The sequence below is a fragment of the Lactuca serriola genome, chromosome 8 (genome assembly GCF_051521515.1).
Source record: "Lactuca serriola cultivar US96UC23 chromosome 8, Lser_US96UC23_V15, whole genome shotgun sequence".
In the NCBI taxonomy this organism is placed as follows: Eukaryota; Viridiplantae; Streptophyta; class Magnoliopsida; order Asterales; family Asteraceae; genus Lactuca; species Lactuca serriola.
Window position 1 is genome coordinate 101,414,915 of NC_136415.1, and position 72,089 is coordinate 101,487,003.

The 72,089-nt window shown below is 37.3% G+C and overlaps 1 protein-coding gene and 1 non-coding gene across 2 annotated transcripts; both read right to left on the minus strand.

Moving 5' to 3' along the window:
* Positions 1-33,397: 33,397 nt before the first annotated feature.
* On the minus strand, positions 33,398-34,386 carry LOC145070840 (cotton fiber protein). Its single transcript, XM_079017797.1, has one exon. It carries the CDS (start codon positions 34,290-34,292, stop codon positions 33,816-33,818), a length of 477 nt encoding a protein of 158 aa, XP_078873923.1. The 5' UTR covers positions 34,293-34,386; the 3' UTR covers positions 33,398-33,815.
* Positions 34,387-48,207: 13,821 nt separating this feature from the next.
* LOC145071613 (small nucleolar RNA R71) lies at positions 48,208-48,314 on the minus strand. The gene has a single exon (XR_013690619.1). It is a non-coding gene; the product is annotated as a small nucleolar RNA R71 (small nucleolar RNA).
* Between the last annotated feature and the right edge of the window lie 23,775 nt (positions 48,315-72,089).

The window sequence follows — 72,089 nt, forward strand, 5'->3', positions numbered from 1 at the left end:
TATTAATTATAGAAAACAAGAGTCATACTTTGCAAAGTCGCAATAGTTGAAGAGTTGTTTTGCTATAATTAAGGGAGAGAATATTATGCTTCATTTCAAATCTAAAGGATTAGGTTGAGAAATGTTAATAAATTTAGTCAAAGGTACATAGTGTGTTCTTAAAATTTCGATTATGATTACGGCATCCCTTTTCACAATTCGAATTTTGAGAACATAGAAAATAAAACATTATGCGTCGTGTCCCATACGCTTCGGGTATAGGATCGATTGCAAATGCTTTAATGTTTGACCATTCTAAAATTTTCCAAATGTCGAGCGCATTTAGAGGGAAAAGGGACTAGAATTGGTTTTGACTAAAATAATTAAACAACTATCAAAGGACAACCCAAAGTTCGACGAGGATTGGTCGCTTGTGAGTAGTTGGAAGTATAGTATTGGAAAATATGGAAGTGTTTCCATATTGGATGGACCATATCGACATCATTACGAATAGATAAGATTCTATTAAGAATGAGTTGTCATATGGAACATATGGAAGTGTGTCCATATTGGGAATTGAATATTGAGAAATCTATGATTAGATTAGAAACTTCTATGCAAAAGGATGTTCAAAGAATGTACTTTGAGTGAGAGACATCACGTCTATGGAATTGTCTTGTAACAATCTCCGATAGAGGACTTTGTAATATCATTGGCAATAGTCTTTGTGACTTTGGTGCAGTGACATTACGAAAGGATAAGTTGCATAGAATGTTAGAATCTAGCATATTCTATAAGTAACAAGAATTTGATATTCTTTAACTTATGAAAAACGGATTTGGAGTTGTGAAATGAGAAGGATTGGAAATGTTTTCAATGTGATCTATTTCACAAAGTAAGAACCATAGGTAAACATTGTGTGCATGCTAGGAGCATGGGACAAGTATTGTAATTCAAGTAAGAAGTTGATTACCCGAAACGACAAATAATGAGTAATCAATATGGTGATAAATAAAAAGTGTTTTATTTATACTCAAAGGTTTGAGGCCATATGGGATTAGTATTATTCTTGTGTTTCACATTTGCATGTTTTGACTTCCAGAATAATTGAGTTTATTAAGAATAATCGAATTATTCAAACGGGTCACAGTCGTTCATATGTTGGAAGTAGGTATGAATGAAGACTGTCGTGAATTGGTGTGTGGATTGTCTAAAAGAGTATTAGACATAAGCAAATGTTTGCTGCAACGTTCACGAGTGCTTATGAATGTGATTTGAGCATTGGATTAGACCCACGCTCACTTGGATCACTCCATGAAATTGTATCACGAGTGATTGGTGAGACGATAACATCTTATATTCTTGAAACCGAGATGTGTGAGTTGTATCTTGCAAATCGGTTGCACATTGATAATATGTAAACGCACCAGTAACTTGGTGTTATAAAACATATTGTTGTGTGTGATTCGGTGCGTGAGTACAAGCAAGCATTGTATCAAAGTTTATCCGTTCCTTTCATCCAAAGTAGAATAAAAGCGATATCTTTGGGCCCCTCGATGGTTTAGTGATGACAAACGTAAATGCTCGGCCGGGCTAGGGCTAATTTGATTTGTTCAATTAGTCAGTCGTCATAAATCGGGAATCGAGATAGAGTACAAAGAGAATGATTTGAAATCATATCTCATATGATATCTAGAATGGAGGAATATATGATCCCTTATCTAAGGACACACGTATTTGATATGATCAGAGTTGACAGCGGCTTTGGAGAGCTACGATTGCAGATCGGGATCCGAAGTCATACGCAGAATAGTTGTTAGACTTATCCAAGTGGGAGACTGTTGGATTAGTGTCTAAGTCCATAACTATTTTGGTATGTACTTGACCCGATGGTGCATGGTCCTTTTGGGTTGCCTTCACCAAAGCAACTTGATTGGAGAAATAAATAGAAAGAGAGGATAATATGATTTATTAATATGTTATAAGGATAATATATTAAAGGAGAAATCATATTTGTTTAATTAATATTGGTCAATAATTAATTGAGAATTAATTTTGTGATCAAGTGTAATTAATTAAACTTGAGGGGCTGAATTGTAATTATGTGATAGTTACAAAATAAGGTAAGGATTATCTTATAAGTATGGTGAACGAATTTAAGGTTGGAAAGCCTTAGAATTCGAGTATGATAAGGATTCAAGGATTATCTTATTGGTTGCTTAATGGATAATCAACTAGATAAGGATAATGACTGAGACCCTATCTCTACACCTATATAAACAACCCCAAGGTCATGAATTCGTGTATCCCCTTCCCAAGAAGTCCTACATACGAATTCTAACCTCTCTCCTCTCTCTATATACCTTCTCCACTTGCTTATGGTGTTTGTGAGCCATTAGAGGAGTGACACTTGTGACTCTCTGCTTTCCAAGGTCAATTCAAGGAGGAATTGGATTGTTATTGCTACATAACAATCAAGGTATGTTCTTAAACCTATTTACATGTGAATTCTGATTTCCATATGCTAGAATAAGGGTTCAAGTCTTGGATTCAAAGTATGTACAATAGAGAAACCTAGATCCGAGCTTTAGGGTTTGTATGAGCACATAGGATGTCTTATGACCAAAACCCATCAGGAACATCTTCGAACTACTATCCTATCGTCCTCTGGTTACTCCACTGGGAACTCAAGCTTACCACTGCTGAGAATATAACCGATCTAAACATAAATAACACCTTCCCGAAAATAGCAAGACACCACCGAGTCTCACTCATATTTGCTACAGTTACTGCATCCGATGTAACCTGCTCTACAGGGGACATCCTCAACTATCATTCTAGAGTCCAAGGTATGCAGATGGCATATGACTCACTCACAAGGTAAAAGATACATACCTACAACATCCAGTGATGCTCGAATCCTTGCTGAAATCAACCGGAATGCTATGCTCCGAGCCGTGGGTGCTCTTGACTGACCCTGACGTCTACTGGTGGTTCTCGAAGTCACAGGAGTAGGAGCTGTCACTTGCCCTGATGTATATAAACTCGGACAGTGGGCCCTCTTGTGTCCCCTCCAACTGCAATGGAAACATATTGGGTCAGTCCCTGGGCCACTACTAGAAAAAAGGCCTTTTACGACGCACAAAATACGACGCTCATTGATCTATGTTATGCAAAGGAGAGTGACATTAGAAAAATGTCATCTCTTCAAAAAATTTAAGGATAGAAGACACGCATTATTGCGCGCCCTTAAATTAGTGTCTAAAAAAACACGGAGGGCACCTATAATAAAATGCGCGTCGTCTAAGGATGTCGCTTTATATTTTTTAATGGAACGCGCGTTCCATCCTTTAATAGTGGGGGAAAGGGGGAAATGAAATTCAGAAAAAGTTAAAAACCCCGCCATGCTCTCCTCTACCTTCTTTCAATCGTTCTTCTGTCTCTCTCTCTCTCTCTCTCAATCAAATACCAAAAATTGACTATTGTTGGAACTAGGGTTCCGGCTCTTAGTGAAATCGAAGGTTTTTTGGTCACCAGGCCATGAAATTGATCAAAGGGGTACAGTTTAGAGTGATTTCCATATCAAGTAGAACAGTAGCTCCATTAAAGTCAAGGTCTCGAAACTCCATGGTCAATCACCATCAACATTCTACTTCTTTATTTGTTCCAGAGGTTTGTCTTCCTTTATTACGAGTTTTATAACCTTTTTAATCAAACTCAATTATCCCTCGATACCTAATGTTATCTTTTGCGTTGTTGCTTCTGCTCTGTTCTTCTTGAAACCTCCCCACATTCTCATGTTGAAACATAATTTATGATATCAAGTTGGAAATCAATAGAAATGGTTATGAAGGTCGGTTGGGTTGGACGATTCTCTGGAGGATGAGAGAGATTTGGACATGGCAGATCGTAGGGCTACAGAGATTGAGCTTGATACCATGGAGGGTTTTGCGTCAAGGGAAAAGCTCCACCATCATCTCAATGACCAAGGTTGGTTAGGGTTTCTGTTTTTTTTTTCTGTTTTTTCTTTTTCTCCTTCCCCAGTTGAAAATTCTCTTTGGTATGTGCTAGTTCTCTCTCCAGCTTCTCATTTTTTAAGATTAATTGTTAGTGGAAATAGGTTTTAGATTCATTGAAATGTTCTCTTTTGCTTCCTTTTCTCTAATGAGCATTATCTGTTCTATTTCATATCTAATTTATATGGTCTGATTCTCTTTTTGTTTATTGGGTTTTATGTGTTAATCTGTGATAAAAATAAGTTCACTTTTTTGTGCAGGTTTCTTGACTTGAAGTTTAGTTTGTCTATCATATTTAGAGATAATAAACAAGTCTCTGGGAGGTATGCAATGAGCTTTAAGTAGGTCAATTAATAGATCCCATGAATCCAAGTGCACCACTTGCATGAGTTGGATGAAGTTGTGGGTTACATGAGCCTGTGTTACCCTTTTGGGCTAACTGCCTCGGTTCTGTTTGGAAGACATCATAAGGCCATATTACAATCTCCAAAAAAAACTTTCCTTGTTCTTCTTTGCTTTAACTTCATCAGCCTCCAGATCTAATATTAATTTTTCTCTTAGATTCAGAAATTGATAAATCTCTTAAACAAGGTTTATCCCATTTTTTTTTCTTCAGTAGTGTAGAAAGACATGTTGCCAATGTATACGGTTGTTGAATTTTGGAGTGCGTGTTCATATTCTTATTGTGTTCCTGGAAACCTTTTGTCACGATACGCTGAAATCTTTGTTGGATCCTGTAACATTAACATAGGTAATGAATAGAATGCACACTGATAAGTGATATTGGTAATTTAGTAATTTTAAAAATAGGAAAAATATTGGATATTACCTTGAACAGCAACGCCATTGCACCTTATCTGAAAATGAAGACAAGTAGTATATTGTGTTGTTACTCTCGAGTTAATAGTTACACATCCTTATAGAAACAAATCTGATGATGTTTAAATTAGTATGACTATCACATTTGTTGCATGAAATTATTCTTACAGAACCAACTCTGATGATGTTTAAATTAGATGAGAAGCTGAAGTTGATAGAATCTCGTCTGGAAAGCAAAGTATTTACTAAACCACCTCAATACTCAACCCCTTTTACATTGTTTTCATCATATTGTTACATATAACAAGATACACTTTTTGTTATTGTAGAATTGAGGGCCCACTTCAGGCTTACATCCTCGTTGACGTACATCACGTGATATTCCTCCGGTGTGGAGTTAAGAATTTGGGGGTTTCTTTCAAGAAGCAAGTAAAATGTACAGCAACTAAAGTTTACTTGGTCTCAAATTCTTCTTGCCCAGGTTGTTTTTCTTCCCTCATTGTACTTTTAGTTTTCCCGCATCTTCTTATAGTTCTGAGATGCTTTCCATGTGCTTATAAGCTTGCTGGTGTTTACAAACTTATTGGCACGCATAAACTCATTTATATCTTGTAATCAGCTTCATGTTTAATAAGAATATATATTGCGCATTTTGATTGTAGTCTGAGGCTTGTAAGGTTTTCAGGTCATATTGAATTAAAACTACATAGGCTAAGTTGATGAACTGTTGTGAAGTGTATGTTGCTTTACGCTAATATATGTTTATGTTTTCAGGTTCCAATGGCTCCAAAACAGCCAAACACAGGACTCTTTGTGGGTCTAAATAAAGGGCATGTTGTCACCAAGAAGGAATTAGCACCTCGTCCTTCCGACAGAAAAGGGGTAAGTAACAAATCATGATATCTAAATTGTGTTGAGTTTCTTTTGGTTAAATTAATGGTTGTGTTTCTTTGGATTATATATAGAAAACAAGCATAAGATCACACTTCGTGAGAAACCTTATCATGTATATTTGAGATCTTTTGTCTTTAAATAAAGGGCTTTGAATCATACCTTGAGCTATAGAACTCAAACGGAATCACGGGTGCCTATGATTCTGTTTTCCATCAGATCTATAGTCATATTGTAAAAATCATACCTTGAGCTATAGAACTCAAACGGACCCCAAACCAGTTCCCAAAGTTCACAAATTGAGTTGGCTAACTTTCTTAAGCAGGCCAACCTCACTGGTAAGGACTTTATCTATGTGCAAGAATGGAATCTTTGCTGTTAGGTCTGATTCGGGTCTGTTCTGATATGTCATTTTGTTTTCATCATTTATAAGGCTTGGAAAAGGATCCAGAGTGATTCCAAGTTTCTATATGTTCCTGATATTATGAATTTAAGATCTGGAGCAGATGGGGTGTTATTTCCAATTATAAATTGGTTAGAATTGATCCAGACTCCAGATCAGTGGGCAGTCACCAGCTTTTACTAGTGTTGTGATTGTCCATAATGTGAATTTTATATCCGGAGCTTGGGAAATGCTTTTCATTCAATTCCAACTCTGAGACTTTCATTTGTATGTCCTTTACTTCTCTGAATTTTGTTATGGACGAATTCTACTTACAAGTTGGGTAGAATTGGCCAACCTCACTTGACTGTCTTGTTGGAGATAGAAGTGATACACCTTTTTGTAAAATTCATATTTAATTCATCCTTTGGAGTTAGAAGGAGTTCTTTATAGTTCTGGAATCCTGAACAATCATAGTTTTCTATAAAATTTAGTTAAAGCTATGTTTCTGTTTTAGATTTTGGAGTAAATCCGTTTTGAACAGCAGGTCTGTTTTAGAGACCTTGCTGTGATTACTCTTTTCTCAACTCATAGCTTCATTACTTCTCCTTTCTAACCTTTAGTCCTTCTAAGATGGGTTTTAAAAGTTTAAAATTTTTGCAAGTGTGCTATTGAAAATGAATAGCTGTACAGCTCTTTGTTGTATCTCAGTATCAATGCATGTTTCATATCTGTCAATGTGTGTGAAATTAAATATTATCAAATTTTGCATATACAAAAAAAAAAGTGTAGCTCCTATTTATTATAAACTCACTTGCTGAATATTGCCCAGATCTGGTTTTGTAATTCGGGATCTGGTGGTTGAGAGTGCATCAAAATCTTTGCGTATGTTGAGAGAAGAATGGATATTGTTGGAGTCATGTAGAAACAAAAAAAAATAGATGATGATCACAAAAGAAAACATAGATGTATAGAAATAGAAATACTCACGATACAGTAGGAAGCTTCTCATGTATAATGACAAAAATGTCCTTTGGGCTACACCCAGGTCGTCTGGCCAAAAGATGGCTGTATTCTCCAAGCAGATAAGCGCTAACCTGCATAATGACATCAGCATACAATTGTCTATATTTGTGTAGGAAATATAAGATATAATCTACATACCTTCACCATTATCTCATGTATTGCAGGCTTATCAAGATATTCTCTAGCTTTGAGAGCTGCATAAGGCTAATGATTAAAAAAAGAAAAGTGAGTCCGTAGTAAGTCCTATGAACTTTAATAATGCAGATACCAATCTACATTCTACAATACCAAATTAATTAGAATATTCATGAATCAGAATGGAGATTCTAAAGATCATCATCCAAATGCACAAAAATTTAGAGTAAGATCGAACCACTATTAATGAAGGTATTCTACTGGGCTAGGATGCTTGTTGTTTGGATATGGAGCCATGGAAGAACTTGGACCCTTCCGTGTTAACAGTGATGGAAAAACACTCTACCCCAACCACTATGCATGGAACAATGGTAACAAAAATTCCTTTAATTACTATGTCCCATTCACATCACTTATAATCTTAGTCCCTGTCTTGCTGGTGCATGCCTAACCCTATAAAACCTTTATTTTTGAGGTACTAACTGTTTTCTCCTGGAATTTTTTTTGCCTGAGATTTTTTGCTGCCAGCTGTCCCTTCGGGACCACTCTTATGTATTATGTTAAAAGCACCAATTCAGAAATTTGCTGATTATGTAAGTCAGCTTTCCTCTTCTTTTTTGCTTTTTATTATTTATGCACCTTTATGCCACAAATCTCTTTATTTATCATACTAAATATGCAACCATCCCTTATTTTACTCCTAACTTGTTGTATAATTCATTCATGTCAGTTGCATATATGTTGCATAAAATAAATTGGTAAAAGTAGACATGTGAATTATGCATCTGTTATCTCAAATCTTACATTTATTTTTATTTCTGTTATTGTTTTTTCCAGCTTTTAGGTGTTGGTGTCAAGCTTGTTGGCAATACAGTGTGGAGTACCCTCTTTCATCAATTCTTAATAGTGATGTCACGTGAGAAATCATTTTTCTTTTTGTTAAACAAGTCTTTATTATCATGTATTAGGTCATACCATGGGTAAAAACAGCCTTGCCCCTGGTTCCGGGGTTGTCACAAAATACTTGACTTTTTAACTTTGTTTGTGGTTTCATTTAGTAATAATCCTTCTGAGGGGGTGTTTGTTGGGCTGCTTCTTTCAATGTTATTAACAACAGTGGTAAGTAAAATCTTACTACTATGAACCTCTTTTGCTTAAACCTACCTTATTGACCTGTAGCTGATTAAACATTAAATTAATTATGCAGGTTTTGAAGTTTTTGATGGAAAAGAATAGTGTTAATGCTCTTCATAGAAAAGTATGTTGGTATTTTAGGAAATTTGGCTAATAATTTAGTTAATTATATAAAAAATGTTGAAATCTTACATTTGTCTACTATTGGAATGATTATTTGTAGTATTACATTTGTCTACTATTCGAATGATTATTTGTATAACATTAACTTTTGTGCAATGCATTGTATTATTTGTATATGGTATTTTATTTTCCATTATGTGACATAAAATGCAAATTTAATATGAAAATAAGTAAATCCATAAATAATTTTTTTTTAATTTAAAATTACGATACGCAAAAATGTGTGTCATCTTCATTTATGACATGGCCTTTCTTGACAGGGGCTTTCTTGATACGCATTGCGTGTCATTAACACGCGCGTCGTAAGGTTACGACACGCGAATGCGTGTCGTCTTCCTTTATGACAGGGCCTTCCTTGATACGCATTGCGTGTCGTAACCGCGCGTCGTAAATGCGTGTCGTAAATGCGCGTCGTAAATGCGCGTCGTCTATCTTTGTGACATGGCCTTCCTTGACACGCATTTGCGCGTCGTCTGAGCCATTTACGACGCGCAATGAGCGTCGTAAAAGGCCTTTTTTCTTGTAGTGGGCGATGGTAGCAGTACAATCTCTGCTAAAATGGCCGGTCCGGCCGCACTTGAAACAGCCAGGATTGCCACCTCTACTACTTCTACACGCACCCCTGTGCATCCTGCCACACTTCCCGAATCAGTTGCGGCGCTGGAAGTCTCTCGATCTCGAACTCGGCCCTTTTGTTCTTTTACCCGAACCTGTGGGCCGCTAAACCTCATTCGGCTTCCTCTTCTTTTCTGACTCCTGTTCGATCTCTTGCTCCTGCGTTACCCCGTTGTCCCCATCAATTGTCTAAACAACCGCTGTCTGATCCTGGAGCTTCTCGGTCAACCTCTCTGTGACCCTCTCGACGATGTCGGGTAGCTCCTTGTGAACGACTCGTGAAACCTCCGCAACAAACCAATCATGCAAAGGACTCTCATGAGGATAGGGTGCCCCATTCACTCCCGACCCCTAATGGCAAGATCTAAAAATGGGATCCCCTCCCTGATGGATCCCTGGGATCCATAAGGATCGGGCTCTAGACGAGCCCCAAACTGCCCTGAAACTATCCCGGCCCTAAAGGCCTCAAGACGACTGTCCAAAAGCTCCTTGATGGCCTCCCTAACCGAACCGAATATCAAAGGAGTCTGATCAATGATGTTGCACATAATCTTTGCGGAAATGACATCTCTCATATGATCATCAAGTTGTTCGACTCTATAGTCTGAGCCAGATCCCTCCCTAACACCTGAACTGCTAACTGGTATCTCGCGCAACGTCACCATGCTGAAAACATATCACAATAACTGTCAGAATACTCATCGCTGCTGAGGGATCTCACACATACTCTACAATTTCCCTTGTTTCGTCTTGGCCCCTCTTGAATCGAGTATGGATCCCCTGCTTTCAGTAGTACGGGCGCATACTACCTTCCACATCTATCCGTACTTTCCTCAAGAGTTACCTTAACTCAACAAAGTCCCTTCAACTGCTACTGATCTCTGCTACTCTCATCCTAGGCTTGCCCTAGGGAAATCTTTGACTTTACCCAAACCAGTCCTCAGCTACTGAATGCCTCCTTATAATGCCAATTAGCCATCACCTGAATACCATCACATGTGACGAGGCTAAGATAATCCTTCGAGTCAAAGACCCATCCCTTCAACGGTTAGACTTAGACGAGAGTTGCACAATAGGGCCAAATCCAGCACTCTGAGATTATTCAACCCTAATCACATGTGATGTGACGTATTCACCTAATGGCTAACTCCCATCACTCAGAGTCCCACAAAGCACAAAGCAAGCAGCATTCAGACACAGGAAACTACTCAAGCAATTCTATCATCATAACAAGAAACTGGACTAGCATATAATGTTAAGCTCATACTATCAGGCATAACCTAAACAGGCTATCCTACTACTGTCTACTCAATACTAGCATGCAATTCTCATAAAGCTGGAACACATATAGCAGGATCATAAGGCATCCTCCTAGATCCTTAGTCCTATTCTAGCATGCTGTTCTACTGAGACTGAAACTGATAATCATAACATAAACTTGTATGGGTAATTTGGGAGTACTTACTTGAGCTTGGCTGATTGCATGCACCACATCCTTGTCTCTTTTCAAATTTCTTTTCTTTCTAAAAAATCTTTTCTCTTTTTCTAAAACTCTTTTCTTTTCTCAAACTCCTTTTTACAAAACTTAATTTTTCCTTTTTTTTTAAAAAAAAAAAAAATCTATACCAATTCCTTAGTTTGAGTCCAGACACACCCAAAAGTGTGTCCGAATCCCTCAAACCAAGGCTCTGATACCAACTTGTAACGACCCAAAAATCAAGAATAACAATTTCGTTTGAAAAAGACTACTTAAACCACGATTGTCAATCCATAACATGAATTATAGCATAAAATCAAATTGTTAATTAAAAACATATTCTTATCATCAGAGTAAAACATCCCAGGCTGACTAACTATGGTGTGTGCCATGCGATCATCCCGAGCTCTTCCCTCCGCTACCGGAAATACATGAATCCAAAACTGAAAACTGTAAGCACGAAGCTTAGTGAGCTCCCCCAAATGACCACATACCATACAATAACATATAAAGCACATACTGGCCTTGCCTACTGCATCAGACCGAAGTCCGGACTAACTGGGGCCTTGCCCCTTGCATCGGACCAAAATCTGGACTAACTGGGGCCTTGCCCCCTACATCGGACCGAAGTCCAGACTAACTGGGGCCTTGCCCCCTGCATCGGACAGAAATCCGGACTAACTTGGGCCTTGCGCACTGCATCGGACCGAAGTCCGGACTAACTTGGGCCTTGCCGACTACCTCGGATCGAAGTCCTGACTAACTGAACATAGCATAACATGATCATAGCATATAACGTAAGCACATATACTGCATACTGCATCGTACCGAGTTTCGGATTAACTAACACACAAACATGCCTGAATCACAAAGACATCAAGCATACTGAACTACTGCATCGGACCAAAGTCCGGAACTACTGCTATCTAAACAGGCCGGCATTGTGGCCGTAGATCCGTTCCTACTAGAAGGAAAACTCACCTGAGCTGCTGAACTCTGTTGATAATCCTCTGGTTGCTGATTGACTATTCTCTGAAGCGTTGCTCTCCTAACTCTACGAGCTACCAACACCAAATAATAGAACTTAGCCTAAATTGTCCTCCAGAGGTCAACTAAGTCAACTATGGTCAAAGTCCTGGTCAAAGTCAACTTTCCAATTGACCTGACTCGCTGAGTTGTTCTACCAACTCGCCGAGTCCATGCCCCTCTATCTCCAAAACAACCCCGACTCCAGTCGTCGAGTCTGGAAATAACTCGACGGGTTCTCCTTCAACTAACCCTTCGGGACCATCTTCAACCGACTCGCCGAGTTCATCTTCGAACTCGTCGAGTTCATCATCATCACATGAAAGTCTAGACTTTGACTCACCGAGTTGTATGAACAACTCGTTGAGTTCATCTTCATAACTAAGAAGATTGACTTGGACTCACCGAGTTCCTCATTGAACTCGTCGAGTGCTATGATCTTCATAACCATTATGGGTCCTAACTGACTGAATCCTCCTAAACCCCACTTACTGATCTGACTTATAAACATAAGGATTTGGGTTTGCGACCCGACTCGCCGAGTCCATGAACTAACTCACTGAGTCCTCCTTGTGGCATCTCTACTCTGTCGATTTCAATCCATCCCAACACCTCCAACTCATAGATCTTGACTCCTTATGCTATCATTGCACGTAAAGTTGCTAACTTTACATGCATGAAAGGTGTTATGAGGCTAGAACACCAAATCCAAGCTAAAACGAAAGTCTAGATCATGAAATGGAATCTTAGTTGGATAAAGCCAGCAACTTTGAGCCTGTAAAGTTCAAGAGTTCCCAGATATGTGTCCAATCCATCCTCAAAGCCTTAATACTCGGATTGACCTTGGAAATGGTCCAAATGTGACCAAATCTATGCTGGAAAGGGGATCTAGATGATTAACAGTCAAGGTATAAGCTTTTTACCTCTAAATGGTCTGAAATGCTATCCCAACTCTGGATCTATAGCTTCTTCTTGCACCACCAAGGTCCTTCTTCCTTCTCCAAGCTTCAATTCACTCTCAAGTCAAGAACTAGCTCAACAATGGAGTTTGGTGGCTAGGGTTTTGGGTTCTGGACTAGAGAGGCTATAAATGAACCCTAGGGAAGAGAATAAGACTTTTAAATAGGGCACCAAATCCTAGAATTAGGGTTTCCTAACCCAGACCAAACTCGTCGAGTCCACTCGCCGACTCGTCGAGTCGGTCACTTAATCTTCCACACGGAGCCCGCTCCGACTCGTCGATTTCTTCCTTGGACTCGATGAGTTGACTCTTTCGACTTAGGGCTTATCTTTCCTTTCTTGGTCTTTCTGATTCTGGGTGTTACGTATACTTAGATGAAATTATTGCAAGACATGGCGTGCCACTAAAGATTATTTCGGATCGTGATACTCGCTTCACTTCTCATTTTTGGGCAAGTATGCAACGTGAATTGGGATCTCAAATTGATCTCAGCACAACTTATCATCCCCAGGCAGATGGTCAGACTGAAAGAACAATCCAAACAGTGGAAGATATGCTTCGTACATGTGTCTTGGAATTTGGTGGTAACTAGGATAAGTACTTTCCTCTTGTCGAATTTTCATATAACAACAGCTACCACACTTCAATCAAAATGCCACCAGAGGAAGCATTATATGGTCGTAAATGTCGTACTCCATTATGTTGGCGTGATGTAGGACAGAAAATCCTTGGAGGCCCTGAAATGATTCAAGACACCACTGACAAGATTCAAATTGTACAAGAAAGAATGAAAACGGCCCAGGATCGACAGAAGTCCTATGCATAAAAGAGTAGACGGCCCATAGAATTCCAGGTGGGTGATTTCATAATGCTGAAGGTGTCCCCATGGAAAGGCATTATGCGATTTTGGAAGAAAGGAAAATTGAGTCCTAAATTTGTTGGTCCTTTCAAAATCATCCATAGAATTGGTAAGTAAGCATACCGCTTGGAATATCCTGAAGATTTGGTAGGTATTCATGATGTGTTTCATGAGAGTTATCTATATAAATGTTTGAGCATATATGATGAAACAGTTCCGTTATCCTAGGTGAAACTGGATAATAAATTAAGATATGTATAAGAGCCTAAAGAGATTGTAAACGAAAGAACGACTAGATTACGTAATAAAGAAGTGGAGTTGGTTCTTGTCAAGTGGAAACACCATTGAGGACAAAATTATACTTGGGAAAATAAGAATGAGATAAGAGCGAAATACCCCCCATTTGTTTAAATCGTTGTAATTTCAGGGACGAAATCCTCAAAAGGATGAGGTATTTGTAACATACACATTCAATTATCGTATTTTGTTTAAAAATGAATATTATTAAATAATATATGATTTTGAGTGTTGAGTTCTAACAAGATAGTTTTATGAGATTTGAAGTAAAAATATGTTTAGAATCATTCGGAAAAGTGATGGTGTGACATCCTCATTTTCACGGCCAGAAAAGACCGATTTTGTTTATGCTTTGTAAAATTCATAGTACTTCTTTTCATAAAAATGTTGCGGAATTTATTCCCAGAAAAACACAATAAATACGTTATCAAAGCATTTCTGAAGAAACGTATTTTATTCATTTTAAAACATTTGGGATGTCATCGTCAATACAGAAACATAAGCATAAATAGAACTTACATTCATTTATCACTAGTGATTTATATCTCCTTCGTCTCTCAGTGTAATGTGACTTCATATCAACACCTATGATATAAATAAACTGAGTGAGTCAGATTGGGAAACCTGGTGAGTACATAGGGTTTTCAACCCACAATAATATAATTATTATGTTTAAACAATCAAACAATCAACCCAATTACCCATTCCCATTATCTTCTTTATTCTTAAGGATCTACCCTAAGAATCAACTATTCCTCGTTCATTTATTCCTAAGGATCATCCTAAGGAATCAGCACGAAGTCTATCATTGCCACGGTTTACACAATAGGCACAAAGTCTGCATAGTCGCCAGGGGTTAGGCATCAAGTCTGCATGATCGCCAAGGTTTACACAACAGGCACTAAGTCTACATCGTCGCCAGGGTTTAGGCATCAAGTCTGCATGATCGCCAATGTTTAGGCACCAAGTCTACATGGTCGCCAAGGTTTAGAGTACACCGGTTGAACACATCGTTCACAGAATCTACAGGTTGCGAGTCTGCTATTGTTCCAATGGACTGTCTAGAATAGTCCATGGTTGTCATCCATACTCTATTGAATGACGGGGCCATCGTTTGGGAAAAGGCTTCTCACATCGTCCACCTCTCACCCTCACCTCGGGGTCTATAACACCTCTCAACACATCATCAAACTCATATTCCATCTATTACATCTACCCATGTTTTACCCCAACATTATCGTAGATATAAAATACATATACAGTTTAAATCATTTAAAACATGTATAAAATTGTTCATCCAGCATAGACAACAAGTATTTAGATAATATGCACACATAACAAGTAATTTATATAAAATACTTCATATCTATGTGTAAGATGAAAGTAACTATGCACTCACCTGAGAAGGTGGTGACTCGGTACTCGAACGGCACTTCGTTTACTTTAAAATAATTTCCTTCGACGAAACCTAGTATTATTACCACTAGATTTTAGTCTAATATTTACCGTGACTAATTATTTGTCTTATTATTATTATATAAGCGTTTAAACAATACTTTCCAACCACTATGTACAGACAGGGGCCAGACAAAAAACACCGGAGGGCAGGACCATTTTGGCGTATAGCACTTCTGAAATCCAACCCTCCTATGCAGCCCTATAAACCAGATTCCCCATACCACGAGTAGTTAAAAAGATATTATAACGAAAATTATATAAGTCATAATAATAGCTTAAATATTTATTATAAGTTCATAATAACAATATTAATTTTAAATATAAGCTATATTAAAATAGGGTAAGCGTAACTTACTTACAAGGGGATTTTAGCTAGGAGTCGGGCTCTGCAGGGGCAGAACTTCATCGCTGAATCTTTCTAAGAAAGATTCGTGCAGCGCTTCAGCGCTCACCTTACTATACTAAAACTACAGAAAGAGAAGTCGAATCACGAGGGACAGAAATGCTCGGGGGACAAGAAAAGAAAGACTCTTGAATCAAGAGAATGGTGCAAGAAATATGAGAGCCCAAGCCTCTTATTTATAGTAATTGACTTTACAAAAACTACCCTCCATAATTACTTAATGACCTTATAGTTATATAAACAACTAAACACCCCTTTATAATATTATTTTAAATAAATTTAATGATATTTGTACTAAACTAATGTCGAAAGAACTCAACATTAGTCTTATAATGACCGCATCATCGATACCTTTCTAATGATATATACATATGTATATATATGTGTACGTATATATGATTTATACTTTATTTTAATACGTAAATATGCTATTATAATTTGTAACTCGTTCATACAAACTCCGTTTTTGACGTTATTTATATCCACGCGTAGGTGGAGACGTACTCTACAACTTTTGTTTAGACTCCGTCGGCTAATTTTGACTTTATTTTTAAAGTTATATTTTTAACAGCCAGGGACAGGATTGGTCTGTTAAAATCTAATAATTTCCTCATCCGATGTCCATTTTCGTCTGTCTTTTTATCGTTACGCTACTAATAATGAGATCTTCGATTCTAGTTTAGGTTGTGTTGGCTAAAACCGCTCGATCTAATACTCGAACTTCGGGTTGTACACCGCTAAGCCGAAACTTCGAAAAATCATAACTTCTTCATACGAAGTCAGATTTTGGCGTTCTTTTTATGGACATTCTCAGGGTAATATTTTCTACGAATTTCATTTAGATTAATAAGGCTAAAAGTCGATCTATCATAAATTCACTATTTACGTCTTCGCAGTGTCGTGTCGCTTCCGTCGTTAAACTTCGATGGGTCATAACTTCTTCGTTATAACTCGGATTTCGGCGCTCTTTATATGTACAAAACCCTTGAGACATATTCTACAACTTGTTTAAGATTATTTATTCTAAATAATATTTTGTCGAAAAGTCGTTTTCGACCCCTATTATATCTAAATTGACTAGCCGGATCTACGAACGTTACAGATGGGAAGTCTTATGAAATTCCAATCAAAAGTCAATTATCAAAATTAACGAAAATATAAAGTTGTAAATAAGTAAAAATAATGTTACTGAAAGTTGTAGATTATCTCGTTAGAAACATTTAGGCAAAAATCTCATTGAAATCCGAGTTATAACAAAGAAGTTATGACATATTGAAGTTTCACGACAGAACCGACACAACGTCATATGACGTAAAAAATGAGTTTACGATAAACTACTTTTTAGCCTTTTTTATCTAAATGAAAGTCATAGTATTATTCAATTCAAGAACTTTCATCAAAAGACCGTCCAAATCTAACTTCGTATGAGGAAGTTATGATTTTTCTAAGATTCGGCATAGCAGTACACAGTCAAAACACAAAATAAAGATCGAGTGATTTTTAGCCGACACAATCTAAACGAGAATCAAAGATCTCGTCAATAGTAGTACAACTGTAAAAAGACAAACGAAAATGGACGTCAGATGAAGAAGTTATGAATTTTTAATGGACTTTTCATGTCCCAGCCTGTTAAAAGTATAACTTTAAAAATAATGTCAAAATTAGCCGATGAATATAAATAACGTCAAGAACGAAATTCGTATGCGAAAGTTACAAATTTTGAAGTTTTGGGCACAAACTTTGAGGCTGATCCGAAGGAGTACACCCAGCATACTCGTGTAAGTGATCCGGAGTCCGTCACCCTCCCTACTCCTTCGCATGAGTGCCACGTGTCATAGCCATGACACTTCCAAGCTGATCCACTTCGTACGCCCAGCGTACGAAGTTACGCCGAGCGAATAGATGTGCGAGGCAGTACACTCCGCGTACCGAGGAATTACGCCCAGCGTAATTAGGTGCTTCGGTCCCCTATAAATAGGATGCGAGGATGCCCCGAAAATGGTTTTTAACAAAATTACTTCTTTCACCCTTCTACTCTCTTTCAAGTTACCTAAACACCCCCCCCCCCCAAAGCCTAGGAAACATCCCCGACACCCGAAGCAATTCCTGACGCACCAAAGACCCGAGAAAATAACCTTTTCAAGTTGAAACTATGCCCACACAAAGCACGGTTTTCAACCAAAATATCAAATTTCGTCAAAGAAAGTCATATCTAAAAACGAAGTGCTGCCCAAATCAGCATTTTATCATTCGGTTATTTCACAGTTTGTTCAATATAAGGACAATTATATGTTATGTGTTATATGTGCAATGTGCTTTCCCGTGTTATTATGATAATGGAGTTATACCTTTGACCATGAAGTGAATGACTAAGCATCACTTTGGTATTGATATGTAGCCTTTGACCATGAAGTGAATAACTAAGCATCACTTTGGCATTAGCAGAAAGCTATGTAGGGATGAAAGCCTAAATTGCTAGCAAAATGATAATTCATAAATCGTTTATTTTCTATGCCACTTGGGCTGAAGTTTTATTGAAGTGTATCAAGTTGAAATCATTGTGTCTCATTGATCATAAATCTTTGAATCAAATCATTGGTTGATATGGAAAGCCTGTCATATGATATACTTATGCCTTTGTTGTTCTTTATCCCTCTTTGATTCTGTCATATTAATATGTATATGGCATAATGTTATATTGTAACTATTATTGAAGTCACTAAGTGTCACCCGCTTATCCCTCTCAGTGTTTAATTTTTGCAAGTGATAAGCATCCAGTACAGTTATGTACTATAAGAAGATGTAGAATAGTTAATTTTATCACTTTTGTACTTAGTGTATAAATTCCTAGGAAGTTATGTAGTATATATAAAACTTTGTAAAAACCTCGTTAGTCGGTTTATATCCAGTCCTTTGTGATAAGACCATATATGTAAAATATGTTTATGAATATGCACGTAGCATGTTTGGAGTAATAATATTGTAAAGGTATTAGAGAAGTATTGGTTCTCACAAAAACCCATCAAAAAATCACCATATTCTAGAGAATATTTGTACTCTTTTAGTTTCCATAATAGTACCTGAATACTTCTAGGGTTAAGTAGTCTTTATCGATGCTACACTATCACATGTGATATGTGTAGTGACCTTGATTATGATGACATGTGCGGAATAGTAAAGATCTAATAAATCATGCAAACTTCAAGAACACCAAGAGTAAATAAAATCATTTTAAGCTCCATTAAAATAGTAAGAGTACAGGTGGGTTTTGAATATTCTCTCGCTAAACTAACACTCACAAATAGGTCTTACAAGTTCTTACATAAATGGGAGTCACTTACTTCCTATTTATAGGAAAGACTCAACCCATCTACACATACAAGAGGGTAAGCCACATCCAAGGAGAACTTTGTACCCTAACATTCTCCCCCTCAAAGATAGGATTGGATGTCCCGGCTTCAATTTCCAAACAAGGTCGCACGATCAAGACCAACTCTCCCTCGAAGTAACACCGGTCTTCAAATCTTTAAATGAATACATGAGAAGCTTCAAATACCTATTTCTACATTCTCCCTTTTTATAATCAACAAGTGATTATAAAACTCACAAAGGATGAGAAGCGCTTGATGAATAAACTTGACAAATCTCCCCCTCGATGTGTGCCAAAAATGCAACCGCAAAAATCTTTCACGAAAAAACAATCATGAAAAGCCGATAAAATCTTCTAAATTGTGTGAAAAAATTTTACTTTCGGGTGTGAGTTGCAAGAATTTTAAAATCTAGGTAAAAACTGTCAACTTTGTAATTTTGCAGGGACCTGTTGCGCCAAAATAGCTTAAAATGGGAAACTGGTCATAAATTGTCAATTCGCATAAACTGTAGGACCTGATGCGAAAAATCTCCCCATTTCTCCCCAATGTCGAAAGTGGGTGAATTCTATCAGAGTGCTGAAAGGTCAGGGATTCAAAACAAAATTTCAGCATACTTCACAAAAAATGATTCCATTGCGAAAGTGGATGTTTTTTGCCAATACACTGAAACAGTAAAGACCATATGCGAACATTTCCTTTCTTCCCCAAATTGATAACGGTTGCGAACCCGTCCAAACATCACAGAATCCGAATGATGATTTGCTCATGTCGAAATCACAGTCCACAAATCGAAATTGCAATCCATACATCGAACTACTCTGTTGACAACATATTAACCTTATGTCGAAATAGCTATCCATAGATGCGAACAACAAGAATCACACATCGAAATCATGTTCGACATCCAAACCAATTTCCCACTCTGAAGCCTTGTTCGACATCCATATCAATTAATCCAAAGTGAAACTTGTTTGACCTCCAAATCGACCAACCCAATAGCGAAGACCTCGAAATCAATTTTGACTCAAGTGTAAGTTGTTCGTTGCGAAACCCCAAGATGTTCAATTTTAAAGCAATCGAAATTAGCGCACCTTGAAAGAACAGTATTCGAAATACATATGCCAATTGACTATGAATTAGACTCAAATTACATGCATTTAACTCCTTGATTTCGAATGCAATCACAAACTCCAATTCGTTTCCAGACCGCATAAACATAAGTCAAAAATGAGTTTCACCAAACATCACTTTCGAATTCACAATGTCGATTCCAACACAAACACGTTCCAGTCGAATTTGATTTGACTCCAAGTACATTTGATGCAAACGCCAACAATCAAATTCAATCATAAGCTTTCGCAATCTCCATATTCTTAACCTTTATTTCAACCCCAAGTTAAACACTCCTACGAACACTAATCAAACTTGAGTTCGACTCTAGGTACGTTTCCACGATACGAACAAGAACATCATCAACAGTCAATTCGAACGACTTCAAATAAGAACAAATCGAAATCAATTTCAAATTCCTTAAGCTATCTGATTTCGATTCATCATCTCCAATTATGAACATTCCAAAATCGAAATCGCTTTCAAACAATATCATCAAAATTTGACTTCAAACACCGCCAATGAACATAGGAACCTGACAAAATCGAAATCGATTCCTTTAACATCTAAAGTAGACCTCTTGACACCATACTTTCGATTTTGTTTACATATAATCATAGGTAACAATTTTTTATTTCGATTATTAGGTTTTAATTTAGATCTAAAATCCAAATCAAAATCAAATCAACATTGCGATACCACTCAACTGTGAATGCGAAGATTACGATTTTTCAAAAATCCAAATCGAAAGTTCATCATCTCAACGTGAATGTGAAAGTAAAAGTCTCGATTTTGATTTTCAACTGTGAATGTGGAATTACTTCGTGAATTGACTTTCATTTCGATTCTTGTTGACTTAAAATTGATATTTGGGCTCAACAAATGAACAGTAACAAGAATAAGTATCGGCATCAAAAGAATAAACAATAACCAAAATCATATTGGCCTCGAATTTTTGATTGAATGAACAATATCAAAATAGGCTTAAATGATGAACAGTGTTCATTTTTTTATCTTGATCTAAAAAAAATAAAAATATTAGATCGTCAATGGGGTTGAAACAATTTTGATCCAACGAGTCAAAACGATAAACAATCAAAAACGAAAAGCAAGATTTAAAAAAAATGATTGAATTCGGATTTTGAGAAAAACATTGATCGTTCATCTTCGATCTCAACATGAATTTTTCGGAATCCATTTGAGAATTTGAGACACCTTATTGATGATTCTTTTTCCGTTTGCAACACATGAATCAATCATTGAAGATCTTGGTTATTTTATTGGAACAAGAAAATCTCCAATCCTCACATTCTACCACCCACGATGCGTGTAGTACAAACCGTTCTTCCCCATTTTCAACGATCTAGCATCATCTTCATAAAAATCTTCAATAACTTTGGGTTTGGAATTCAAATTCATTGCAACACTTGATGATTGTTGCTTTGGAACCCAAATTTGCTTCATAGATTTCAGATTCATAACAACCTTTGAAGATATTTTTGCTTGGAAACCCAATTATTCTTGCTTTTGATCTTCTTCTTCTTTTTCTTCCTCATCTTTTTAGAACTTGAAGTTTTGAATTCAAGAACAACTTCATTCTTGACAACTTCAACATTACAAGTTTGAATCAAATATTTGGGAGTTTGATACATTTGAACTTCTTGAATTTAAGGCTTTCGATAAGGCACCATTCCTTCAAACGAATCACAAGTGTTCACGCATTCATCGATTCGAACTCCAATTGAATGAAAACCTTTCACATTTTCATCAAAATCACAATTAATTCCCATTTATTGAAATTGAACAAACTTAAGAACTCGAAGATCATTTTGGTCTTCAATAAGAGAAACATATTTCTTATCGAATAATTCTCTTTCTATTCCTTCCTTTTGATTAGCACTGTAAGATAACATATTCATGGAAATTTCAATCAAACAATCAATCGTATTAAGAGGTTGAAATATCAACTTTCCTTGATCATTTTTCAATCCTCCATAAGAAATCAAAGTTTCTCATGAAATTAACCCGCCTTCACCAATAACCCGTAAAAAAGATTCTCATAGACTTTGTATTTGACATCTTTAATCATCACGACCCAAGAATCATAAGCCAAATACACCATGATCACAAGAACTTGAATTTTTCTAGAGAGAGAAAGTGATTATAAATGAAATCTATAGAGAGAGAAAGTGAATATTGATCCAAATTCTAGAGAGAGAAAGTGAAACACACAAGTATTCTAGAGAGGGAAAATCGAATTTTGAATCAAATCAAGGAATAAATTCGATTTCTAGAACAAAGACTCTCCCAAGCATGAAGAACTCGCAGCAATAAAGATTCACTCAAATCATGTAGTCATCATGGATCAATTCTTGAGAGCTTCAAGAACAGCCGTTCTGATACCAATTGTAGTGACCCAGATTATGATGACATGTGCGGAATAGTAAAGATCTAGTGAATCATGTAAACATCAAGAACACCAAGAGTAAATAAAATCATTTTAAGCCCCATTATAATAGTAAGAGTACAAGTTGGTTTTGAATATTCTCTCATTAAACTAGCACTCACAAATGGGTCTTACAAGTTCTTACATAAATAAGAGTCACTCACTTCCTATTTATAGGAAAGACTCAACTCATTTACACATACAAGAGGGTAAGCCACATCCAAGGAGAACTTTGCACCCTACATTTCCATTCTCTAGAAAATGTCTCTTTATGAACTTCTTCATACTATATTTCTAGTTTATGATCTTCATTTGGTATGGGTTTGTGCTTTTTGTTCAACTATACCTGCGTGAACACTCAAAACTTGAGCCTCATTCATACATGTGTTATTTTCTTGGGTATGTCATCCGACACAAGATGTTGGGATCTTATTTTTAAATATATTCAGGTCTCCCATAATTTTACTTTTTGTAAACACGTATGTTCTCATCACTTTCAAGTTTTAGGTTTAATCTTCTTCAAAATCCCTTTTCCTAATGACTCAATCTAAATGGACATACTTAAACTAGGGCCCATCAAGACTGCATCACCATCCTTTGAAACTGAATGACTATCCTTAGACTTCTCTCAATTCTTTCCATGGGATCAAAAATACCATCCATATACAACTCCACAATATATTCCATAGAATTCTTATCAAACCTCGTGTCCAAACAATAATCTGCCACCAGGAACACGACGCTCATACCAAGTAATAAGTATTTCCCTCTCGTCTATGTGATTTCCATTTCTATTCATATCTCATGTATCACCATGAACCTACTTGATATAATGAAGACATATCAAATCTCATGCAGTTGATTATTATGCAATATAATCTACATGCATTAGAAAATGCCCAAACTTGGACTTTCTTCACAAAAATTGGCGCGGGCAGAGCTTCAGCTCGGGAATTGCACTTCTCGGGATCTTCGGGGATTTGGGACTTGCTTCAGGGATCGGGATTAATATCGGGGCTTCGGGATATTTCTTGCACAAAAAACGAGGTAAAACGGGAGAGAGAGAAGAGAAAAGGAGCAAGAAGGTCGGCTGCCCTCGCATGGTATTTATAGGGCTGAGTTTCGGAGTTACGTTGGGCGTACTGCTTAGCTACGCGGGGCGTAGATGCGAAAAACGCCATCGCTTACGTATGCGAGGCACTCGAGTCCGAGGCGGTTCATGCACCGAGGTACGTTGGGCGTACTTCGGATAAGATCAATGACTCCTTCGGATATCTATCCGATTTAAAGATTAATTAATAAATATTAACTATTCAAAAACTTCATAAATTCATATTTTCCTCATACGAACTCCGTTTTCGACGTCTTTTATATCCAAGTGTAGGTGAGACTAAGCTCTACAACTTTCGTTTAGACTCCGTTGGCTGATTTCGACTTTATTTTTATTATATTATTTTTAATAGGCCGAGATAGGAAAACTCTGTTATAAATTCATAACTTCTTCATCTGACGTTCGTTTTCGTCTGTCTCTTTATCGTTGCACTACTAATAACGAGATCTTCGATTCTCGTTTAGATTGCTTCGGCTAGAAATCACTCGATCTCGTAATCGAACTTCGGGCTGCATACTACTAAGCTGAAACTTAGAAAAATCATAATTTCCTCATACGAAACCAGATCTGGGCATTCTTTTTATGCACGCTCTCGGTTTAATGAACTCAACAACATTCGTTTAGATCACTAGGGCTAAATATCGCTCTAACATAAATTCACTTTTTATGTCATTCAACGTCGTGTCGGTTCTGTCGCGAAACTTCGACAGATCATAACTTCTTCGTTATAACTCGGATCTCGGCATTCTATATATTTCCGGAATCCTTGTTTCAACTACTACAACATTATCCATAGATATCGAGCTTATCTAACATTTCATTGTGATGCTTATTTTTATTCTTAATTCAATTAAGACACACAATTAAGCACAAAACACAAAATACTCAAATAATAGACTTCTATTATTTCAAAATGAGTTACAAAGGTTAACCTAGACTATTACATCAACACATATGCCTAGCCTAGAAACGCAGGCATTATAATCCTCTCCACCTTAGGATGATTTCGTCCCCGAAATCACACACCAACAAACAAATGCGGATAGCGACTCATCATGTCACTCTCCGTCTCCCAAGTGAGATTTGACCCATTCGTATGTTCCCATCGGACAAGCACCAATTCGACCATCTTGTGTTGTAGTTTCTTAGTCTTTCGGTCAACGATTGCCTTAGGTTCTTCAATCAGCCTCTTATTTTCATCAATTCTTAATTCAGAAATTGGAATTATGTCGGGAACTTCTCCCGTGAACTTCCTCAAATAACACACATGAAAAGTGTTAAGAATACCATTCAGTTCTTCTGGTAGTTCAAGCTTGTAAGTTTGGTTCCCAATCCTCTGAAGAACTTTAAAAGGTCCAATAAACCTTGGACTCAACATTCCCCTTTTACCAAATCTTATAAGTCCCTTCCACGGCGAGACTTTAAGCAAAACCGAATCTCCAACTTCAAAAGTCATCGGTTTTCTTTTCTTGTCAGCATAGCTCTTTTGACGATCCTGAGCTACTAACATTCTTTCTCTAATTATTTTCAACTTTTCAGTGGTTTGATGAACCATTTCAGCTCCCATAAACTGCTTTTCCCCAGCCTCAAGCCAACAAGACGGCATACGACACTTCTGTCCGTACAAAGCTTGAGAAGGTGCCATCTTTATGCTCGAGTGGAAACTATTATTGTAGGAAAATTCTACCAAAGGTAAATGTTCATCCCAATTACCTAGGAATTCCAGAGTACATGCTCTCAGCATATCTTCAAGTGTTTGTATCGTTCTTACGCTCTGACCATCAGTCTGCGGATGGTAAGTTGTACTTAAACACAACTTGGTACCCATTTCCTCTTGTAGACTTTTCCAAAACCTCGAGGTGAAACGGCTATAACAATCTGATACAATTGTTAACAGAACACCGTGAAGCCTCACAATTTCCTTCACGTAAGAATTTGCAAGCTTATCCATAGACCATTTCTCATTGGCTGCTCTGAAATGCGCACTCTTAATGAGTCGATCAACGACCACCCAAATCATGTCGTGACCACTCTTCGTTCTGGGCAGTTTAGTGACAAAATTCATAGCAATGTCTTCCCACTTACCCATAGGCACGGGCAAAGGTTCTAAACTCCCATACGGTTTTTGATGTTTTATCTTAACTCTCGCACAAGTCACACACTCGAACACATACTTCATAACATCAAGCTTCATCGTCGGCCACCAGTAGTAGGGTTTCAGGTCCCTATACGTTTTTGTGCTACCGGGATGAATTGAGTACATGGTCTTGTGAGATTCGTCCATCAGAAGATCTCTGACCCCTCCTGTGTTAGGTATCCAAATCCGATCTTGGAACACCTTCAATCCATGACTGTTTATACCGAACACCAACGTTTTTCCCAAATGTTCTCCCTTTCGGTCATTCTTCTCAGAAGCTTCCTCTTGAGCTTTCTTTATACTTTCCACAATGGTTGAGACAACTTCTATTCTCAACGCTCTTGGCCTTTTTCTTTCAAGATTGACTTTCCGACTGAGAGCATCAGCAACAACATTTGCTTTACTGGGGTGGTAAAGTATCTCACAGTCGTAGTCCTTAAGTAACTCTAGCCAGCATCGTTGCCTCATATTCAATTCCTTCTGACTAAAGAGATATTGGAGACTCTTATGATCAGTGAAAAGTTTTCACTTCGTGCCATAGAGGTAATGCCTCCATATCTTTAGAGCGAAAACTACCGCCGCCAACTCCAAGTCATGAGTTGGGTAGTTCTTTTCATGCTCTTTCAACTGTCGAGACGCATATGTTATCACCTTTTCTCTTTGGGTCAAAACACAACCCAACCCAACACCAGACACATCGCTATAAACAGCAAAGTCTTCAACTCCGTCGGGTAGAGAAAGAACCGGTGCCTCGCATAGCTTCTTCTTTAGCAACTTGAACGCTTCTTTGTGCTTATCACTCCACGCATAAGCAGCTCCTTTGTGGGTCAAAGTTGTTAATGGAGTAGCGATCGAGGAAAAGCCTTGGATAAACCTTCGGTAATACCCGGCTAATCCCAAAAAGCTTCGGATCTCCGTGGGACTTTTTGGTTGCTCCCACTTCCTCACAGCCTCAATCTTTGCTGGATCAACCATTATCCCTTCTTGGTTGACCACGTGACCCAAAAATTGGACTTCTCGAATCCAAAAATCACATTTGGATAACTTAGCATACAACTTCTCCTTCTTCAAGACTTCTAACACTTCTTGCAAGCGTCTGCCATGCTCCTCTTGGCTTTTCGAATAAATCAGAATGTCGTCTATGAACACTATCACAGATTTATCAAGGAACGGATTACAAACTCTGTTCATTAAATCCATGAATGCTGCTGGAGCATTGGTTACTCCAAACGACATAACCAAAAACTCGTAGTGTCCATATCGTGTTCTGAATGCAGTCTTCTCTATATCTTGCTCTCTTACTTTCAGCTGATGATATCCTGACCTCAGGTCGTTCTTTGAAAAATAACTTGAACCTTGTAGTTGATCGAACAGGTCATGAATCCTCGGGAACAGATATCTATTCTTTATTGTTGCCTTGTTCAGCTCTCTGTAATCGATGCACATTCTCATACTTCCATCTTTCTTCTTCACGAATAACACCGGAGCTCCCCAGGGTAATGAACTAGGTCTAAAGAAACCGTTTTCCAACAACTCCTAAAGTTGCATCATAAGCTCCTTCATCTCCGTTGGTGATAATCGATAAGGTGCTTTTGCTATAGGCGTCGTCCCTGGTAACAAGTCTATTCTAAACTCCACTTGTCTATCAAGCGGTAATCCAGGAAGATCTTCGGGAAATACTTCTAGATACTCACATACGATAAGAATGCTCTGCATCTCCTTTTTGTCCTTCTTAGTATCGATCACGAATGCCAAATATGACGCACATCCTTTGGCCAAACACTTTCTGGCTTTCATTAGCAAAATGATCCCAGAATTCACTCTGCGTTTGTCCCCTATACACCATAAATGACTCTTTCCCTGGCGGGTTTACCTTTACAATCTTCTTCTTGCACAATATCTCGGCGCCATTGGTGCTAAGTCAATCCATTCCCAGCACGATGTTGAAACCGTTTAGTTCGATAGTCAATAATTCCTTGTGGAACTTAATCCTATTCAAGTCAATGAAAATGTTTTTCATGCGATGGCTAACAGGTATAAACTTGCCACTAGCAACTTCGACTAATAATGCATTATCTAGTTTATCGATAGGCAAAGCTAGTTTTCTACCAAATTCATGCGAAATAAAGGAGTAGTTGGCTCCAGAATCAAATAAATTTGTGCAGGCAGTTTGTTTACGAGAAAGGTACCTGAAGCGATATCAGCTTTATCTTTCGCAGCTTCCAGTGTCATCTGGATGGCTCTCGCCTTCGGCTTTGGCGGAATGTTGGGTCTTGCTGCCTCCTTTTTCGGGCAGTCCCTAGACATGTGTCCCTCCTCACCACAACCATAGCAAACTTTCTTGGTGAGAGTGCATTCATTGGCATAGTACCATGGCTTTCCACATTTAAAACATTTGGCCACTACCTCACATTTTCCATGATGCTTCTTCTTACATTTTTCGCACCATTTCGCTTCACCTCCTCCTCCTCTCGAACCAGATTTCGAGAATTTACTTTTCTTGTTGGACCTTGAAGGTCCATCGAACTTCCTTTTCTCACCATCCTCTATTCTTTCCATACCCTTTTCCTTCTGTTGGGCCTCCACATTCTTAGCTGCTCGAACAGTTGGTTTTAGAGTGGCTGCCATCTTGACTGGCAGGCCCAAGTCGGAAACTAGTCCATTAGCGAACCTCTCAATCTTGGAGAGTTCCGTTGGCACTAGGTACGGAAATAACTTCATTTTATCAGTGAATGCAGTAGCATAGTCGTCTATGCTCATTCTCCCCTTCTTCAAGTTTTGGAACTCATTGTTCGGATCAATCAGATCTATCTATGAACAGTATTGCACCCTTAGTTGTTCCAAGAACTCCTCCCATGACATTTTTAGGGCTTCTCCTTGTGGCATAGTATCTGCCAACAACTTCCACCAGCTCAAGACTCCGGTCTTCAGTTGTCTAACGGCAAAGACAGTCTTCGATTTGTTGCTACAGTCACAACTTTCAAATACCATCTCCATTTCGGAGATCCAATCCATAATCTCAACAGGCTTTGGGCTTCCAGAAAGACTTGGCGACTTGGCGCCCAAGAAATTCTTATACATTCGCCCATCCTTGTTGTTTCCCCTTTCCGGGTGATTCCTTCGTTCTCCTTGAGTCCCAACTTTACTCACAATACGACTATTGTTCCCTTCCTCCGATTGCTCGGGAATCAGCTCGGGTTGCTCAATAGGCATGATAGGTTCGTCCTTATTTTCATGCAACATCTGTCGCATTTCTTCCCTTTGTTTGGCTAACATAGCCCGAATCATGGCTTGCACCCCAGCCATTGTCATTGGCTCTGGTGTTGCTGCTACAACAGGTACTCGCTCAATCATTGGTGATTGATTCCTATTTTCATCTGCGTTTCCAACGCCACTTCTAGTTCTTACCATTTTTGATCTACACACCGAATAAGATGAAATTAGATCCTCATCCATGATAGATAATTAAATCATCTTTATCACTCTAAAACGTTTACATCCTAGTTCTAATACCGTAATCCTACGCTTAGAATCCTACACACATAAGGTTTCCTGATCCGGTCGGCGACAGACCATAGATCCGAACAAACAATATCATAAATGGCAACATATAACATTTAGCACATAAAAGCATTTTAAGCAACTTCCTAAAATATACTAGTGCTTGTGTCTATAATATAACAGACACACATCTCACAATCTCCACTTAGAATTCTAAGTTTAAGTCTAGAAATCCTACAAATTCCTAGTTCGCTTAAACTAATGCTCTGATACCAACTGTGACATCCCCAAAATCACGGCCAGAAAAGACCGTTTTAATTTATGTTTTTAAAATAATTTCAGAGTAAATCCATTGATTTAAAAGATTTGTGGAATTTGTTCCCAAAAACAAAATATGATAAAATAATATTTACCATAACATTTCATAAATGAATGCATTTTCATTAGATATCAAAACTCGGGATGTCATGTTTCGATACAGACCAAAAAGTATAAACAACAAAATATAGATCATAAAACAATTACATATAACAACTAGTCTAATATCAAAAGATCTTGATAAGTCATCCAACTTATGCTCTCGTGCCACTACCTGTAATACAACAAAACTGAGTGGGTCAGGCTTGGGAGCCTGGTGAGCATATAGGGTTTTCAACCCACAATAAATAATTATATTTAATTTCACCAATCAACAATAACCCGATTACTCATTCTCGTTATCCTCACTTTACGTCCCTAAAACAACATCTATCTCAAGGGACCTAATCTAGGAATTTCATCGGAATGGACTTTACCGCGAGGGGTTTCCTCAGCAATAAAAGTCCTAAGGCAACCATGAGGGGGATAGAGTACACCGGTGAACACATCGTTCACAACACCTACAAGTTATGAACCTGCCAGCGTTCCACTGGAGTGTCTAGAAAGAGTCTGTGGTCGTCATCCATACTCCGCTAGATGACTAGATCAACAACATCGAGTCCTCTCATTTGTTTATCACACATCAACTATCTACCCATGTTCTACCCAACATATTAGTAGATAAAATATATATTTTTATACATAGTTTAAAACCTGTATAGCATGCTCATTCAATACATATTCCAGATAACAGATGAGACACATACACATAACACGTATTTCATAGAGAATAAATCATATCCATGAGTTAGAAGAAAGTGAATATACATTCCCACATATAAACAACAATATATACACATAACACGTATTCTGTATCAAATACTTCAAATTATGTGTTAGAAGAAAGTAACTACACACTCATTTGATCAGAAGATGATCGGACAGCACTACGGCTTATAGAAGTAGTATTCTTCAGTATATCTGGAAAATCTTCACAAAAAATTGCCTTCTCGCGGGCAAAGCTTCGACTCGGGAATTGCACTTCTCGGGATCTTCAGGGCTTCGGGACTTGCTTCAAGGCGCAGGATTAATAACGGGGCTTCGGGATATTTCTTGCACGAAAAACGAGGTAAAACGGGAGAGAGAGAAGAGAAAAGGAGCAAGAAGGCCGGCTGCCCTCGCATGGTATTTATAGGGCTGAGTTTCGGACTTACGTTGGGCGTACTGCTCAGCTACGCAGGGCGTAGATGCGAAAAACGCCATCGCTTACGTATGCGAGGCACTCGAGTCCGAGGCGGTTCATGCACCGGGGTACGCTGGGCGTACTTTTGATAAGATCAATGACTCCTTCGGATATCTATCCGATTTAAAGATTAATTAATAAATATTAATTATTCAAAAACTTCATAAATTCATATCTTCCTCATACGAACTCCGTTTTCGACGTCTTTTATATTCACGCGTAGGTGAGACTAAGCTCTACAACTTTTGTTTAGACTCTATTGGCTGATTTTGACTTTATTTTTATTATATTATTTTTAGTAGGCCACGACAGGAAAACTCTGTTATAAATTCATAACTTCTTCATCTGACGTCGGTTTTCGTCTGTCTTTTTATCGTTGCACTACTAATAACGAGATCTTCGATTATCATTTAGATTGCTTCGGCTAGAAATCACTCGATCTCGTAATCGAACTTCGGGATGCATACTGCTAAGCTGATACTTAGAAAAATCATAACTTCCTCATACGAAATCAGATATGGGCATTCTTTTTATGCACGCTCTCGGTTTAATGAACTCTACAACATTCGTTTAGATCATTAGGGCTAAATATCACTCTAACCTAAATTCACTTTTTACGTCATTCAGCGTCGTGCAGGTTCTGTCGCGAAACTTCGACAGGTCATAACTTCTTCGTTATAACTCGGATCTCGGCATTCTATATATTTCCGGAATCCTTGTTTCAACCACTACAACATTATCCATAGATATCGAGATTATCTAACATTTCATTTTGACTCTTATTTTTATTCTTAATTCAATTAAGACACAAAATTAAGCACAAAACACAAAATATTCAAATAATACACTTCTATGATTTCAAAATAAGTTACAAAGGTTAACGTAGACTATTACATCAACAAATATGCCTAGCCTGGAAACGCGGGCATTACAAATTCAAAGAACAAATTGTTTCCAAATGATTCAATCATGAATATATAATCGAATATGAGGAGAATTTTGCTTCGATTGATCATAACACTTCGGTTTGCAATTTACTAGTCATTTGTGTAGCTTATCGTTGGTCATTCTTTTAAATGGACATGAAAAATGTTTTTTTGAGTAGGTATCTTCCTAAGGAAGTTTACATGTAACCTCCGAGTAGGTTGCACTTCCAACGGGTCATGTTTGTCATCTTTAGAAAGCATTGTACAAGTTTAAAAAGTCTCATCATGCTTTATTTGAAAAGTTCAGCAGTAGCATTATTTCACTAGTGTTTTCTTCAAGTCCCTACGATTCATGACTTTTAACTCAAACCACAGACTTTGGTAATATTCACATTTTACTATATGCAGATGATATGATCATTAGTAGAAGTGATTGTGCAGGTATTACGTGCCTTAAACACTATTGTGACTTTTATTTTGAAATAAAATATCTTGAAAATCTCCATTATTATTATTATTGGCCTTGAAGTTCTCTCTAACTCTTTTGGGGTCTATTTATGCCAAGAAAAATATGTATCTTGTTTTTTTATCGTGATTAGATCGACATATGCCAAATTGTCTTTTATGCCTTTGGAGCCCAACATCAAGTTAGTTCCAGGTAATTCTACTCCTCTAGGTGATGCCCTTGCTTACTGTCAGTTGGTTGGCTTTTTAGTTTATGTAAATGCTATGTGTCCAAACCATACATATGTTGTTCACATAGTTATACAGTTTATGAAAGCTCGTTGCTCTCACCGTATGTTGGTGTCATTGAGATTCTTCAATATCTTGAGGAGCCTTCTTAGTCCCTTCCTACATCATTCTAGTGCGACAACACTATTCAGATGGGTCATAATGATGTGTTCCATAAGCGTATGAAGCACATTTAGATTGACTATCACTTGTCTAGCGGCATCTTCGACCAATTGTTGGTTTTCTCATAATTCCATAGTCCATTTTGATCATCATGCTAACATCTATACTAACGCACGTCTACCTAGCCATTTTCATTTTATCGTCTCTAAACTCAAGTTGGATCATACTTTCCGTACTTGAGTTTGAGGGAGTTGTTCATTAGCATATATTATGAGTATCTTGGATTGTCTTCGGGGTTTGTCTTTGCAATTAGTCCTAGTTAGTTAGTACCTTCTACATTTACTTCCTTGTACTTAAGTTTTAAATGTGTATTTATATCCTTTGTATTTGACGTTTTGTAATCAAATTATTGATCAATAACATGATCGATTGCTTCATGCCTCGGTTGATATCAAAATCGAGTACTAAGTCAATCCAATCCTAGACGCAATTGTACGTCCCGAACATCATTGATTTATTTGTAATTTTGTTCTTATTAAGTAAATTAATTTGCATTGATCTCCATCATGGATTATGTCCCTCGATGTGACTAGGCCTCTTGAGAGTAATGATCAATTTGAGACCTTAAGCGTCTCCTTCAGATATTTTTAACACCATTAATTATACCAAGATGAGAAAGGACAACAAACAAAATGGTCCATTGACTAACTATAATACAAAATAAATACATGTAATTCAAAGAATTTTGCTCTGGCTATGTACCAAAGCAGCCCGATTCTTTTTCCTCCTTTCATAACTTTTTTATTTTCCAACAGCTCTCTTTCACGACTTAATAAAAGAATCAAAAAAAAAAAAAAAAGCAATCAAACAAACAATTGAAGATCTCATAACCAAATTGAAGACCACAATACTTGATCAAATCGTTGACTCTTTCTTCAAAACCTGATTCATCAATCTGATCGACCTCAGTCATTCCCATGGCCAAAATAATTGCTCAAGAACGACTGTTAACCCATTACCGATTATTTATAAGTTCTCCAAAAACTCATTATTTACTTTCCAAAAGAAAAAAAAAAGCACCCATCATGAATTCATGATCATGGTGAAATAGTATTCGATGATTCAAAGCTATTGTCTCTTCTGTACCTCAGCTCCAAAGACACTTGTCTTTCCATCCGTAATTGTCGTTTAAAATTCGTTATAAACATCTCAGCTCTCCTATCAATATCATCTTCTTCTGGGAAACTTGTGGTTCTTTGCAAAGGAAAGCTTTGAGTCTTTTGTAGCTGTAACTCACCTTGCTCTGGTGATATCTGAGAAGAAGAAGTCGCTGTGTAAGGAGAAGCCCAGGTGCTATAATATTCATCATGTGCGGGGGAGGAGACGATCGATGTTAACCCAAGTCGTTCATTGAAACTCAGCCGCCGGCTGCTCAAAGTACGACGACCACCGATCAAGGAGGAGACAATATGCCACCGGTTTATATCGAGATTTAAGAGGAATGTAACCTTCTTCACCGCCGTCCTCAGCCTACCTAACAACGACCATCTTTTGTTCTTGTCTTGGGACACCATTATTGAAGTTAGACAGCAAAGTAAGTTGAAATTTGGATTAAAAGATTGAATGGATATGAAGTGGGTGATGTTCTAAGGATTAGAATAAAGTAATCTGCGTTGGTAGTTGTGTTTAAATAGATAAAGCTTAAGAAAGGGACAACCGCGTGATCGTTGTAGTAGTTTAGAGATGGGCATACAAACGATGTTAGAGGTCGTAAACGTTGAATCAGTCAAATTGTTCTTCTGGATTTTAATCGGATACCCTAATGCCTGTTTCGTATCACGATCAATATACATTCTATTAATAAAAGATACCATATTTATTATGGATTTAAGAAAATGTCACTTTTTAACGATCATAAATATAATGTGTATTGTAACTCTAATACAACTTATCCAATAAATAAAATTTATAAAAGTTTTGATATGTATAACTTTTAATTATAAAAATTAGGAAAATATTCAGAAAACTCTTCAAAGTTTTGGGTTCATTAACCATTAAATCGTTATCTGTGACCATATGACTTTATGAATCGAGTGTCATTCATGTCTGTCTTCTTTAGGGGATGCTTCGACAAAGTATGATAGAAAGATCAAGGAAATGATACTAGTACACAATCATGTGTTATGCACATGATCTTTTTCACATAATCCCGTTAAATTTAACGGAAATGGGATTAAGTTGTAGGATTCTTGAGTTCTGAACAAATCTTATAACGATCAAGATTTTAGGGGGGATTTTTGTAAGTTAGTCTTGATTTAATTTTCAGAGCCGCCATTTGCGGTTGCTTGGTTGGACCAGGGTTCGTGTATAGTCATTGACAACATCAATGTCAACTACTTATCTTTCACCAAATAATCTCATTTGGTTTTCGTTCCCTACCTTAACCAAACCCAAACGTCTACTATACGGATGAAGTGGGAAAGAAATTTACAGATTAGTGCGTTGAAAATTTTATAATGAACTGCTATGTTTGGGCGGTTATATTATAAAAACTAACAAGAAGCTAGAAACAACTCATTAAAACAAAATATAAGCTAAATCACGATCGTGAAGTCATGCGGTCTAACCAATCTTAGATTTACTATACCTATTGAAAAACCAAAAATACGCCCTATCTATGATCATAGTTCCAAAAAGAGTGGAATTACGATAATGCGAAAGACACAAAAAACTAGTCAAAATCACAACATCAAAAGCTTTTCATTGACCTCCCCTCAACGAAACAGCGTCCGCCGAAGAAAGTAAGGACCGAACAAAAATCTAATTTGAAAGATGCACATCCCACCAAATAGTAATACTGGTCAAAAGGTTGTTGGAGACATAGATGTTAATTTAGGAGTAGATTAGTCTGTCCCCCCCCCCCCCCCCCCCCCCAACACACACACACACACACACACACACAAAAAAAAAAAAAAAAAAAAAAAAAAAAAAAAACTCACTACTACAAGAAAAGAGATGATTTATAGTCTCCACAGACAAGGCACATAATCGACTCCTCCTCAATACCTCTATATGATAATCTCTCTCGAGTGGCAACATTCTGCAATGTCAACCTCCAAATAAGTATACTAAGTTTAATAGGAACTCAATTATTCCATTTAGTCTTCATTCCTCCTGCTAAAAGGAAACTACTTTCAAGAAGAGAATGAGTCAGTAAAAGTGTCTGACGCATCATAAAGCCACCCCAATCTATTTGGTCTGGTTTGCAACTTAAGATTATGCATCAATACCATGAAATCGTCCCACTAAATGTGTTCAATACCACCCCTAGGCAAACACCTATAATTCTATCACCCCAACATAAACACACCCGATATCTGACATAAGCATGTGTATGATTATCTAACGAAAAAATTGTTGGATTAGGTGTTTAAGCCTATCACTATAATTGGTATGTACTTGACCCAATAATAGCATGGTCCTTTTGATGAAAAATCATATTATTTAATTGGTATTGGTCAAAAATTAATTTGGAATTAATTTGGTGATCAAAAGATACTGATTAAATTAACGGAGACTGATTAAGTAAATCAGTAATACATATAGCTTGGGCTGATGATCCAGATTATTAGGATGGACTAATTTTATGTGGGATTCCATGAAGAGTTCATCCAAAGGCTTATCATATGGATTATTGCACTAAAGGACCAAGGAAGTGCATTAGGGTTTACAAGTGAAACCCTAGGAATTCCACACTGTAACCCCTAGCATCACCAAAAAGGCCCCTAAGAGTTCCAAGAAGAATCTTAGCCGTTTTGTGTGCCTCCTAGCCTCTCTCTCATTATCCTCCATTTGTTTATGGTGTTTTTGACTTATTAGAGGCATCACATTTGAGGTGCTAAGTTCTTGAAAGGTCAAGTTCTACAAGCTACAACAAAGACGTATTCATCTAACTAGTTTTCAATTTTCAAATATCAAAGTTGTATCCTAGTTGTAGGTTTCATGCTTTGGATACTTTTATTGCATGTATAACTTGAGAAAACTTAGATCTAAAGCATTAGGGTTGTATGTGCACCATAGGAATGTTATAGTGTGCAAAACTCATCATTGGTATCAGAGCCTAGGGTGTTTTCTGTTATATTGATGCATTGGTAATTGTTCAAACTAAGGAAATCGTTTTTTGGGAATCTGCCTGATGACCACGATGTGGTCATAGTTACCATGACGTGGTGATTGTTCAGTGGGCAGCTTTTCAGTATTTTGGCCATGTTTTAGAGTAGAATCATTACCACAAAGTGTTTTGACTACTAAAAAAGCGTTTTTATGATAAGGTAATGATTATCTTCATCCAAATTAAAAGATCATTGTTAAAATTTTAAGATAATTACTAGTTGATATGATAAGCTAATTATTTGTATTATTTGATTTGGAATTATCTTGCTATATGAGTTGAATTAGATCAAATTGGTAAATGATAAAAATATGTGATTATTTTACTTGTTTAAAATTTGATCTAAATGGCTTTGAAGAATTACAAAACTTGTCATTTAGTTTTGGAATCCAAAAGGTTTTGAAGAATTTCAAAACTTGCCCTCAAGTTTTGGAATTTAAAATATCTCATTTATGAAACATTAAAATTCTAAAATTCAAAAGTTTTTGAAGAGTTTCAAAACATCTCCTCAAGTTTTGGAATTTTAAAAGGCTCACTTATGAAACAGTAAATTTCAGAACCCTAGTAATTGAAAAGATATCAAAAGGTGCAACTCTTGGTTTCGTAACTTAATAAATTAATTAAATAGTTTTAATTTTTGAATTTTTTTTCATATTTAGAACCTTGATGTTTTAAATAGTTCAAATTACACATTTATGAATTTTATTAATTAAATGTTTAATTAAAAGAGAAAATTAATAAATCCATAATCATATTGTTTAAATTTAATTAAATTAAAAGTATAATTTATTAATAGATTAAACCACCAAGTATTTTAAATGTGTAAAATACATCCTAATACTATATAAAATTAAAAGTCTTAATATTATATATATATATATATATATATATATATATATATATATATATATGTATGTATGTATATATATATATATATACATACATATATATATATATATATATATATATATATATATATATATGTATAAGTAAAAAGTCAGTCTTACTGTTAGTAGGCATCATTCACGAAGCTGATCTATAAAAGGGGGGGTAAGGAAATTGCCTATAAAATGGCGATTGAATGGGTGTCCACTCTCACCCATCGCTTCCTTGACTAGTGGAGGGTCGTTAGCCGAATGGATAAGATAAGACACAAACTTTCATTATAAGTATAATCAAATACCAAGTAACTAAATGTTTTATAAATTCCCAATCTTAGTTATTTAGGAAAAATATGAATTTGGTGCTAATCAGTGAAATTGTACATTGTACCTTGTTGGTCATTGGTGGAGCGTGTGTGGTTAACCGATACACTAATATGGGACTAATGAAGGATGGCAATGGATAGCTTATAGTTTTTCATTGATCAATGGAGCGTGTGTGGTTAACCGGCACATTGATTAGGTGATAAATGACTTCGAGAGTATCAAGCTAATTTGCATGGTAATTCACACTTTGTTTGTGATCCTCGGTATCCCAGTCACAAACTTGAAGGGCATAATCGAGATTAAACATGTCATTGAAAAGTTCAATGGATCTCAAAAGATCTAGGAGTTTCACTTAAAAACCTAATTCGTTTAAAATTTCATTTTCGTGGTGGAACTAGTAAATCGTCATTTGCCTACCTTCAAATATTATGCGATTGGATTACGGCATCCCTTTTCCGAATTGTAGAATATTGTGTTGGGTCCTAGCCTTGATGTTTCATTTGGGTGTTATATTAAGGATTGAATCAACTAACTCGAATTTCTCCACCTTTAGAGATGTTTAATTTTGACAACTATGGTCTTCCTCAATCCTTTGGAAAAGGCTTTCCATTCGAAGATAATATTCCACATGACGATCGAGGTGAAAGATCAATCCCTTCTTTGTGCTTTGGTGGAACTTCTCTCCCTCCACCTCATCCGATTATCCTCCTTTACCTACATGTTCGTCGACTTGAAAAGTTCAAGGTCACTCAAGCCCTATTGGCAAGCAAACACCAAGATAGAAGGTCTTTATGTGCTCACGTCTTAGAGATGAAGTTGCATATTGACAGGCTGGGAATGTTGGGTGTCGTTTTCCCGAGGAAGTTGGCCGTTCATGTAACAAACCGTTATTTCAAACCTATGTAAATAGTGTAGGTCAATTTTTACTTCTTTTTAAAATAATAAAGAGAAATTTTAGCATACTGTGTATATTTACATAATTGACCCTCAAAAATTAATTATTAAATAATCTCGATTGGGATGAACCAAGTGGTAGAGATTGTAACAAGGTTTCCAAAAATATAAGGAACACTAAAATCCGAGTTATAACGAAGAAGTTATGACCAATCGAAGATCCGTGACAAAACCGGCAAAACACTATTCAGCGTAAAAACTGAATTTTCAATAAAAGGCTTTTTAGCCTTAACAATCTAAATGAAAGTTGTAGTTTATGTTAAACCGAGAACTTTCATAAAAAGAACGCAAAAATCTGACTTTATATGAGGAAATTATGATTTTTCTAAGTTTCACTATAGTAGTGTACAGCTAAAAACTCGAAATGAAGATCGAGTGATTTTTAGCCGACACGAACTAAACGACAATTGAAGGTCTCGTCATTAGTAGTACAATGGTAAAAGGACAGACAAAAACGTACATCGGATGAAGAAGTTATGAATTTTTAATGGATTTTCCTGTCCCAGTCTGTTAAAAATAATAATATTAAAAATAAAGTCAAATTAGCCGAAGAATTCTAAATGAAAGTCGTAGAGTATAATTTTACCTACGCACGCATATAAAGAACGTCAAAAACGGAGTTCGTATGCAAAAGTTATGAATTTTACAAGTTTTTGGCTCAAAAACCAAGAAATAAATGAGAACCGGATAATTTCGCATGAACAGTACCCGGCCACGTCACCCTCACATGCGAGCCTCCACATGTCACTTTCTGATAGGATCAAATTTCTCCGTGTCAGCTTCTGATTGGACCGCAGCTGAGGTCCAATAACCAGCCGACACCCTCGCAGGACCACACCCTCGGATGCCTCTTGACACGCGCCTTCTTCCCATTCGACCGAAGTTCGGTCCAATCCGAAGCCACCACCTCCGTACCAAAGCTCCTTCCCTCGCTACCTGTCAGACACGCGGCAACCTCGCACAGCCTCGCATAGCCTCGGATCCGAGGCTTCGGCCTATATAAGGCATGCGAGGGCTTCCGAAAAACTAACACTTTTCACCCCAAATTTCACACATTTTCATATTTTTCACATCCACAAACTTATATACAACCCCTAAAGCCCTGGTATCAAGTCTCAAACCCTAAGTAAGCCTCGAAGCCCCGAGATTCCTGAGAAGTTAACCTCTCTCCAGTCGAAACTCTGCCCGATTTGAGCCGGTTTTTCGTCAAATAAACTCCTTTCCAGGACACGAAACGCTGTCCAAATTACCACTTATCAAGTGAGTTCATACCCCCGTATTTTCATAATTTCTACTGTTTTAAGGGGGGAAATACAAGTATAACACAATAACCTTGTGTTACAAATAAATGATTTCAAATCACGATAAAACGATTTTAAAGCATCAAAAATACTCCAAATATTGAACTCTTTATAAACTTATATTTTTCCCAAAAATTCATATATATATATATATATATATATATATATATATATATATATATATATATATATATATATATATATATTAATATAAATAAGATTTAAAAGGCTTAGGACAAATAACTCATTCTAGGTAATTTTCCTTGTTTGGATGTGGACTTATAGTACCGGTTGTTTATCTGAATGTCGTTTAAATTTTACTTATATATAAAATTGTATATGTATATAAATATAAAAGTTATTTCATCAATTCAAATACCTTTGTAACATGTTGAGCAAGGGATTACATGCAAACATAGTTAAATACCGATTCAGAAAGTACATATAAATTATAATAGGTATAATTTATGATACACAGAACAATAATTCATGATTCAAGTATACTAGAATACACTGTTTTACAAGAAACAAGGGTTTTGATTCAGAACAAATCAAGGGTTTACATTTTTCAAATACATGTTCTGAATACTAATTCAAGAACATATTGTCAATCATTTATTTCATAATGATTGGGTTTTCATAACTAATATACATGTAACGTTTATCTGCTTTTTATGAGACATTCAATTCAGGTTGTTTAATTCATTTTAGACAACCAAGGTAAAGCCTTGACATTATAACCAGAATCTCCAGCCCGGGGATCGAAATAAGTTGTGTGTAGATCTATATCGGGATTGATAACCTCGCTCTCAGGCTGCTAGCTACAGTCAGGCATACACGCCAATGAGTAGCAATTGTTATCAACAGTTTAAACGCCCACAAAGCGTTTGTTTCAAGCGATCATGTCTTAGTATGGTTATAATAACTCATTAAAAAGATATTAACAACACGTTAGTGTATAAACAACTAAACGTAAGTACATCTTCAAAGTACTAGTTTACAAAATACAAAGTACAATGGTATATTACAGTTTTCAATAACAGCTGGTGAAGCCAGGCACACTCTCAGTTACAAGTTTTACATTTATAGAACATTGGTTTACAAATAGAATGGTTTAATGGGAATAAAACTACTTTTCATATACAACAGAAAATATGGGATTTTCTGGAACAGTTTTCATATTCAAGATATAAAGACACCCTTTCAAACATAAAGACTTATGTACTCACTCAACTTATTGTTGATACTCTCTTTTCAAATTACTTGTATTCTCAGGGAAGTAATAACAGGTACTCCCCGAGCTTTTTGAGAAGATGGAGCTATTATGAGTCATATCTTCTTTTGTATAACTATTTTCGTTTCAATATACAATGATTGAACACATGTAAATACTTATACTTTAAATTACAATGGTTGTTTGTACTTTGATTACTATGATGCATGTGTTGTGATACTACAAATGAAGTCCTCCACCCCCGGACATTTCCGCCTTCTAGTTTGGGGGTGTGACAGTTGACTTGGTTCTTCAATCACTCCCCGATTCATATAGTCAGTTTGTTATAGACTACTATATGACATAACACCACTTGGCCCTTATTGATTTAACATATTTACTAATTGATGCTAAATCAGCAATGATTTGGCGCACTGGTGAAGTAAATTTGACTGAAAGATCAATCTCCCAAACTTCCTTGGACATTGACAACGGCAACATTGAAAGTCCAGAAAAGTTTTCTCTTCCCAATAGAAAAGGGTTGGCCAAGGTCAAACCGTTTAACCAAATAGTAAAGAGAAAGGCCAAATCTGAGATAGTCTCATGTACCATTCCGAAAGAGTCTATTTGTTTCTATTGCCAAGAGAGTGGGCATTGGATGCGAAGCTGTCGTATCTACCTGAAAGATCGTAAGGATGGGAAAGTCAAAACATATGACTCTACTTCAGTTAAGTCCACTATCTACCTCTATTAAGTTCCTATTTGCAGATTCCTAATACATGATGTGATAAGATTGCATTTTGATATTTTGTAGGATCAAAGAAAAGAAATGAAGCTTAAAGGAAGAGTACGGTGAGTCTGGTTGCGAACAGATGGATTTCAATCGCATGGTTCGATTATCAAATTTTTGAGTTGTTACATAGGAGTTATGATAGATTGCTTAGGAATATTAAGTATCATGGTTTTCATTTGAATTTGCATTGTAAGGACAAGTTTTCCGTTTTTTATAAATAAAGAAAAAATCTTGTTTTGTCTTATTTTATGATATCCTTGCAATTTGTGAAAATTGGTGTTTATATTTCTATATTGAATATGGATTTGATTCTTAGTTATATCATTTGTGCTAAAGTGTCATAATTTACCAAATAAGGAAGGATTCTCATCACCCAAGTTTCAATTGGATAGAGACTTGGAACCATGCGACTTGTATTGTGTGATGAATGAGAATTTTCACTTTTGGGAAATTAAGACTAATTCCTTGTTCACATATGCATGTGATTCATGTGAAAGACTTAGGGATCTAGTGCACATTGATGTGTACTTGTCAGATCCACCACAAAGAATGATAAAGACTATTCGTCATGATTTACTAATGGTTCAGTAAATATAGTTATGCTTACAAGTTTAACTGTAATTCTAATACCTTGAAAAGTTTCAATGTATAGCAGAACGAATAAGAAGAATCAATTAGGCAGAAAGATAAAAGTTTCTGCAATCTAAAAGGAAAGGAGAGTACTCTAGTATCGTGTTTTATGATCATCTTAGTGATTGTGAAACCATATCACGATTGATCCTCTAAGGACACCTTAGTACATTTGAGTGGCTAAGAAGAGGAATTAGGAACTGTTTTAATGGTTAAATCAATTAAGGTGAGTCATACTTCATTCCAAAATCGAGTCTTAGAGTCATACTTCAAGATTGTGACTTGAGTGACATATCTTAAGCAGGTTTATAACACCTCATACAATGTGGAGTACAAATGTTTCTTGTTCTTGCACATTTGTAATTAGTAGTTGTGATGTCTTGGATAAGACAAAGACCAACTGAGACCAATTATATGAAGTGTCACTAACTCTTGAATATTTGTTTGTCAAGAAATGTTTCTTAAGAAGAGAATCTTATATGTCAAGAGGTCAATGGGAGTCTTAAAAATCTTGAAAAGTTTCAAGAACTAATCAAGAGTAAACCTATTGTTAATCACTAGAGCACAACTTGAGGTTCGTAACCGACATATTCTTGTTTATGTGCCCATTCCGGTTAAAGTTAACTATGCATGTGAGTTCTATGAGTTCTCAATTGTTTGCATAAGGAAAAGCACCTAGATCAATGAAAGTTCATTGATCTGTAATGGTGAACTGATCAACAACTTAGAAGACATGGTAGGCCCTTGTACTGCCAAGTGGCAGGAAATCAAGATTGAACAAGTTCATTCCATATAAGTTTGAATAAGAACACATACATTATAAAATCTAAGTGACATAAGATCTCTCTCCACTTCATAAAAGGATTGTGAGGAAACAGTATCACTAAGTAGATTTAAAGAGATAGCAGTTGTGTTAATTGCATTATCAAATTCAATTATGATTACGGCATCCCTCTTCATAGTTCAAATTGTGAGAAATAGCAAATAGTCTAAACATTCGGGACTTATTGTTGTAAGTTCTGGAATAGTTTAGAAACACAAATGAGCTATCTAAGGAAAGGTATATGAGTTTGAGATGCCAAGTTAAAGTTTTATCGAAGCATCTTGCATCAGAAATCTGAACTTTGGTAAGAAAGTCAATAAGTATTGATTTCTAGAGGTCCAGTTGATTTTTGGGTACATGTCAAAGCTAATGGGGGCATAAGTGTTATGCTAGAAAAGACATAATTATTGTGTTGGTGGGAGCATAATCATTATGATAGGTGTTGCAAGTTAGCAATGCTATTTATAAGAAACAAAGTTTTGATTTGTAAAGTTGCAGAGTTTGAAAAGTTGTTTCGCTATAGTCTAAGGGAGAGGATCTAATACTTCATTTCGAATCTAAAAGCTTAGATTGAGATTTTAATAGAATCTAGTCATGTACATGCATGAATGTTATGTTGAAATTATTTAACATAAGGAAATTATGTATATGGAAATATTATAACAAGAGATTCGTAAAGTATCATATCTTTATTATGAATCGTATCCCATATGCTTTGGGTATTGGATCGATTGCATATGTTATAATAATCGCATGTTCTGATTTTCCAAATGCGTAGGGAATTAAGAGGGAAAAAGAACCAGAACTGGATATGACTAAAATTATTAAACAACTGTCAATGACGATCTGAGGTTCGCTAAGGATTGGTCGCTTGTAGGCTGTTTGAAGTATAGTAACGAATGGAGCATATTGACATTATTATGAATAGATAGGATTCTATTAATGAATTGTCGTATAGTAAATATGGAAATGTTTCCATACTGGGAGTTGGATATTGAGAATATATGTGTAGGTTAGAAACTTTTATACAAGAAGGATGTTCAAGGAATGTACTTTGAATGTGAGACTTCCTTTCCATGGAATTGTTCTGTAACAAATCTCCAATGGAATGTTTTGTAATATCATTGGCAAAGTCTTTGTGACTTTGGTACCTTGACATTACAAAAGGATTATTGCATGAGAGTTTAGACTTTAACATATTCTAGTAGTGGCAAGAATTGGTATTTTGACACTTATAATAAGGATTAGGAATTGTGAAATAAGCATCATCGGAAATGTGTTCAATCGATCTATTTCACAAAGGAAAGACCATTGATTAACAAAGTATACATGCTAAGAGCATGTGATGACTATTTTTTTAAATCAAGTGTTAAGTTGATTAGACGAAACATTATACAATGAATAATGTGTAATTAATATGGTGATTAATTAATAAGTGTTATATTTATATTCAAAAGTATTGAGACCATATTGGATTCGATTATTCTTGTGTTTCACTTCGCATGTTTTACTTCCTGAATAATGAGATTATTCAAACATCCACAGTCAATCATACTTTGGGAGTAAGTAATGAGGTAAGACTGTCATGAATCAGACTGTAGATTGTCTAATTGTTTAGACATAGCACAAGTTTGTTGTAATGTTCATGCGTACTCCTGTAATAAGATTTGAGTATTGGATTAAACTCACGCTCACTTGAATCACTTCATGGATTTTAACGCAAGTTATTGTGAGACGATAATATCTTATATTCTTGAAACGGAGACATATGAGTTGTAGTTTACAAGTTGGTCGCACATTGATGATACGTAAACGCACCGGTAACTCGGTGTTATAAAACGTATTGTTGTGTGTGATTTGATGAGTAAATTGAGCAAGCATATGAGTCGAAGTTTATCTGTTCCTTTTACCCTAAGAGGGATAAAAGCAATATATGTGATTCGATCGATGATTTAGCGATGACAACCCTAAGCGCTTGGCCAAGCCTAGACTAAGTTGATGTGTTCAATTGTAGTCTGTTGTCAGACGTTATAAATCGGAAATCGGGAAACAACACATGGACAGATAGAATTATTATAATCCATATCTCATTCGATACGATATTGATATTGCCATATTTATGTTTTTAGGCAATATTTACTTATATTTTTATTAATATTTTGGTTGTTTTCATTTAATAATGATACTTATAAGCTTTAATTGTACTTTGCAGCCAAATAGAAGCATTCTTGAAGAATAAGGACTAAAAATGACAAAGCGTGGAACTTTACAAGCTTGGAGAGTAAAAGAGAAGGAAACCCACGTAATCAGTTACATTCACGACGTTAGGCTTTTAGATTCATGACGTGAGTGGGACTATTCCAGAAGATAAGCATCACGGAGGAGGAATCCTTTTAGAACACGGATATCTACTATATTCACGTCGTGAGACATACTCATTCACGACGTGAGAGCGAATTTCATGATAACTATATATTCTCTTGATCATTACGACTTGGGGGACCTTTTGGCCGACTGGAGGAGTTTTTGGAGATGAAATCCAGAGGGAGAAGAGGTCTGGAATTGGCTTTCAACACCAAGGAAGAAGGAAGAGTTCATTATTAGCTTTATAGTTTGGTACACTTAGCATGCTTTTAAATATGACTTGTGCTTGTTTATTTGCTAGTATTTCCAACTAAATCTAGCTGCTTCTATTAGCTAGATGAAGTTGGAACTCATGGTGTTAATACTTTAGATTTGACTTTACTTGTTGGTTATGACTTGTGTTGATTGATTTAACCTAGCATGTTTGATTGAATATTTGAATGCTTTAAATTCTTGTTATGTGTAGTTAGTGAATATGAATGTGCATAAATTTGAATACCTAATAATTCAGTGAACACTAGGTTATTAGAGCTAAGATCAAACCAATCATATATAAGTAATTCAACTATTGAATTAAGTTGTGCTAGAGAACTCATATTATGACCGTAAGTGTGTTTTTCAAATCAATCTTATATGGCTCTAATTCCATTTAATAATTGATTATGTGTTAACTATTGTGTGACCATACATAGATTTACATGAATTAATTATTGTTTGTAAATTTAGAACTAAATTGCTAATACTATCTGAATTGGTAACCAACAGTAATTGTCATAACTAATTTATAAACCATGGAGGGAAAGCAGATTCGAACTAACAAAAGTGTTTGTTAATTGATTGAATTTGGGTTAAACAATTAAGTTCTTCTAAACTTGCAAAATTAGATAAAATCCCTTCTTTTATTAGAAAATTAGGTTAAATTAATAGTAGGTAGATTAATTAGTTAAAACTGTTCCATGTGATCGACACCCGACTTGCCCAACTATTCTATAATTTGACTAGGTACACTTCCTAGGTGCAATTTAGTTAGTTAAGTTAGTTAGGTTATAAATATAAAATTAGGTGTAGCTAGATAGGTATAATTTGCATGCATCAAGTTTTTGGCGTCGCTGTCAGGGAACGGCATATTTAATTGTTGATTTATTTGCTTTAAATTAATCGATCCTTTTTGTTGGGTAAAAACTGCAAAACGTTATTTTTAGTTTAGTTTATTTTCTTCCAGTACTGAATTCACGACGTGAGCTTTATTGGCTCACGATGCGAATCCAGTAAATTCCAGTTTTATTTGTTTTTCTGTTTTAGTTCAGTTTTACGTTTTTATTTTTTTTTTATTTTGCAGAAGTTCGTGACGAGAGGCTCTAACACACCTTTGGTGCCACCACTTCAAGATCCAGAGTTAGCCCTTCACAAGAAGACGGATAAGAACGCAGGAGTGAGCAAAACACCAAAAAAATCATCTTTCAAAGACCTCAAGTCTGTCTTTGGAAAGAAGTTGGGAACGAAAATGGGAGAGTCGAGTACATCATGAAAGGGCAAAAGCAAGATAGAAAGCTTTGAGCAAGATCTCAACCCAGAGGATATCGAATACGATACCGAGCCTAAATTGGCATTACATAGAAGTGAATCTGAAGACGATTCTGATAACGAGATGGCAGATATTGCGGATATGTCCATGGGAGCTTACAAAAAGTGACTTAGAGATGATGTTGGTCCTGGCCTAGTACAACCTGCAATTCCTGCAACTGCCCCATTCGAACTGAAAGGACACATCCTTGCTGCACTAACAAATGTACCATTTTTTGGAAAGGATCATGAGGATTCTTACAAGCATTTGGATGAAGTAAATGACATAGCAGATTATTTCAATATCCCAAATGTTCCAAGAGAAAAAGTCTTGTTGAGGATGCTACCAGTCACTTTTAAAGAAGCTGCTAAAGACTGGCTAAAGGCACTACCACCCGGTGCAATCACTACTTGGGCCCAAATGAGCGAACAGTTTTTATATCATTTTTGCCCACCTTCCAAGATAGCTAAACTCAAAAAGGCAATAGCAAATTTTGAGCAAAATCCGAGTGAGTCACTTTATGAGGCATATGAACGCTATAAGGGACTGTTGCGAAATTGTCCTCAAAATGACCTCAATATACAACAAGAAGTGTCAATATTTTATGATGGTGTTAATGTCATGACAATCCAACTCCTTGATTCTCAAGGACCACTTACTTAGAAAAATCCAAAGGAAGTTAAGGAGTTAGTTGAAGAATTTGCAAAGCATTCTCGTGAGTACCACAATCCAAGAAATGAGGGAGTTAAAGGAAGCGGGGGTGGAAATTCTACAGACATGGTTGTTGTACTGTCCATGCTTGATACAATGGACAGGAGAATGACAAAAATGGACTGGACAATACATGCTATAAGAGTTGGATGTGAAAGGTGTAATGGTCCACACTTGACCAAAGATTTCCACCTAAACGATAATGGGTATAAAAGTGCTCAAGTTTGCTATTCTAGTGGGGATAAATATGATGAAGATTAGGGAAAACCAAAGAAGGAGTGGCTGCCATATGATGAATACAAGAAGCAAAAAGAGGAAGAATATAAGCAGACAAGTCGATGCTTCTATCAAAAAGAGCAACCACCAGCCGAGGAGAAAGTTGACTTGGAAAACATGTTGACCCGATTTATGGAAGCCTCCGAGAAAAGGCATGATGATACCGATGCAATGCTGAAGGAGCACATGAAGATGATGATTGATCAGCAAGTCTCATTAAGAAATCATCAAGCGTCGATCTATAATCTCGAAGCTCAACTTGGTCAATTAACAACTTTGGTAAACAACAAATTATCCTCACAAATTGCCAAAAAAACAAACTCAATCCCATGTCATGTTGATCGAGACTGAAGAAGAGGCCATTTCTGAGTTCTTAGAAGCACTAGAAGTGGAGCCAAAGCAATCCGATCCAAAGCCGAAGAAGCAAAAGCTCGAAAATAAAAATGTTGTTGAATCACCAAATTCACGACGTGTACCCAGTCTGAACAAAAAAAATTCCGTAACTGTTCCCATTTATCGTCCGCCTTTACCATTTCCGTCTCAAGCTAATCTTAGTCCACTGGAATAGGAGCATCTAGAGTTTATAACGGGAGCATCTAGAGTTTATAAATCACATAAAGGGTCTTCCAATAAATACTCCTTTTATTGAGGCGTTATCAAAAATTCCCGAGCACGCGAAGTTCCTACAATATTTGATAGACACTCATCAACAATTGAAGAAAAATTCCAAGGTTATTTTAAGTGAGCAAAGTTCAAAAGTAGTGCTGGGAGAGTTACCTAAGAAGATGGGAGATCATGGACGCCTCACTCTTCCATGTGAGTTTGGGAATAATACGAAGACTTATACTTTAGCCGATTCCGGGGCTAACATAAATTTGATGCCTTATTCATTTTATCAGATGTTGGATATTCAGAAGTTGAAGGCTACAAAAATGATAATTCACATGGCAAACCATTCAGTGACACAACCCCGGGGCATTGTAGAGGATATACTAGTGAAAATTAGGAAATTCGTTTTTCCAATTGACTTTGTGGTATTAGAAATGAAAGAAGATTCTGATGTTCCGCTTATTATTGGTCGCCATTTACTAAATACTGTTGGTGCCTTGGTTGATATACACGAGTCCAAACTCACCTTGAGAGTTGGAGATGAAGAGGAAAAATTTTCGAATTGAAGAAGGTTTCAAGGGAAATGATGTTCAAAATGAGGTTTGTAACATTGATGAAGATGATGAACTTGGGGAATTAGAGAAGTTGATGGAAGAAGAGATGACATCAATTCAACAAGTCAAACGAACAAAACCAAGAGCATCCGTCCTGTTTTTAGTTAAAGTCATTGACTACACAAATCCAACTTCATCGGTAAGTAAGGAAAGGCATGAATTATCGCGTGACGAGAGTGAAGATGAGGTTACTTGAAAAGAAAGGAACTTAGTTATGGATAAACAATTGGTCCCTATAGTGCACGGAAATAAAGGAACCAAAAGAAAGCTCGATGTTAATGAAATCAAAGCTAAAAAGGAATACTCGAAAAAGGCGTATAAAAGACGAGTTCAAGCTTATAAAAGGCGATGAAAGGAGCAAAGAGTTCAGGTGGTGATGGACGATTCAACTTAAGGCGGCACGGATTCCGGCTCATGACTCCATCAAAAACAAGCGCTTCCCGGGAGGCAAACCGAGATCGGTTTGATTTTCTTTCTAGTTTATTTTGTTTTTAGGAAAATTATTTTTCTCATCGTCCTAGTAATCTTATAAATGATAAAACATTAACTGTAGGGTCCCTAAATTAAGTTGTAATTAATTAAGATTTGTAGTTAATAAAAAAATAGGATGTATTAAATGAAAATCTGATTAGACCAAACTCACGACGTGAGCACGTATGCCTCACGACGTGAGTTCAGAAGTCACTTACAGACCACTATTTTGTCAGCCGAATAAGTATATAAGTCCATTTTGTAACACCTGTGTTTCCAAGCTAGGCATTAGTGATGATGTAATAGTCTAGGTTAGCCTTTGTAACTCATTTTGAAATAATAAGAATGTATTATTTGAATATTATGTGTTTTATGCTTAATTGTGTTGCTTAATTGAATTAAGAATAACAATAAGTGTAATAATAAAATATTAGATGAGCCCAATATCTATGAAGGAAGTTGTGGTGGTCGTGACAAGGGTTCCGGATATTTAAAGAATACCGAAATCCGAGTTATAACGAAGAAGTTATGACTTGTCGAAGTTTCGCGAGAGAACCGGCGCGACACTGCGTGACGTAAATAGTGAATTTACAATAGAGCGATATTTAGCCTTAGTGATCTGAACAAAAGTCGTAGAATACGTTAAACCGAGAGCGTGCATCAAAAGAATGTCTAAATCTGACTTCGTATGAGAAAGTTATGATTTTTCGAAGTTTCGACATATCAGTTTGCAGCCCGAAACTCGAATATGAGATCGAGTGATTTTTAACCGAAACCATCTAAACAAGAATCAAAGATCTCATCGGTAGTAGTCCAACGGTGAAAAGACAGACGAAAACGGACGTTGGATGAAGAAGCTATGAATTTCTAACGGAGTTTTCCTGTCCCGGCCTACTAAAAATAATATAATAAAAATAAATACAAAATTAGCTAACGGACTTTAAACGAAAGTTGTAGAGCATAGTCTCACCTACGCGTGGATATAAAGAACGTCAAAAACAGAGCTCGTATGAGGAAGATATGAATTTCTGAAGTTTTTAAATAATTAAAATATATTAATAAAATTATTTATTCGGATAATACCGGAATTCGTGACACACCCGATCTGATCCACCCGGTACGCCCAGCGTACCAGGAGTATGCCCAGTGTACATGTCGACGAGGCGTTACGCCCCGTGTAAACTTTAATTACGCGCAGCGTAACCCGAGGTTCAGCCCCTATAAATACGATGCGACCCCAGCAGGATTGGTTGCTAATTTTCCATTCTTCCACCCTTTTCTTTCTTCTATTTGGCAAGTTTTACCCCCCGAAGCCCCGGTATTAATCCCGAGACCCAAAGCAAGTCCCGAAGCCCCAAAGATCCCGTAAAATTGTTTTCGAGCCAAAACTCTGCCCGCGAGAAGTCCGGTTCTTGGAGAAAACATCCTAGTTTTATCAGAAAATATTATTTTAATAGACGAGGTGCTATCCGATCATCGTCTTATCAAGTAAGTGTGTATTTTCTTTCTTCTATCACATAGATATGATTATTCTAAATAAAATATGTGCTATGTGTTTGTATATTATTTGTTTATTTGAAATAGTTGATGAATGAATGATTTGTACAGATTTTAAGTTGTATATAAATGTATATATTTTTATCTACTAATATGTTGGGTAGAACACGGGTAGACAGTTGTTGTGTGATGAAATAAAAATGATGAGAGTCCTTGATGTGATTGTGATCTAGTCGTCCAGCAGAATATGGATGACAACCACGAACTATTCTAGACAGTTCAGTGGAACGCTGGCAGACTCATAACCCGTAGGTGTAGTGAACTTGGGTATTCATTTGCTATATTCTATCCCCCTCATGGTTGCCTTATGATATTCATTGCTGAGGAAACCCATTTGCAGTAGTGTCCGCCCTGATGAAAAATCCTAGACTATGTCCCTTGTGATAGTTGTTGTTTTAGGGACGTAAAGTGAGGATAACGGGAATGGGTAATCAGGTTATTGTTTATTGGTGAAATTAAATATAATTATTTATTTTTGGTTGAAAACCCTATATGCTCACTAAGCTCCCAAGCTTAACCCACTCAGTTTCTTTGTATTACAGGTAGTGGCGCAAGAGCATAAGTTGGAGAACTTGTGAAGATGTTTTTGTTTATAGATCAGTAGTTATTTATAACTGTGTAAGGTCTATGTTTTATTGTTTATGCTTTTGTGTCTGTATCAGAACATGCCATCCCGACTTTTGATATATAATGAAAATACATTTCTGTAAGAAATGCTTTGATAAACTTTACTTTATCATGTATTGTTTTGGGAACAAATTCCGCAACTATTTTAAATCAATGGATTTACTCTGAAATTATTTTAAAAGCATAAATGAAACCGGTCTTTTATGACCGTGATTTTGGGGATGTCACTTGGTATCAGAGCATTAGTTTAAGCGAACTAGGAATTTGTAGGATTTCTATACTTAAACTTAAAATGCTAAGTGAAGATTGTGAGATGAGTGTCTACCATATTTAAGACACGAGCACTAGTTTATTTTAGGAAAGTTGCCTAAAATGATTTTATGTGCTAAATGTTATATGTTTACCATATATGATATTATTTGTTCAAATCTATGGTTTGTTGCCAACCGGATCTAGAGACCTTAAGTGTTTAGGATTCTAAGCGTATGACGAAGGTATTAGAACTAGCATGTGAACGTTTCGGGGTGATAATGATGATTTGATTTTCTATTGTGATTAAGGATCTAAATTCACCTTGTTCGGTTTATAGATCAACGATGGCAAGAACAAGAAGTAGCGTTGGAAACGCAGACGAAAACAGGAATCAACGGCCTCAACCACCAGTGATTGAGCAAATACTTGTTGTAGCTGATGCACCCGAGCCAATGACAATGGCTGGTGTACAAATGATGATTCAGACGATGTTGGATCGTCGGATGGAAGAAACGATACGTCTGTTTCAGCAGAATCGTGAAGAACCTTCAATGCCGATTGTACAACCCGAACTAAGTGAAGGGCAGTCAAAAAGAGGAAACTTCAGTGGGATTTTTGGTCGCCAACCCACCGGTGATTAGACAAAACAACCCAGAGGGAAGAATTGATGGACTAAGATGCAAGTACAACGACTTTTTGACTTGCAAACCATCGACCTTCACTGGAAAGGAGGATTCGATCGGAGTTATGGATTGGATCTCGGAAATGGAGCTAGCCTTCATGACGTGTGGCTGCAGAGGCAAGTTGCAGACCACTTTCGCAGTATCTCAGTTCAGGGGTGGAGCTGTTCGTTGGTGGAACACTCTGGGGAAGACCCTAAGCCCTAATGAGCCACTGCAACTGACATGGACAGAGTTCTTGGTGAAGTTCAAGCGCAAGTTCTGCTCGACCGAAAATATACTGGAACTGGAGAAAAAGTTTCTGACTTTGACAAAAGGCGGCATGTCAGTTGATGATTATACAAACGCCTTCACCGAAAAAATGGAGTTTGCTTTGCACATCGTCCCAGATGAGCTGACAAAGGTAGACCGATATGCAAAGGGACTTCCATGGGAGTACGCAGTGTCAATACGTCAGGCACCTACTCTTGAGGCAGCTATATGGGCTACTAAGTCTATTGAGGACATGATCAAGGGAAGAACCACCAGTGTAACGCCCGTAGATCAGGGCTAGTCAAGTTAAAGACGATAAGCGTCAAAAATGAGTTTCTGATAGAAGATTATATAGAACGAATAATCTTAACTAGGTTATAGTATATGTTACAAGGATTCCGTACATATAAAGAACGTCGAAATCCGAATTATAACGAAGAAGTTATGACCTGTCGAAGTTTCGCGACAGAACCGGCACGACGCTGAATGACGTAAAAAGTGAATTTATGTTAGAGTGATATTTAGCCTTAGCGATCTAAACAAAAGTCGTAGATTTCGTTAAACCGAGAGCGTGCATAAAAGGAACGCCCAAATCTGACTTCGTATGAGGAAGTTATGATTTTTCTAAGTTTCAACTAAGCGGTATGCAGCCCGAATACTCGATTTGAGATCGAGCGGTTTTTAGCCGAAACAATCTAAATGAGAATCGAAGATCTCGTTGTTAGTAGCGAAATGATAAAAAGCTAGGTGAGAATGGACGTCGGACGAAGAAGTTATGAATTTATAACGAAATTTTCTGTCCCGACCTCCTAAAAATAATTAATAAAAATAAAAGTCAAAATTAGCCGACGGAGTCTAAATGAAAGTTATAAAGTATGGTTTGACCTTCGCGTGGATATAAAGAACGTCGGAAACGAAGCTCGTATGCGAAAGTTACGCAATTTAGAAGTTCGACGAGTCAATTACGTCCCGCGTAATTTGAGTACGCCCCGCGTACTCAGGCGGATGCAAGTTGCCTGACCGATACTCGAGTGCCACAGATCGACGCATGCAGTGACGTCAAAGTACGCCCCGCGTAACCGAGTACACCCCGCGTACTGAGTACGCCCTGCGTAATTTGAGATTACGCCCCGCGTAATCCCAGACCCTCAGCCTATAAATAGAACTCGAAATCAGCCATTTTCTCTTGTTCAAACTCTTCCCTCTCTCTAAGTTTTGCCTCGATTTGCGTGCCAATCATATCCGGAAGCCCCGGTATCATTCCCGAGCCCCGAAGCGAGATCCGAAGCCCCGAGAATCCCGAAGAGCGTTATTCCCGAGCCGAATCCCTGCCCGCGAGGAGCCGGTTTTTGTGAAGATCTTCCAGATCTACGAAGAGACACTACTTCTGCAAGACGTAGTGCTGTCAGATCATCTTCTGATCAGGTGAGTGTATAGTCACTTTCATCTTACACATAAATATGAAGTATTTTATAAAATACGTGTTATGTGTATATTTATATATATTGTTGTTTATATGCGCGAGTGCATAGTTACTTTCTTCTAATACATAAATATAAAGTATTAGCTATGAAATACGTGATATGTGTTAGATATTAATTATCTATTTGAGGTGGATTGGAATTGATGTTTTTGTACGGGTGTTAAATGATTTAAATTGTGTTCGTATTTATATCTACGAAAATGTTGGGTAGAACATGGGTAGATGGAATAGTTGGTGACGATGCGACTTAGTGCCTATTGTGTAAGCCCAGGTGACTATGAGACGTAGTGCCTATTGTGTGAGCCCTGGTGACTATAAGACGTAGTGCCAATTGTATGAACCCAGGTGACTATGAGACGTAGTGCCTATTGTGTAAGCCCTGGTGACTATGAGACGTAGTGCCAATTGTATGAGCCCTGGTGACTATGAGACGTAGTGCCAATTGTATGAACCCAGGTGACTATGAGACGTAGTGCCTATTGTGTAAGACCTGGTGACTATGAGACGTAGTGCCAATTGTATAAACCCAGGTGACTATGAGACGGAGTGCCTATTGAGTAAACTGTGGTGACTATGAGACGTAGTGCCAATTGTATGAACCCAGGTGACTATGAGACGTAGTGCCTATTGTGTAAGCCCTGGTGACTATGAGACGTAGTGCCAATTGTATGAACCCAGGTGACTATGAGACGTAGTGCCTATTGTGTAAGCCCTGGTGACTATGAGACGTAGTGCCAATTGTAAGAACTCTGGTGACTATGCGACGTAGTACCTATTGTATGAACCGTGGTAGCAAATGGACTGTGAGCCAGTTCCTCAGGTAAACCCTTAGGAATGAATAAAGAAAGTATAATCGATTCTTAGGGTAAAACCTTAAAGAAGATAATGGGGATGGGTATTTGGGTTGATTGTTGATAATTGAATATAATAAATGTATTATTGTGGGTTGAAAACCCTATATGCTCACCAGGCTCCCAAGCCTGACCCACTCAGTTTTCTTTGTATCACAGGTATCAATACGAAGACATAATTCACTGAGAGAATAAAGGAGATGTAAATCATTAGTGTAAATGAATGTAAGTTCTGTTTATGCTTATGTTCCTGTATTGACGATGACATCCCAAACGTTTTAAAATGAATAAAATACGTTTCTTCGAAAATGTTTTAATAACGTATTTATCATGTTTTTCTGGGGAAAAATTCCGCAACACTTTTATTAAAGAAGTACTCTGATTTTTATAAAGCATAAACAAAGTCGGTCTTTTCTGGCTGTAAAATTGGGGATGTCACAACCAGCAAAGTTGAATTTGGTGAAAAGACAAAGTTTGAAGGAACTTCAGGTTCCAACAAGAAAAACAAATTTCCGAAGTCTGATTCGAAAAAGTTTGGAGGAGGAAAAGGAGGAGAATCGACATGGTGTGAGAAATGCAAGAAAAAGCACTCTGGGAAATGTAGCAAGGATGTGACCTGCTACAAGTGTGGAAAGACGGGGCATTATGCCAATGAGTGTCCGTCCAACAAAAAAGTGTTCTTTGGGTGTCTTGAAGAGGGGCACATTTTGAAAGATTGTCCGAGAGAGAAGGAGGCAACAAAACCCAATATTCCCCCAAAGCCGAAAGCAAGAGCCTTTCAGATGACACTGCAAGCTGCTAAAGATGAAGTTGATGTCGCTTTAGGTACTTTTCTCGTAAACAATTTGCCTACCCAAATTTTTTGGATTCTAGAGCCAACTGCGCTTTTATATCGCATGAATTTGGTAGAAAACTAGCTTTGCCTGTTGATAGACTAGATAATGCTTTATTAGTCGAAGTTGCTAGTGGCAAGTTTATACCTGTTATCCATCGTATGAAAAACATCTTAATTGATTTGAATGGGAATAAGTTCCACGAGGAATGATTGCTTATTGAGTTAAATGGTTTCGACATTGTGCTGGGAATGGATTGGCTTAGCGCCAATGATGCCGAAATATTATGCAGGAAGAAGGTAGTCAGGGGCGGAGCCAAGATTTATGAATAAGGGGGGCTGACAGCCTCACTTCATAATAATATATTTAAAATATAATGTTATACCTGCACATAGATCCGCTACGACCACTAGGACTGAATGGATACTTTGATTTTAAAGTTGGTATGGTCCAAGTTTAATATATAATCGTCTAATTTCATCACGATGATTACTTGGATAGCTTAAGATTGAAGGTCATTCTCCTGGGTCACAAATTAAAGAATCTAATTTTACCTCTCCTAAATGTGACATATCATTTTTTTCAGGTTCAATATTATTGGGCTCTTCAATGTTACTATTCGTATCACGGTGTGTATTATGAACATCTTCTTTAGTATTATCACTAACCGGATGCAATTGTGGATCACACACATCTTCTATTCGTTTGAAAAAAGAATCGATAGTTCTTTTCATTAATCCTTTTGTTGCTAGGTTTGATATTGAATTCTAATTACAAAAGGCGTCTATGCCGATTAAACTAAAATAGAGTATTTATTAATTGGGCTTTTATTATATTTGGTTTTAGTTTAGTAAGCTACAACATTAAAGGGGGCTAACAGATTTCACATTATATATTATTATATGGCAGACTAAATTAGATAGTGGGTTATGCATATATCCATAACAATAGTATTTGTATTGGGGGGGGGGGGGGGGGGGGGGCTACGCATCCGGCAGCCCCTCCATTCCCTCCGCCACTGAAGATAGTAAAAGTAAACCCGGTAAGGAAGGAGTTATTTATGGTGTATGGGGACAAACGCAGGGTAAATTCTGGAATCATTTCTCTAATGAAAGTCAGAAAGTGCTTGGCCAAAGGATGTACATCGTATTTGGCATTCGTGATTGATGCAAAGAAGGAGAAAAAGGAGATGCAGAGCATTCCTGTTGTGTGTGATTATCCGGAATTATTTCCCGAAGATCTTCCTGGATTACTGTCTGATCGACAAGTAGAATTTCGTATTGGCTTGTTACCAGGAAGCACGCCAATAGCAAAAGCAACATACCGATTAGCACCAACGGAGATGAAGGAGCTGATGATGCAACTTCAGGAGTAACTGGACAAAGGTTTCAAAAGACCTAGTTCATCACCCTGGAGAGCTCCGGTGTTATTCGTGAAGAAGAAAGATGGAAGTATGAGAATGTGCATCGATTACAGAGAGCCGAACAAGGCAATAATAAAGAATAGATATATGTTGTCGAGAATTGATGACCTATTCGATCAACTAAGGGGTTCAATTTATTTTTCAAAGATCGACCTGAGGTTAGGATATCATCAGTTGAAAGTAAGAAAGCAGGATATAGAGAAGATTGCATTCAGAACACGATATGGACACTACGAGCTCTTAGTTATGTCGTTTGGACTAACCAATGCTTCCGAAGAATTCATGGATTTAATTAACATGGTTTGTAATCCGTTCCTTGATAAATCTGTGATAGTGTTCATAGATGACATTCTGATTTACTCGAAAAGCCAAGAGAAGCATGGCCAACACTTGCGAGAAGTGTTAGAAGTATTGAAGAAGGAGAAGTTGTATGCTAAGTTCTCCAAATGTGATTTTTGGATTCGAGAAGTCCAATTCTTGGGTCACGTGGTCAACCAAGAAGGGTTAATGATAGATCCAGCAAAAATCGAAGTCGTGATGAAGTGGGAACAACCAAAAAGTCCCACGGAGATCCGAATCTTTCTGGGATTAGCCGGATATTACCAAAGGTTTATCCAAGGCTTTTCTTCAATCTCTACTCCACTAACAGCTTTGACCCACAAAGGAGCTACTTATGCTTGGAGCGATAATCACAAAGAAGCATTCGAGTTGCTAAAGAAGAAGTTATGTGAAGCACCGATTCTTTCTCTACCCGATGGAGTTGAAGACTTCGTTGTGTATAGCGATGCGTCTAGTATTGGGTTGGGTTTTGTTTTGACCCAAAGAGAAAAGGTGATAGCATATGCGTCTCGACAGCTGAAAGAGCATGAAAAGAACTACCCCACTCATGATCTGGAGTTGGCAGCGGTAGTATTCGCTCTAAAGATTTGGAGGCATTACCTCTATGGCACAAAGTGAAAACTTTTCACCAATCATAAGAGTCTCCAGTGTCTCTTTAATCAGAAAGAATTAAATATGAGGCAACGACGCTGGCTAGAGTTACTCAAGGACTATGACTGTGAGCCACTTTACCACCTCGATAAAGCAAATGTGGTTGCTGATGCTCTCAGTCAGAAAGTCAATCTTGAAAGAAAAAGGCCAAGAGCGTTGAGAATAGAAGTTGTCTCGACAATTATGGGGAGTATAAAGAAAGCTCAAGAAGAAGCTTTAGAGAAGAATGACCGAAAGGAGGAACGTTTGGGCAAAACGTTGGTGTTTGGTACAAATGGTCATGGCCTAAAGGTATTCCAAGATCGGATTTGGGTACCTAAGTCAGGAGGAATAAGAGATCTTCTGATGAAAGAAGCTCACAAAACCATGTACTCAATTCATCCCGGTAGCACAAAAATTTATAGGGACCTAAAACCCTACTACCGGTGGCCGACGATGAAGCTTGATGTAGCAAAGTATGTGGTCGAGTGTGTGACATGTGCGAGAGTTTAGGCACAACATCAGAAACCATATGGGAGTTTAGAACCTTTACCAGTACCGATGGGTAAGTGGGAATACATTGCCATGGACTTTGTCACTAAACTGCCCAGAACAAAGAATGGTCACGACATGATTTGGGTGGTCGTTGATCGCTTCACTAAGAGTGTGCACTTCATAGTAGCCAATGAGAAATGGTATATGGATAAACTTTTGAATTCTTACGTGAAAGAAATTTTGAGGCTTCATGGTGTTCCGTTAACGATTGTGTCAGATCGTGACAGCCGTTTCACCTTGTGATTTTGGAGAAGTCTACAAGAGGAATTGGGTACCAAGTTGTGTTTAAGTACAGCTTACCATCCACAGACCGATGGGCAGAGCAAATGAACGATACAAACACTTGAAGATATGCTGAGAGCATGTATCTTGGAATTCCAAGGTAACTGGGACGAACATTTACCTTTGGTAGAATTTTCCTACAATAATAGTTCCCACTCGAGCATAAAGATGGCACCTTATCAAGCTTTGTACGGACAGAAGTGTCGTACGCCCTCTTCTTGGCTTGAGGCTAGGGAAAAGCATTTTATGGAGCCTGAGATAGTCCATCAAACTACTGAAAAATTGAAAGTGATTAGGGAGAGAATGTTAGCAGATTAAGATCGTCAAAAGAGCTATGCTGACAACAAGCGAAGATCGACGACTTTTGAAGTTGGAGATTCGTTTTGCTTAAAGTCTCACCGTGGAAGGGACTTATAAGGTTTGGAAAACGGGGAAAAGTAAGTCCAAGGTTTATTGGACCGTTTAAAGTTCTTCAGATGGTTGGGAACCAAGCTTACAAGCTCGAACTACTAGAAGAACTTAGTGGAATTCATAACACTTTTCATGTGTGTTATCTGAGGAAGTTCACGAGGGAAGTTCACGACATGATTCCACTTTCGGAGTTGAGAATTGATGAGAACAAGAGGTTAATTGAAGAACCAGAGGCAATCGTTGACCGAAAGACTAATAAGTTGCGACTCGAGATGGTCGAGTTAGTGCTTGTCCGTTGGAAACATATAAATGGGCCAAATCTCACTTGGGAGACGGAGAGTGACATGATGAGTCGCTATCCGCATTTGTTTGTTGATGTGTGATTCCGGGGACAAAATCATCCTAAGGAGGAGAGAATTGTAACGCTCGTGTTTCCAGGTTAGGCATTAGTGATGATCTAATAGTCTAGGTTAGCATTTGTAACTCATTTTGAAAAAATAAGAATGTATTATTTGAGTATTATGTGTTTTATGCTTAATTGTCTTGCTTAATTGAATTAAGAATAAAAATAAGCATAATAATAAAAAATTAGATAAGCCCAATATCTATGAAGGAAGTTGTAGTGGTCGTGACAAGGGTTCCGGATATTTAAAGAATACCGAAATCCGAGTTATAACGAAGAAGTTATGACCTGTCGAACTTTCGCGATAGAACCGGCACGACACTGCGTAATGTAAATAGTGAATTTACGATAGAGCGATATTTATCCTAAGTGATCTAAACGAAAGTTAAATAATACTTTAAACCAAGAGCGTGCATAAAAAGAGCGTCTAAATCAGACTTCGTATTAGGAAGTTATGATTTTTCGAAGTTTCGACTTAGCAGTATGTAGCCCGAAACTCGAATATGAGATGGAGTGATTTTTAGCTGAAACCATCTAAACGAGAATCGAATATCTCGTCGATAGTAGTCCAACGGTGAAAAGACAGAAGAAAACGGACTTCGGACGAAGAAGTGATGAATTTCTAACGGAATTTTCCTATCCCGACCTACTAATAATAATATATAAAAATAAATCAAAATTAGCCGACGGAGACTAAACGAAAGTTGTAGAACATAGTCTCACATACGCGTGGATATAAAGAACGGCAAAAACGGAGCTTGTATGAGGACGATATGAATTTATGAAGTTTTTAAATAATTAAAATATATTAATAAAATTATTTATTCAGATAATACCGGAATTCGTGACACACCCAATCTGATCCACCTGGTACGCCCAGCGTACAAGGAGTACGCCCAGCGTACATGTCGAAGAGGCGTTACTCCTCGCGTAAACTTTAATTACGCCCAGCGTAACCCGGGGTTCAGCCCCTATAAATACGATGCGACCCCAGCCGGATTGGTTGCTAATTTTCCATTCTTCCACCCTTCTCTTTCTTCTATTTGGCAAGTTTTACCCCCCGAAGCCCCGGTATTAATCCCGAGACCCGAAGCAAGTCCCGAAGCCCCAAAGATCCCGAGAAAAATTGTTTTCGAGCCGAAACTCTGCCCGCAAGAAGCTCGGTTTTTGGAGAAAACATCCTGGTTTTATCAGAAAAGATTATTTTAATAGACGATGTGCTATCCGATCATCGTCTTATCAAGTGAGTGTGTATTTTTTTCTTCTAACACATAGATATGAATTATTCTAAATAAAATATGTGCTATGTCTTTGTATATTATTTGTTTATTTGAAATAATTGATGAATGAATGATTTGTATAGATTTTAAGTTACATATAAATGTATATATTTTTATCTACTAATATGTTGGGTAGAACATGGGTAGACAGTTGTTGTGTGATGAAATAAAAATGATTAGAGTCCTCGATGTGATTGTGATCTAGTCGTCCAGTAGAATATGGATGACAACCACAAACTTTTCTAGACAGTTCAGTGGAACGCTGGCAGGCTCATTACCCGTAGGTGTAGTGAACTTGGGTGTTCATTTGCTATATTCTATCCCCCTCATGGTTGCCTTAGGACATTCATTGCTGAGGAAACCCCTTTGCAGTAGTGTCCGCCCCGATGAAAAATCCTAGACTAGGTCCCTTGTGATAGTTGTTGTTTTAGGGACGTAAAGTGAGGATAACGGGAATGGGTAATCAGGTTATTGTTTATTGGTGAAATTAAATATAATTATTTATTTTTGGTTGAAAACCCTATATTCTCACTAAGCTCCCAAGCTTAACCCACTCAGTTTCTTTGTATTATAGGTAGTGGCGCAAGAGCATAAGTTGGAGAACTTGTGAAGCTGTTTTTGTTTATAGATCAGTAGTTGTTTATAGCTGTGTAAGGTCTATGTTTTATTGTTTATGCTTTTGTGTCTGTATCGGAACATGACATCCTGAGTTTTGATATATAATGAAAATACATTTCTTTAAGAAATGCTTTGATAAACTTTACTTTATCATGTATTGTTTTGGGGACAAATTCTGCAACTCTTTTAAATCAATAGATTTGCTCTGAAATTATTTTAAAAGCATAAATGAAACCGGTCTTTTCTGGCCGTGATTTTGGGGATGTCACACGTTTGCTGATTTATTAGATGGCCCGACAGACTAGCCCAAGATACCTCATGACGTGAGTCATTAAAAACTCACGATGTGAATTGTGAATTACACGGGAACACAGATAAAGGACAGAAACCATTTGACCTAAACCCATTTCTCCATTCCCACGAAGTGAAGATGTTTTGTGTTGGTCCCCCCATTCCAATTGCGGCCATATTGAACTCGAGTATCCACTTGTGCTTACGTAAAAACCCATCTAAGGTAATCCAATCTTACTTTTAGGGTTTAATGTTGACTTATTTGTTTGATTTAGGGGTTAGGTTTACTAGTTTATTGGCTTGACAAAATTAGTGCCCGATATGTGTGAAATCTTTATTGCATGTGGATCGAATGAACTTAGAATTAAGTTAGCATAAAACCCCAACAAAGCATATGGCTCGATTCTGTCTTCTGCCATGACCGATTTATCGAACTCACGACGTGAATTCTAGGCATGGTGAACCTTTTGTTGTTTACCTTCTAATCTGCTGGATATTTTTTGTTTTATCTTTGTTGTTTCTTGTTTTGTGTAAAATGGCTCCTAGGCGTGAGATTCAAGCAGGGATGGCCAACTTGCACCCATTTTATGTCTTCCCAACAACTGTGTCACGATATGTTCTTACACGTTGGAATAAACGTTTCGGGTGGCTATACAATCGTGAGTTTGTTGTTGCCCCGACTATGAATTGGAAAAGGTTGAGGGAGGTTGGATTGGTTGATCGGTTAAACCCACTTTTTATAAAATTATTTTTGGGGAATGGGTACTCTTTAACATGCAATGGGTGGAAAAACCTTTTTTCTATTCAAGAACGGGTCTATAAGGAGTTATGTGTGGAGTTTTTCTCAACTGTAGCATTTCATGAGAATGTTCAAGATCCCAATTATCCGCACGCCTTGGTTTTCCGTTTAGGAGGACAATACCGGGAGTGTAGCTTGGTTGAATTTTCATGGAGGATGGGATTGTATGAGACCCATGAGGCTATGTCCCCGGAGTTTGCTTTGTTCTTATGAGAGGTTGTCCGTAGATATAAGGGAGGAGTTTCTGGGTCCGAGTTCTGGAGCAACATCGCATCAGGGGTGTTCAATTCCGGGGTGTCCCCGGAAAGTAGTATCAAGTCGCCAACTCACCGGCTCATCACTTTTTCCATTCATCATAGGCGCCATGGAGACAAGGTTACAAAGATAAATTTGTTCTTTTTATGGTCTATTTTGCAGCCGAGAATGTGTTGCAACATCTCGTACTTTTTGGCCCGTTACTTGGCGGAGTCTGCAGTGAGTTCCCGACTTGGGAACCCGATATGTAGAGGAAATTTTGTAACCCGTTTGGCCCGGTCCTACGGTGTAATAATTCCTAACATCACGAGGACCTTGACTTGCATGGATGGGAGTGACTTTTCCTTGGGATATTTGGAGACAATGAGGGTGGTAAGGAACTATGGGACACATTGGGGGATTGTGCATTCCGATGGTGAAGAGCATGATGACCAACCAACCGAGCAATGTGACCAAACCGCACCTCAACCAAGACCAAGAGGAAGGAGGAATGTTAGAGGAAAAGGCGATAAAGGACAACCGGTGCAACAAAATGTATCATTGGGAGGAGCCCATTTTGGAGGACACATGGAGGGTTATTTTGATCAGTTGTCATTGTGTGTTAATTAGGTTGGTGGAACGATGGAGAACATGGTGCGACATTTCAATATTGAGCAACCACCACACTTGGGTTACCATTACCCAATTTGCCCAAGGTGGAGTGAGTACCAGAATCATGGAGGCGATGGGGCTGGGACAAGTGGAGCACAAGACGATGAGGAGGATGATTGATATTTAGTTTATTTGATTTTAAGTTTTTTAGTTTAATTTCATTTGGTTTGGTTTGTTTTATTTTATTTTGAAGTTTGGTTTGGTTTTAGATTGTATAACTATCGAAGTTATTATGTTACTTTGTCTCTTCTTTGGTTGTTATTCCAGAATTGCTAGGAGTCATTGGAGAGAAATGTCGAGATACAAAAGAGTTTATGTTTAGCCGAGAGATCGTTAGAATCGAGAGTCGAGACCCAGGATTAGAAATAAGTGTGGGGTGAGTCAAGAGAGAGGATAGAGTTAGAGAAGAGTCATAAAATCATGCATTAGAAAGGTCTTAATCCATTCATACATTTGTTTGAAGTCAAGAGGTAAAGGCATAATTGCTTTCTGTTTTCCCAGTACTAACATCGTGAATCCCCAAGGTTCACGTCGTGATTCAGGTTCTCAATGGTTTCCAGAATTCACATTTTAGCGACTTCACGTCGTGGCTCTTAGAATTCACGTCATGAATCTTGTTTTTCCACAAAAATGAAGACCATTGGTGCATATTATTTCATGGGTCACCATTCTTCTTATTGGGATTATTTGTAGATAATTATGGCTCAGTTTCTCAACCATCCAATGTGGTGTTTGCTTTCTCACATTGTTATTTCCGCTTTGGAGATTTCCAACACATTTGTTGAAGATTGAAAGCTCGATTCTATATTTTGTTGGCACATCTACATATCTCGCAAGTTTCAAGATCCAAGTTCCTTATTCAAAGAAGAGGTCCATATTCAAGATGCATACTTCATCCACACGATTAGAGTTCGATCTTGCCACTTCTATCCCAGGGGAGTATGTTCCTTTTTCTCCCTTTTATTGCTTTTAATTTATGTCATGCATACAATGAGGGCATTGTATGTAATAAGTGTGGGGTACGGGGTAGAAAAAGTAAATTACTAGAAAATTTGGTAAAATTTAACAATTAAGAAATAAATTTTTGATAGGTTTGAAATAATAATCTAGTAATTTAATCTAGTAATAATAATTTAAACTTAAGTTGCTAGTATTATATGGGGTGATCCGATGAGAGCTCAAATGTTTAGTTGAGCCAATATACATTATAGTGCATTTGTGGACCCCTTTATTCTAGTGAAATCATGGGACAAAAACACAACCTCGCTTAGTTTGAGGATCGCAATATGTTTAGCATCGTGTACCAGAAATATATCCAGGGAAGCTTATGTAGTCATTTGTCACAACTAGGAATTTTGATGCTTTGTAACAACAACAATGATAACAAATGTGAACCAAAAATGTGAAAGCATTTATGATGCTTATTCAATAACAACAAAACTTCCATCAAACACTTTATACAAGCACTGCAAATAGTCAACAAAGAATTGGAAACCCTAGAAATTGCGGTTTAAATCCATTTTGGACTAGGATTCCCTTATTGGGCTCAATGGGCAAATAAGCTTCCAATTTGACTATATTGGGCTTAGAACTCTTAAATGGGCTCTAATTGGACCCACTTCCATTTATTTTAATATTTTGGGCCATATTGGGGCTAGAATGAAATAAAATACGCTAATGGACCTTATTGGGCCATAACTAACCTAATTAGCCCTAATGGGCCATAAAAACTTATACTTGATTTATTTGGGCCGTGAACCCTCTCCCAAGACCAATTGGGCCAAAAATCACCTAATTGGGCCATAAAATGGACTTAAGCACCAAAAAGGCCCAATTTCTTTTCTTTTTCTCCTCTTCTTGGCCCAACTACACAAATGAGGGGGAGAGTTGACTTTCCACTTGCCACCTCCTTATTATATTATGGTTCTCCATGCACTATCTCATATTTCCAAGCAACCATCCAATCAACACTCTCTCTTCTCCTCTCCTTTCTACTCTCGGCCGAGAACACAAGATAAAGACACACACACAAAATTCACTCAAACACTCTCAAAGAACACTCTCACTTCCTCCATCAAATTTTCGAGAATTAGAAGCATTCCAAGGAGGTTATTCCATAAAAATCATCATATTAGGTAAGTTGATGCTTGGATCCATGATCTAGATTCTTTGTTTTATAAAAAATCTCTTCTTAACTCATTTAAACTCATGGTCACCATCTTAGAAACCTCTAAGTTCGAGATCTTCCAAGAAGGCTTGCTAGGACCAAATTTTCTTCATCTCTTCCTTCTAAATCGAAAACAACAAGAAAAGGTGAGTTCATACCCCTCTTTTTCGGTTTTTACAAGTTTTATGGGGAAGAATACAAGTAAAATGTGTAGATCTATGTGTATGTGTGTGCTATGTATGATTTTATGCATGTATGTGTGATTGTAAGGGTTTATGTGGTAAATATGCAACAAAAAGAGAAGAAATCTCGAGATCTATGACATAAGAAGGAAAACAAACATGATCTAAGGTATACCACACTAAACAAGTCAAGAAAAATACCCTCTAAGATTTAAAATAGACATATTGTAACATAAAACAAATTTTGGGGCTTAAATTGTCAAATAAACAAAAGTTGGGTGAAAAGTTGCTATTCACGGTTTTCTTGAGGGTCAAAAGAGTCAAAACAGTTAAAATAAATGTTTTTGTGACAATTATGCTCTTCAAAGGACTTGAAATGTAAATAATAGCTCAATGGGCCAATTTTTGGGCTTTTCGGCCCATTAAGCCCAAAGTTGCGAAAAATCTGATTTTCAAAGGGCTAAAATGAAAATTTTCTCAAAACAGGGGATAAAAAGGGTAAAAAAATCATTTCAGGGTTAAAATGCTTTTCTTTACCAAAAAGGATCAAAAATGTAAAGTTTTTGGATTTTCGGCCAAAATTGTAAAAGTTGCAAAAAGTTTGGACTTTAGCCGAAAAATACTTTCTGGAAGGGCTGAAACTGAATTCTGAGCTAAAACCATCACTTAAACAAAGTCTATGGGTCAAAAATGACAAGAAAATGGTTTTTAGGGCCTAAAATGTATTTATATATATATATATATATATATATATATATATATATATATATATATATATATATATATATATATATATATATATATATAAGGGGCTAAAATTGTCATTTTTATCAAAGAAGGGCTTAAACGGTCAAACCAATATTTTGAGTCAATTATTTTATTATTAAGATATTTGGGTCAAAAATACCAAACCACAACTTATGAAAAATGGCAAGATGAATATACATAAATTTCCAAATATCGTTATCAATGACCAACCGGTCTCGTATCGATACAAATTTAACACTTGTTCAATTAAAAATTTCGACAACTATACTATACCTAAAACAAGTAAACATTAAATTCTTTGGGCTTGAAAGTTCCAAACATGCTTATTGGGCCTTTCTGACCCATTAACATGATTTTTGGGCTCAATGGATAATTATAAATGTTATTGGGCCTTCTATGATGTAACGCCCGTAGATCAGGGTTAGTCAATTTAGAGACAATAAGCGTCAAAAATGACTTTTTGATGGAAGGTTATCTAGAAGGATTAATCTTAACCAAGTTGTAGTATATGTCACAAGGTTTCCGTGCATATAAAGAACGCCAAAATCCGAGTTATAACGAAGAAGTTATGGCCCGTCGAAGTTTCGCGACAGAACCGGCACGACGCAATGCAACGTAAAAAGTGAATTTACGTTAGAGCGGTATTTAGCCGAAGCAATCTAAATGAGAATCGAAGATCTCATTGTTGGTATCGAAGCGATAAAAAGTTAGGCGAGAACGGACGTCAAACGAAGAAGTTATGAATTTATAACGAAAGTTTATGTCGCGGCCTATTAAAAATAATTAATAAAAAAATAAATCAAAATTAGCCGACGGAGTCTAAACGAAAGTCGTAGAGCATGGTCTCACCTTTCCGTGGATATAAAGAACGTCGAAAACGGAGTTCGTATGAAGAAGTTATGAATTTCCGAAGTTTATTAATCATTTTATATTTATTTTTAATTCAAAATCGGAGGCATTATCCGAAGCCGAGTCACCGGTGTGATCCGGAGTACGCCCCGCGTACGAGGTTACGCTACCGCGTACTCAGCATAGTGTCGACACTTCGGATGACGCATGCAATGACGATTTCGGACGCGTACGCGCTGCGTACGCCTGTACACCCCGCGTACTCCGAGGCTCCAGCCTCTATATAAAGGAATCCGAAGGCAGCCGATAGTTTTGCCAATTTCTCCTCTTCTTTCTCCCATTTTGCATCGGTTTGCGTGCCAGAAATACCCCGAAGCCCCGGTATTATACCCTAGCCCCGAGGCAAGTCCCGAGATCCCGAAGATCCCGAAAAGTGCGGTTCCCGAGTCGAAGCTCTGCCCGCGAGAAGTTTGATTTTCGAGGAGATCTTCCAGATCTGCTGAGGAATACTACTTCTATAAGCCGTAGTGCTGTCGGATCGTCTTCTGATCAAGTGAGTGTGTAGTTATTTCTTCTAATACAATAATACGAAGTATTTTATATAAAAATACGTGCTATGTGTATATATTTGGTTGTGTTATGTGTGAATGAGTATTCACTCTCTTCTATCTTACAGATCTGCTTATTTCTTTATGAGATATGTGTTACGTGTGTGTGCCTCATCTGTTATGTGATATATGTGTTGATTAAAGCATGCTATACAGGTTTTCTTTAAACTATGTATACAAATGTATATTTTTATCTACTAATATTGTTGGGTAGAACATGGGTAGATGGGTTAGTTGGTGACTATGGAGTTAGCGCCTGCTGTTAGATAAACCTTGGTGACTATGGAGTTAGCGCCTGCTGTTAGATAAACCTTGGTGACTATGGAGTTAGCGCCTGCTGTTAGATAAACCTTGGTGACTATGGAGTTAGCGCCTTTTGTATAAACCTTGGTGACTATGGAGTTAGCGCCTATTGCATAAACCTTGGCGACGATGTGACTTCGTGCCTATTTGATGAACCTTGGCGACTATGGAGTTAGCGCTTGTTAAGTAAACCTTGGCGACTATGGAGTTAGCGCTTGTTAAGTGTACCTTGGTGACTATGGAGTTAGCGCCGCTTGAGTAAACCCCGACGACTATGGAGTTAGCGTCTTATAACTATGGATTTAGTACTCGATAGATAAACTTTGGCAGCAATGGATTTCGTGCCGATTCCTTAGGAATAAGTGAATGAAAGATAGTTGGTTCTTAGGGGGAAACCTTAAGAAGATGATGGGGATGGGTATTTGAGTTGATTGTTTGATAATTGAATATAATAAATGTATTATTGTGGGTTGAAAACCCTATATGCTCACCAGGCTCCCAAGCCTGACCCACTCAGTTTTCTTTTCATTACAGGTAATGACACAAGAGTATAAGTCGGCGGACTTGACGAGAGATTTTGGATTATAGATCAGTAGTTGAATAACTATTGTAAGGTCTATTTTATGTTGTTTATGCTTTTGGTCTGTAACGAACATGACATCCCGAGGTTTTATTATTTAATAAAAATACATTCTTTTCGAGAAATGTTTTGATAAAATGGTTATCATATTTTATTTTGGGAACAAATTCCGCAACCGTTTCCTTTAAACGATCACTCTGATTTTGAAAACAAAGCATAAACAAATCGGTCTTTTCTGGCCGTGAAATTGGGGATGTCACAGTTGGTATCAGAGCATTAGTTTAAGCGAACTAGGAATTTGTAGGATTTCTAGACTTAAACTTAGAATGCTAAGCAATGATTGCGAGTTGAGTGTGTCCATTATATTTTAGGTAGTACACCTAAATTGACACAGGCACTATTTTATTTTAGGAAAGTTGCCTAAAATGCTTTTACGTGCTAAATGTTTTGTGTGATAGCTATATTGATGCTATTATTTGTTCGGATCTATGGTCTGTTGCCGACCGGATCTGGAAACCTTATGTGTATAGGATTCTAAGCGTACGTCTACGATATTAGAACTAGCATATAAACGTTTCGGAGTGATAAGGATGATTTGAATATCTATCGTGATTAAGGATCTAATTTCACCATATTCGGTGTATAGATCAAAAATGGTGAGAACGAGGAGTGGAGTTGGAAATGCTGATGAGAACAGGAATCAAGTACCAGTAATTGAACAAATACCTGTTGTGGCAGCAGCGCCTGAACCAATGACAATGGCCGGAGTTCAAGTGATGATCCAGGCAATGTTGAATAATCAGATGGAAGAAACTAGACGTCTGATCAGACAAAATCGCGAGGAATTGTCAATTCGAGTAGAAGAGCCCGAAGTAAATGGAGGGCATTCTGAAGGAGGAAACTATAGTGGGACCGTTGGTCAAGCCAACCCACCAATAGTTCGCCAAAACAACCCGGATAGAGGAAATGATGGACGTGGATGCAAGTACAAGGATTTCATGGCATCCAAACCACCGTGTCTTTCTGGGAGCCCGACACCGGTGCAAATCATGGACTGGATCTCCGAGATGGAGACAATGTTTGAAAGTTGCGAGTGTAGCAACAGACAGAAGACCGCTCTTGCAATCCCTCTGTTAAAATCTGGAGTATTGAGCTGGTGGAAGTTACTGGCTGGTTCAATGCCTAAGGGGGAAGCTAGCAAGATGTCTTGGGAAGAGTTCGTGGGGCAAATGAAAATGCAATACTGCTCTGAGCAGGATCTTCTGGAAATCAACAATGAGTTCCAGAATCTGAAGAAAGGAAAATTGAGCGTTACTGAATACGCTACGAGCTTTACGGAGAAGATGAAGCTTATTCCATACCTAATTCCGACTGAACTTTCCAAGGTCAACAAGTTTGCTAATGGATTACCAGCGGACTTTGGTCCGATAGTCAAACAAGCAACCACTCTGAAAGCCGCCATCTGGGCAGCCAAAAATGTTGAGACCCAAATAAAAGAAAAGGGTCTGGAAAGGGCTGAAGTTGGAGAGAAAAGGAAGCTTGAAGGATCTTCAATAATCGACAAAGAAAGTAAATTCTCGAAATCTGGAGGAAGAGATGAGGCTAAGTGGTGTGAGAAGTGTAAGAAGAGACACTTCGGGAAATGTAGCGAGGAGATGACTTGCTACAAATGTGGGAAGACAGGGCACTATGCCAACAAGTGCGCACCTAACAAGAAGATGTGCTATAGGTGTAATGGAG

Bases quoted from the DNA above. Each gene is read 5' to 3' on its own strand.
- LOC145070840 (XM_079017797.1), bottom strand. From the start codon at position 34,292: ATGGTGTCCCAAGACAAGAACAAAAGATGGTCGTTGTTAGGTAGGCTG.